Raw genomic sequence first — 69,279 nt, 5'->3', positions numbered from 1 at the left:
AGCCTGGAGAAGGCTCCAGGGAGACCTCAGAGCAGCCTGCTGGTATCTAAAGGGGACCTGCAGGAGTCCTGAGGGGCAACTGGTTAGAAGGGCTTGGAGTGATAGGATGGGGACAGTGGCTGGAAGCTGGAGCAGAGCAGGGTTAGGTTGGGCATGAGGAGGGAGCTCTGCACAGTGAGGGTGGTAAGACACTGGCACAGGCTGCCCAGGGCTGTGCTTGAGGCCCCATCCCTGGAGACATTACCTCTCATCCCTGCTGTGTCCTGGGCAGCCTGCTCCAGCTGGAGGTGTCCCTGCTGCCTGCAGGGGGCTGGACAAGATGAGCTTGGAGGCTCCTTCCACCCTGATGAGTTCTGTGACTCCATGGCACCAGCTCAGAGCTGCTTCCTGCTCCTCAGCAGCAGCAGCAAGCTGCTACTCAGCTGGCTCCTCACCAGTGCCAGGCAGCTCTTTTCTGTCCAGGGGCTGCCTTTTGCCCTGGTGCTTTCAGCTAGGCCTCTGGTGCCTGCTGGATCCCAGGGCAGCAGGCATGGCCAGGGCAGTGGGAGTGCTGCAAGTCCTGCAGCCCAGTGCTGTGCAGGGCTGGCTGTGCCATGCCCAGTTTAGCAGCAGACAGATAAGTGTTATTAAATGAGCCCCTAAGTGTAATAGAATTATAGTGGGGGAACAGGGCAGTAAAGTAAATTATCTCTATCTGATCATCAGCTGGAAATAGGCTTCCTGCACTTGAGAGTGCCTCCAGGCAGAGGGTTTAGCTCTGAGGCTTAAAGAAGACCTGCTGAAGGATGCTGAGCACTTTGCAACCAAATGTGCTTTAATTGGCTCAATTGCTTTATTTTTCTTGCTAACAAACAGGGAGAGATTAACCTTCTCTGCTCAGCACAACTCCTCAGCCCTCTGCTGATCCACGTGCAGTGCAGCTCTGCCTATGTGCAGTGCACCTCTGCCTATGTGCAGTGCAGCTCCTGCCTATGTGCGGTGCAGCTCCTGCCCGTGTGCAGTGCAGCTCTGCCCGTGTGCGGTGCAGCTCTGCCTATGTGCGGTGCAGCTCCTGCCCGTGTGCAGTGCAGCTCTGCCCGTGTGCAGTGCAGCTCTGCCTATGTGCGGTGCAGCTCTGCCCGTGTGCGGTGCAGCTCCTGCCTATGTGCAGTGCAGCTCTGCCCGTGTGCGGTGCAGCTCCTGCCTATGTGCGGTGCAGCTCTGCCTATGTGCGGTGCAGCTCCTGCCTATGTGCAGTGCAGCTCCTGCCCATGTGCAGTGCAGCTCCTGCCCATGTGCAGTGCAGTTCCTGCCCATGTGCTGTGCAGCTCCTGCCCATGTGCAGTGCAGTTCCTGCCCATGTGCTGTGCAGCTCCTGCCCATGTGCAGTGCAGCTCTGCCCGTGTGCAGTGCAGCTCTGCCTATGTGCAGTGCAGCTCTGCCTATGTGCAGTGCAGCTCCTGCCTGTGTGCAGTGCAGCTCTGCCTATGTGCAGTGCAGCTCTGCCTATGTGCAGTGCAGCTCCTGCCTGTGTGCAGTGCAGCTCTGCCCGTGTGCAGTGCAGCTCCTGCCTTGCAGCAGTGCCGCTGAGCTGCACCTCATTAGTGTCTTGGTTCAGACAGAACTGAACTGCTGCATTCCCAGAGGAGCTCCTGTGCACCCTCGGGCAGGGCTGAGCAGCCACCCACGGGCCCCAGGCCACAGCTTCCACTGTGCAGTCCATATCCTTGAGCAGGACTTAAAGCAGCTGCAGAGCTCTGCCCCCCCCACCCACTCACTGCCCTCAGATGAACAAATCAGTGCTGTCCAGCCCCAGTCACAGAGAACCAGAGGGGCTGTGCCCAGGGAAGGTGCAGCAGAGCAACCTGGCAGCCCTGCCAGGCGAGCACAGGCTGAGAGAGCAGGGCTGGAGCAGCCTGGGGAAGAGAAGGCTCAGGGCAGAGCTCAGCACCACGGAGCAGCACAGACAGGGAGGCTGCCAGGAGGGTGGAGGCTCCCTTTGCACAAGGAGGCCCACGGGAGACAGGGGCTGATGGGGACAAGCTACTGCTGGGGACATTCCCAGTGGACTCCAGGAGAAGCTTCCCTGTGAGAAGAGCTGGACCCTGGAGGCAGCTCCCAAGGGCAGCAGTGCAGTCCCCAGCACTGGGCAGTTCTCAGGCTCAGCTTGCCAGGGTCTGGGCCAGCTCAGTGCAGCTGCACCATCACCCAGCAAGGCTGGGCCAGGTGAGCCTTGGGGTCCCTTGGCACTGTGGGGTTCTGCTCTTTGCTGCTCCTCTGAGCTTCCTGATTCCCGTTCAGCCCAGAAGGGCCTGGGTGCAGCCCCTGGCCAGTGCCCAGCAGTCACCCAGTGGTGCCCACTGGCAGCTCCTCCCCACTGTGACAGGGAGACTGTGGCTCTGCTTCTAGCCTAATTATGTTCACATCAGCTCAATTAGTTTTTCCTGTTTGCCAATTAGCCTGGAGGAGTCACTGAACACATTTGGCTGCTCAGGCAGCAGGCACTTGCAGAAAATGCAAATGATGAGCTGGGAAGTCATTTGTAATCCAGCAGGACCCCAGCAAAGGAGGACTCCTCAGCCATTTGTTCATCTGATAGCTGCAACTGCAGAGAGCCACCCTGCAGCACTCAGAGGAGCCTCATCTCCTGGCATGACACATGGATAAAAGACCCAAACCCACACACACAGGAGACACCCAGACATAATCTGACTCATTTTTCCTCTTCTATTTTAATCCACACAACTCCTCTGAGCTCCCTTCAGTGGCTCTGGCTGCAGTTTCCTCTTCCAGAGTCTCCTACTGTAGCACTTTTCATAGAATCACAGACTCAGCCAGGCTGGCAGAGAGCTCCAGGCTCACCCAGCCCAGCCTAGCACCCAGCCCTGCCCAACCAACCAGACCATGGCACTAAGTGCCCCAGCCAGCCTTGGCTTCAACACCTCCTGCCACGGCCACTCCACCACCTCCCTGGGCAGCCCATTCCAGTGCCAATCACTCTCTCTGCCAGGAACTTCCTATCAACATCCAGCCTAGACCTGCCCTGGCACAACTTGAGCCTCTGTCCCCTTCTTCTGGTGCTGGCTGCCTGGCAGCAGAGCCCAACCCCAGCTGGCTACAGCCTCCCTGCAGGCAGCTGCAGGCAGCAATGAGCTCTGCCCTGAGCCTCCTCTGCTGCAGGCTGCACCCCCCCAGCTCCCTCAGCCTCTCCTCATAGGGCTGTGCTCCAGGCCCCTCCCCAGCCTTGCTGCCCTTCTCCAAACACCTTCCAGCACCTCAACATCTCTCTGCAATGGAGGAGCCCAGAACTGGACACAGCACTCCAGGGGTGCCCTGAGCAGTGTTGAGCACAGGGGCAGAAGAACCTCCCTGGTCCTGCTGCCCACACTGCTCCTGAGCCAGCCCAGGATGCCATTGGCTCTGCTGCCCACCTGGGCACTGCTGCCTCCTCTGCAGCTCCTCTCTCCCCAGCTGGCTCTGTTGTTTGTTACCTGTGTGTGAGGAAGAGGAGTGCAGTGCAAAATCCTCCCCACAGCTCCCTGAGGCAGTGGAGTGCAGGGGCAGGAGGGAGCCCTTCAGCTGGGGAAGAGCTTTGGAGCTCTGTCTGCAGACAAGCAGAAGATCCAACCCAGCACTGACTGTCCAGCAGGTGTGGTCCTGCTCCTGAACACCCTCCCAGCAACACACCTCTGCTTCCAGGCTGTCTGCTCTCTAACTGCTCCTTCCTGCAGCATTTGCTTCTGCCCTGCAGGGAAATGCTGCTGCTGAGCCATAGATTTTTCTCTCCTCTCACAGGAGAGTTCAAACACTTCTGCACTGCTGCTGCAGTTTACCAAACAAGCAAGGGAAGACTCTCAAATGACTGAAAACCAAAGAGCAAAAGCTTCTCCCTCAGCTAGCACAAGACCTCCTGGAGGAAAGGGCTGCTGCCTCCTCTTGCCAGTGACAGCAAGCCCCAGGAGTGCTCAGAAGGACCTGGCTTCCCTCCAGCTGCCTTCAGGATGCATGTGGTGAAGCCAGGCCTGCATGGGGCACTGAGTGCCATGGCCTGGGTGACTGGCCAGGGCTGGGTGCTAGGTTGGGCTGGGTGAGCCTGGAGCTCTCTGCCAGCCTGGCTGAGTCTGTGGTTCTATGATTCTGTGTTCAGGGGGCACTCCCCTGATGCCAGTGTGCATCACAGTGACCCTGGGCAGCCTGCCCTGGGTGCCCCTGCTTCAGCAGGGGGGGTGGAGCAGATGATCTCCAGAGGTCCCTTCCAACCTCACCCTCTGTCTGCCCTGAGCTCCCTGTCCAGACTGAGTTGGAAGGAACCTCAAAGCCCATCCAGTGCCAACTCCCTGCCATGGGCAGGGGCACCTCCCACTGGCCCAGGGTGCTCAAGGACTCATCCAGCCTGGCCTTGGACACCTCCAGGGAGCTGGCACTGGAAGGAGCCTCCCTGGGCAGCCTGTTCCAGTGCCTCCCCAGCCTCACTGTCAGAATTCCTCCCTGACCTCCAGTCTAACCTTGCCCATGCCCTCCCTAGCTGCAAAGACACAGAGGCTGTCCCTGCTTCCTGCCTGCCCTGGGTTTATTGCATCACAGCCAGAACAAGCTCACAGCTTTGGCAGCTGCTGAGCTTGGTGCAGTGTGGCAGCTGAGGCACTGAAGCAATCCAGTTGGGCACACTGGAGCTGAGGCACTGCACCCACACTGAGAGCAGGATGAACACGGGATGGATCTGCCTTAGAGAGCCACAGAACTGGTTTGGTTAGAAAGAACCCTCAGACCATGGGGTGCAAGCACTGACCCAACACCAGCACGGCCACTGAGCCACCCCTGCTGCCAGAGCAGCTTGGCTGTAGGAGAAGGGAGCAATCTCCACAGAGGCCACTCCAGCCACCTGAGAAGCAAAGCAGCAGAGAGCAGTGAGAGCAGGGGAAGCTGTCTCCTTGCAGAGGGCTCAGGAGACCCTCAGAGGTCCTCTGGGGAGCAGAGACATCCACCCAGCCACTGCTGCTCTGACTGCCAGGCAGCAGCTGCGTTCCCAAGGGCCTCCAGCCTGGCAGAGGCTCCCCTCTGGCAGCACATGGCTGGAAAGAAAGATCCAACTCCTGCCTGTCTGCTGCAAGGCTTCTGGACACCTGCTTCACCCCCCAAAGCCTGGGGAGCACTGGGAAGTGCTCAGTGAAGCTGTGCCAGAGTAGCTGCCTTGGAAGGCAACCCAGAAATGGCCCAGGTGGGCACAGACAGAGCTGTGGAGAGCAGCACCACACTGAGCCGAGGCTCTCCAACAGCAGGGGCAGGGCGGGAGATGAGGCTGCAATGACTGCAGGGCAGGGCAGACCCGGGAGCGGGGGACAGGGCTGCAGCCAAGGCAGGCAGCAGAACCCAGCCCAGCTGCTGCAGGGAGCCCTCCAGCACTGCCAGGGCTCCTCTGAAAGCAGAGTGCTGGGCATGCACTTCAGCAGGCCCAGGTGGAACAAACACCAACCAGAGCAGAGGCTTGCAGTGATGCTAACAAGCAAAGAAGAGAATGCAGCAGTGGCATTGTTAAGCAGCTGCCTGCTCCCAGTGCTTTGCTGCACTGCAGGAGAGCAAGGCAAGGAGGAGGTGAGCCTGCTCTGGCTGCAGCAGCAGGCAGCAGCTGCCTGGGGGGCTGGGAGCTGAGGTAGGTCACAAACCAAACACAGGGGAAGACTTCCTCAAGCAGAAGGAAAAGCTGCATGAATGGTGGCAGGCAGAGTGGTGACCAGGGGCACAGTGTCCACCTGCAGAGCAGTGCCAAGTGGCTCCCCCAGGGGTCAGTGCTGGCACCAGTGCTGTGTAACAGCTTTGTCAGTGCCATGCACAGAGCAATCAGGGCACCCTCAGCAAGTCTGCAGGTGGCACCAAGCTGTGTGGCACAGTCGACCTGCCAGAGGGCAGGGATCCATCCAGAGGGAGCTGCACAGGCTGCAGAGCTGTGTCCAGGCCAACCTCAGGGCATTCAGCAAGGCCAAGGGTAAGGTCCTGCACCTGGGTGGGGGCAATGCCAAGCACAGCTGCAGGCTGGGTGGGGAATGGCTGAGAGCAGCCCTGAGGAACAGGCCCTGGGGGTCTGGGCTCATGCAAAGCTCCACAGGAGCCTGCAGTGGGAGTGCAGCCCAGACACAAGCCTGTGCTGGGCTGCAGCCAGAGCAGTGTGGGCACAAGGCAAGGGAGGGCATTCTGCCCCTTGGCTCTGCTCTCCTCACACCCCACCTGCAGCCCTGGGGGCACTTCTGCAGCCCCCAGCACAAGCAGCACATGGAAGGGTTGGAGCCAGTGCAGAGGAGGCCACCAAGATGCTGAGAGGGCTGCAGCAGCTCTGCTCTGAGCACAGGCTGAGAGAGTTGGGGCTCTGCAGCCTGGAGAGGAGAAGGCTTCCAGGAGAGCTTGGAGTGGCCTTGCAGGCTGTGAAGGGGGCTGCAGGAGGGCTGGGGAGGGACTATTGACAAGGTCTGGTAATGAAGGGAGGAGGAGGAGGAAGAGGAATGGGTTTGAAGTGGCAGAGGGAAGACTGAAAGTGGCTGTGAGGAAAGGGTTCTCTGCAGTGAGGGAGGTGAGAGCCTGGCACAGGTTCCCCAGGGAGGTTGTGGAGCAGAGTCACAGAATGTGATCTTTGATCCCATTGGGTGCTTCTGTGCTCCACAACCTCCCTGGAGGTGTTCAAGGCCAGGCTGGATGAGGCCTTGAGTAGCCTGTGCTGGTGGGAGGTGTCCCTGCCTGTGGCAGGAGGGTTGGGACTGGATAAGCTTTAAGGTCACCTCCAACCCAGCACCAACTCCCAGCCTAGGGGGGGCTCTGCCTGCTCCTTTCCTTTGCCACCTGCTGCTGCTCTGGCTGGAGATGGATTTATTTCCCACCTCTCCAGTTATGTTTCTGGCCTCTTTTTTCAACCTCCAGCCTCTCAAAGCCCTCATGACATCAGCAATCATTGGAGGAGCCCTTTCAAATTGTTAATATCCAGCCAAGTATCTTCATAACCTGCTAAGTTTGCCTATAATTGATGAGTTAGAAAACTAAACTATCCAAATCAATATCCAGAAAGTATCATGTCTTTAAACTAAATTAACTTATGCAGCAGCAGTTAATCCTCAGTGTCAAGACAGGCTGCCTTTTTAGTTTTCTTCCCCTTAAGTAATTTAAAAGATAATTTCCCAGAGGATTTGAAAGCACTGAGCTGTGCTCTGTGCAGCAGCATCAGCTCTGCCTGGGAAGAAGGACACACTTCACCTGGCTTTAAAATAAATTGGCAGAGAAGCCAATGTAGCCTTCCTGGGGACTTCCAGCCCAGCACTGCCTATTTATTATCCAGAGGGATGTCAAATTCGGCTGTGAATGCAGGAAGCAAAACCTAACAGCCTGAGCCAAGAAAGTGATGCTCCTGAGGCACAGGGCAGAACATCTCAGAGGGCAGTGATGCTCCTGAGGCACAGGGCAGAACATCTCAGAGGGCAGTGATGCTCCTGAGGCACAGGGCAGGAGCAGCAGAACAGCTCAGAGGGAGCCAAGACAACGAACCTGAGTTTGAGCCCAGCTGTAATGAGCCTGGGTGGTGCAGAGAGCAGCAGGCTGGACCCTTCATGTGGTGCTGGTGTGTCAGTGAGCCCTGAGCAGCAGGAAAGCAGCCCCACAGACCCAGCCCTGCCCAACCAACCAGACCATGGCACTCAGTGCCCCAGCCAGCCTTGGCTTCAACACCTCCAGGCACAGCCACTCCACCACCTCCCTGGGCAGCCCATTCCAATGCCAATCACTCTCTCTGCCAGGAACTTCCTCCTCACATCCAGCCTAGACCTGCCCTGCCACAGCTTGAGCCTCTGTCTCCTTGTTCTGGTGCTGGCTGCCTGGCAGCAGAGCCCAACCCCACCTGGCTACAACCTCCCTGCAGGCAGCTGCAGACAGCAATGAGCTCTGCCCTGAGCCTCCTCTGCTGCAGGCTGCACCCCCCCAGCTCCCTCAGCCTCTCCTCACAGGGCTGTGCTCCAGACCCCTCCCCAGCCTTGCTGCCCTTCTCCAAGCACCTTCCAGCACCTCAACATCTCTCTGCAATGGAGGAGCCCAGAACTGGACACAGCACTGCAGGGGTGGCCTGAGCAGTGCTGAGCACAGGGGCACAAGAACCTCCCTTGTCCTGCTGCCCACACTGCTCCTGAGCCAGCCCAGGATGCCATTGGCTCTGCTGCCCACCTGGGCACTGCTGCCTCCTCTGCAGCTCCTCTCTCCCAGCACCCCCAGGGCCCTCTCTGCCTCTCTGTCCCCAGCCTGGAGTGCTGCTTGGGCCTGCTGTGGCCCATGTGCAGAACCCTCTCCAGCCCCACTCAGGTGCTTGCAAACCAGCACAGCAAAGAGAGTGGAGCAGCTCCCTGCCTGGACTGAAAGGTATGAGAGCAGACTGAGATAAAGAGGAAACAAAGAGGTTTAATAAGTGAGAGGTCCCTGCTGAGCCATTAGGCAGCAACAAGCACCAAAGCAGTGTCCTCTGCCCGAGCAAACAGGGAAACAATTGCCCCGAGCCTGACACTGCACAAATCAAACCACTGCTGGGGATGCAAAGCCTCTGCGCTGCTCCAGCCCCAGCCTGCTGCTGCTGCCTCAGGGCATCAGTGCAGCGCTTAGGGATGCCCCCCCCTGCACCGAGTGAGTGTGAGAGCCCTGAGGGAACGAGGCAGGGACGGAATGAGCACAGTTAGGCGAGCAGACCTTGGAAGAACTACCCTGTGTGCTCAGCAGGAGGGAAAAGAGCATTGCCACCCTCTCTGTCACAGCCTCTCAGAGTTCTCTGCCTTGGAAACCCCTCCAAGATCACTGCACTTGGCCTTCTTCAGTCTCATCCCAAGACCCAAGCATCCTGCAGACGTTTGCTCCCTTGGCTGTGGTGTGCAGGGAGCACAGAGGTGGGAGCTGCAGCGCTGGGCTGCTGGCAGGGGCAGAGTGCAGCTGCGGTGTGCAGGGAGCACAGAGGTGGGAGCTGCAGCGCTGGGCTGCTGGCAGGGGCAGAGTGCAGCTGTGGTGTGCAGGGAGCACAGAGGTGGGAGCTGCAGCGCTGGGCTGCTGGCAGGGGCAGAGTGCAGCTGTGGTGTGCAGGGAGCACAGAGGTGGGAGCTGCAGCGCTGGGCTGCTGGCAGGGGCAGAGTGCAGCTGTGGTGTGCAGGGAGCACAGAGGTGGGAGCTGTGGTGTGCAGGGAGCACAGAGGTGGGAGCTGCAGTGCTGGGCTGCTGGCAGGGGCAGAGTGCAGCTGTGGTGTGCAGGGAGCACAGAGGTGGGAGCTGCAGCGCTGGGCTGCTGGCAGGGGCAGAGTGCAGCCAAAGCTCTGGCAGAGCTCGGGGGAGGGAAGGCTCCAGCTCTGCCCCTGCCCCCTCAGCTGACACTCTCACTACCATGTTTTCAAACCGAGTCTCCAGAAGGCTCTGAGGTGAGAGCCACTCAAGCAGGCTGGCATCCAGGAAGCCTCCCTGGGCACATCGCTGGCAACTGCCACATTTTGATGACAAAGCAAATCTGCTTCGGGTCTGTCACAGCCTCCCAGGGTTGGCTCTGGCAGGCTGAGTCTAACTCCCTGCCTTTCCTCGGCAGGGCAGGCAGCAGGAACAGCTCAAGTTGCAGCTGGAGGCCTCACTGCTCTCTACAACCCCCTGAAGGAGCTCAGAGTCGGGTGGGGTTGGGCTCTTCTCCCTGGCATCAGGTGGTGGAGCAAGAAGACATGGCCTGAGGTTGTGCCAGGGCAGGGTTAGGTTGGAGATGAGGACAAATCCCTTTGCTGCAAGAGTGGGCAGGGATTGACAGAGGCTGCCCACGGAGCTGCTGGAGTCTCCTCTGGAGACTTTCAAGAGCCACCTGGGTGTGCTCCTGCTTGGCCTGCCCTGTGTGATGCTGCTTTGGCAGGGGTTTGGACTGGATGATCTCTGGGTGTCCCTTCCAACCCCTACAGCCCTCTGCTGCTGGGACTGGCACAGCTGCAGCCCTGCTCAGAGCTCTCACTAGTTCTGACAAGAGGCAGCAGGCCTGAGGAGAGCAGAGAGAGAGGGTCGGGGGGTGGACAAATGTGAATGTGCTCCTCTGCATCCAGGCCTGTCACCATCAGTGCAGTTCCAGCTGCCAGCAGTAATGGTGAGGGGGCAGGGGTGGGGTGGAGAGCACTTTTCCCCCAGCCTCCCCATTCTGGAGCCTATCAAGGTTTGCTGCTCTCTCAGCTTTGCATCTGAAACTGGACCTCTCCTTCCTTTCACATCCAATTTGGAGCCTGATTCGTCACTGCCAGTCTGAGCTGTGGCAGCAATCAAGTGGAAATGGGGGCAGTAGCCACAGTAAATCATGCCTGGGGAGTAATTAACTTGTCTGTAATTAACCCTGGGCTCTGGCAAGAAGCTGAAGCATCTTAGAACCGAGGGGTGGAAGAAGTCCCAGCCAGCAGAGCTGCTGCTGAGCACCGCCACTGGAACAGACTGCAGCAGCAGAGCAGCAGAGCCAAGCCTCTGCAGAGCCTTCCTCCACCCAGACCACTGCTGGGGCTCTGCACGGAGCTCCCCAAGTTCCCCCCTCGGGATGAGTACCTCAGCAAATATCCCCCTCAGCCAGACCTGAGGCTTCCTGAACCCACCACAGCACCCTGCACTGCCCAGGCTCTGGTGCAGCACCCCCACGGGTCACACTCGACGAGCAGTGCAACCAGGACTGGGTGCCAGAGCCCCTAGGCTGCAGGGAAGCAGAGGATGGAAGGGGTTGGAAGGGACCTCTGGAGATAAGTCCAATCCTCCTTGCTGGAGCAGGTCCAGAGGAGGCCACAAAGCGGATCAGAGGCTGGAGCACCTCTGCCATGGGGACAGGCTGGGAGAGTTGGGGCTGTGCAGCCTGGAGAAGGCTGCAGGGAGACCTCAGAGCTGTGTTTCAGTATCTGGAGAGGACCTACAGGAAGGTTATGCAGGGACTGCTTAGGAGGGTTTGGAGTGCTAGCACAGGGGGCAGTGGTTTGGAGCTGGAGCAGGGCAGTTAGGCTGGTCAGGAGGAAGCTCTGCACAGTGAGGGGGGCAGACACTGGACAGGCTGCCCAGGACGGAGTTGAGGCCCCATCCCTGGAGGTGTTTAAGAGCAGGCTGCATGAGGCACTTAGTGCCAGGGGTTAGTTGATTAGAAGGTGCAAACTTGATGTGTCCCTGACCAACCTGCTGGAGCTGGAGGTGTCCCTGCTGAGAGCAGGGGGGCTGGACAAGAGGAGCTTCGAGGGTCCCTTCCAGCCCAGCACATTTGTGGTTCCCTGAGTGTCAAATCTCTGCAAAGCAAGCACAGGCAGAAGGACACAGGCAGAGGCTGACAGGCACTGCCAGCATCAGTGCCAGGCACAATAACTGTCAGAGTGCAGAGAGTGGAACAAAGTCCCTCAGAACAGCACAGCACCAGAGCTGACCTCCAGGAGAGCCACTGCTGGGCCATCAGCTTCCACCAGCCTGAAGTGCAGAGACAGAACTGGCTCTGTGCAAGCTGAGCTGAGGGCTGCAAGGGGAAATAAATGTTGTGTAGATGCTAATTAAGCCTAGAAAAGTCACAGGAGTGAACTGTGCCATTGGAATGGGCTGCCCAGGGGGGTGGTGGAGTCCCCAGCTCTGGAGCTGTTTGAGAGGAGGCTGCATGAGGCACTCAGTGCCAGGGGTTAGTTGGCAGGAAGGTGTTGGGTGACAGCCTGGGCTGGGTGATCCTGGAGGTCTTTTCCAACCTGGTTAATTCTGTGACTCTGTGACTAAATTGCAGCACAGCTCCATGCTGGGTGTAAAGCCCAAACCCAGAAGGAGTAGGCTGTAGGCTGGGTTAGGAGGGGCAAATCCTCCTTCTCACAATGAAACGTCAGAGAAAGGTCCTAGCAAAGTGGGGGGAGCAGGGAGAGGATAAGAAAAACTTCCTAGAGTCCTGCCAAAGACTCCACAACCTCCCTGGGCAATCTGTGCCAGTGTCTCACCACTCTCAACCTGTGCCAGTGTCTCACCACCCTCACTGTACAGACTTTCTCCTTCATCTCCAGTCTCAACCTGCTCTTTCCCAGCTCCAATCCATTCCCCTCATCCTACCAACTAAGTCCAGCTCTCACTCTGGATCTCCCTAGAGACACCTTTCAGCCTGGCTCCTCACACTCAGCTGCTCTGCAGGCAGCTGCCAACTCCCCTCTGCCCTGCAGCTCTAGGGGATGGTTTGGACTTTGGCTTCTAGGGCACAGCCATGGCACAGGCAGCTCCAGCTCCCAGGGCACTTAATAATGCCCTGAATGACTTAAGATGAGAAGTGAATCATTGGTGTGGGTTTCTGTGCCTTCAGAGGTGTTTGTTCTGCAGAGCTCTTTGTTCTAATATTTCTAAGGTGTCACAGGGAAATGTGTTTTACAGGGAAGCATTTAGAAGCCACCAAGTCTGCTCTGAGGGAGTTGTAATTTCAGCTCTGACTCTCAGGCAACAATAATCCAGGCAGTTTGGGTCCTCTGCAACTTCTGAAACCAATTACAGGCATCATTTGGATGAGCAGAAGGCTTGGAGAGGGGCACGGGCTGGGAGAGTTGGGGCTGTGCAGCCTGGACAAGAGAAGGCTTCAGGGAGACCTTAAAGCAGCCTGGCAGGAGCTGAAGGGGGCTACAGGAGAGCTGGGGAGGGACTTCTGGCAATGGCTGGGAGTGACAGGATGAGGGACAATGGCTTTGGGCTGGGAGAGAGACTGAGAGTGGAGATGAGGAAGAAATTCTGGACAGTGAGGGTGAGGAGACACTGGCACAGGTTGTCCAGGGAGGTTGTGGAGCACAGAAGCACAGAATGGGATCAAAGATCCCAGGTTGGATGAGCCCTTGAGCAACCTGTGCTGCTGGGAGGTGTCCCTGCCCATGGCAAGGGATTGGAGCTGGATGATCTCTCAGGTCCCTTCCATCCCAACCCACATTGCTGCCAAGCAGCACCCCCAGGCCATTTTCTGCCAGGCAGCTTTGCAGCCACTAGCTGGAAATTGCTGGCAGGATTGGGCCTGGCTCAAGGGCACAGCCACAGCATGCTCACTGCCACAGTCCAGCTCACAGCAAGGGCATTCCCAGCGAGCCAGACACAGCACTCCCTTCCTTTGCAGAGCTTCTTCATTTCCATGGCTGGGCAGGAGGCAATGCTGCTCAGAGCCTGGCTGCTGTGCTGGCACCCACAGCTCACACCCAGCACTTCAGAACCAGTGCTGCCAGTCCTGGCAATGTCCACAGGGCCAGACACAGGGAACACTGAGCCCAGCAAGGATGGCATCCTGGGCTGGCTCAGGAGCAGTGTGGGCAGGAGGACAAGGGAGGTTCTGCTGCCCCTGTGCTCAGCACTGCTCAGGCCACCCCTGCAGTGCTGTGTCCAGTTCTGGGCTCCTCCATTGCAGAGAGATGCTGAGGTGCTGGAAGGTGTTTGGAGAAGGGCAGCAAGGCTGGGGAGGGGCCTGGAGCACAGCCCTGTGAGGAGAGGCTGAGGGAGCTGGGGGGGTGCAGCCTGCAGCAGAGGAGGCTCAGGGCAGAGCTCATTGCTGCCTGCAGCTGCCTGCAGGGAGGCTGTAGCCAGGTGGGGTTGGGCTCTGCTGCCAGGCAGCCAGCACCAGAAGAAGGGGACAGAGGCTGAAGCTGTGCCAGGGCAGGTCTAGGCTGGATGTTGTTAGGAAGTTCCTGGCAGAGAGAGTGATTGGCATTGGAATGGGCTGCCCAGGGAGGTGGTGGAGTGGCTGTGGCAGGAGGTGTTGAAGCCAAGCCTGGCTGGGGCACTTAGTGCCATGGTCTGGTTGGTTGGGCAGGGCTGGGTGCTAGGCTGGGCTGGGTGAGCTTGGAGCTCTCTGCCAGCCTGGCTGAGTCTGTGATTCTATGCTGCTGGACTCTGCCTTTCTGCTCCATTTCATGTGTCCAAGGGTCCAAGACCTGTCCAGCAGCTGAGTGATCAATGTGTTTATTCAATGATTAATGTGTTCACTCTCAGTGCTGCTTTCATTGTCAGCCAGAAAGAAAGCAAATAACCCAAATTTGGCCCTCTCCTGCACAGGAGTGCTGGAGACTGGAAGCACTCTCAACCTCCCCCAAAGAGAGCCCTTGATGTTCAGGCAGTGAGCTGCTCTCTGTGAAGCCAGCTGGGAGCTGTGCCTTTGGTGGAGATGAAGACTCACAAACAGAATGCAAAAATGGCATTTATCAGAAGTGGGAGCCAAGGAGCAGGGGACAGGGAGGGGGGAAGCAGCACAATGCAAGGAGTTGAAAGAGTGCACAGAGGTGCTCTGCCTCCTGAAAGACTTTGGGAAGCCTGAGAGCCAGCATGAAAAGACCTGGCCATGGGCACAGCAAAGCCAGGGAACAGGATTAGATAAAAAGGCTTAGGAAGATAACAAAAGAGTTTATTCCAGAAATAAAAAAGCATGAGAAGGGGACAAAGGGAAAAGCAATTCACAATTTTAGCAGGACAGACAATGGGGAAACTCTTCTGAGCTCAGCTGGGGAGAGCTGCAGCTCGCTGCCTCCCACAGAGCAGAGCCTCTCCCAGGTGGTTGTGTGTGCAGGTAGAGAAAGACAAAGCTCTCAGAAGGCTCAGAGGTTTGCAAACACTCCTCTGTAAACCACCCCAGCCTGGTTTCCAGTCTTGCAGAGCACAACAAAGTCCTCTCTGACTGCAGCTGAGACCCAAAGTCGTTCACTCAAAGCATTCCCAGGAGGCTGGAGAAGCAGGGAGCCCTCAGCTGCAGCAGCTCTGCAGCCCCCTTGTGCTGGGGGCTCCAGGCTCCCTCCAGAAGTGCAAGGACAGCTCAGCTTTGAGCCCTGAGCCCCCAGGCCCACTGGTGAGCAGCAGCAGGACTGGCCCAGATTTGCTGTTCATCTGACCTGGTGAAGGCTTCCTCCATGTCTCTGCCTGCAAGCTGACTGCCTGCTGCTCAGGGGGCAGGCTCTGGGCTGCTCCCCCTGGGGCATTCCTCCAGCACCCAAGGGAATGGGGTCCTGATGCTCAAGCTGTGCCAGGGCAGGCTCAGGCTGGATGTGAGGAGGAAGTTGTTGTCAGAGGGAGTGATTGGCACTGGAATGGGCTGCCCAGGGAGGTGGTGGAGTGGCCGTGGCAGGAGGTGTTGAAGAGGAGGCTGCAAGAGGCCCCTGGTGCCATGGGTTAGTTATGAGGAGCTGCTGGGTGCTAGGTTGGGCTGGATGACCTTGGGGGTCTGCTCCAAGCTGGCTCACTCTGTGACAGACACCCCCGAGTTTGCCACTGCAGCCCCACGCAGGTGTAAGTGTTGAGGCAAGGTGTGAGGCAGTGGGGAGTCAGCCCCAGTGCACACTCCAGAGGCCTCCTGCTCTCTCTCACCTCTGTGCACGTTTGCACAGCACACAGCAGCCATGTGGGCCTGTGCTGCTCCTGCTCCTGCTCCTGCTCCTGCTCCTGCTCCTGCTCCTGCTCCTGCTCCTGCCAAGGGGACTCAGCAGTGTTTATTCAGACTTGATGAGGAGGATTTGCAGGACAGAGGTGCAGGGCAGAGAACAGTTAGCACTAACTGTAAGCTATTGGTAAGTTGCACCCTCAGCAGAAGCTGGTGAATGACTGATTCCCAATACACCCAGCTCAGCAGTTTCCCTTTAAAGGTAAGAGGGAAGGAACTCTGCCAGCTCATCTCCCCTGCACAGGAAGGAGATGCAACCAGAGGGGCCTGGTCCCAGTGTGCTGAAGGCTTAGGAGCACCTAAGGCTTCTCTCTTCTTTAGGAGGTTGCTGCTCTCCTGCACTTTGCCCAGAAACAGCAAAGCTGTGGGGGAGCCATGGCAGGGGGCTGCAACCAGAGGAGCTCTAAGGCCCCTTCCAACCCAGCTCCTTCTGCGAGTCTGTGACTCACAAAGGCAAACATCCCAGAGCCAAGTGAAGGCAACCACCTGGCCCTGGGCACAGCTGTGCCTGTCCAGCAGCCTCAGCTGTGCGTTCCCAGGGCTGTGTCCTTTTCTCCTGGCTCTGATAATGCCCCCCTGGTCCTTAGCCCAGGGGCTGGGGCTTGTTCTGCAAGCACACAAGGAGAAAGCTCTCCCCACTGGCACTGGCAAGAGCACCCCTGGCAAGGCTGAGGTGGCAGGCAGCTCTCCTGGCACCTGTTGCTGTGGGAGGCTGATCAGTTGTACTCCACTTGCCCGGATGGGGCTTCCCTAGGGAAGGAGATGCAGCCCAGTTCCCAGCAGCCTTCCACTGGGAGGTGCCAGAAGCTTGGACTGCGACAGAGTTGTCCTTAGGTACAACGTTTGCCTCTCAGCCATCAGCTGCCCAAGTTCAGAGGGGTCTAAACTGCATTTCATGGCTGGGATTCAGTAATGGGATCTCAGCCTGGCAGCCTTCTCCTGCAGCTCCACTCCAAATCTGCCCTCCTCAAGCTCCAATCCATTCCCTCTTGCCTGCCACTTCCAGCCCTTGCAAAAGGTCCCTCCCCAGCTCTCCTGCAGCCCTTTCAGGTACTGGTAGTCTGCTCTAAGCTCTCCCTGGAGCCTTCTCCTCTCCAGGCTGAACAGCCCCAACCTGCCCAGATATGTGGAAGTTCTCCTCCCAAATGACTCACCAAATGGCCAGAGGAAAGGTCACTCACACAGCAGGCTGCTCTTACAGAGTGGCTGAGAGCAGCCAGGCAGAGAGGGAACTGGGGGTGCTGGCAGAGAGGAGCTGCAGAGGAGGCAGCAGTGTGCCCAGGTGGGCAGCAGAGCCAATGGCATCCTGGGCTGGCTCAGGAGCAGTGTGGGCAGCAGGACAAGGGAGGTTCTGCTGCCCCTGTGCTCAGCACTGCTCAGGCCACCCCTGGAGTGCTGTGTCCAGTTCTGGGCTCCTCCATTGCAGAGAGATGCTGAGGTGCTGGAAGGTGTTTGGAGAAGGGCAGCAAGGCTGGGGAGGGGCCTGGAGCACAGCCCTGTGAGGAGAGGCTGAGGGAGCTGGGGGGGTGCAGCCTGCAGCAGAGGAGGCTCAGGGCAGAGCTCAGTGCTGCCTGCAGCTGCCTGCAGGGAGGCTGTAGCCAGCTGGGGTTGGGCTCTGCTGCCAGGCAGCCAGCACCAGAACAAGGGGACAGAGGCTCAAGCTGTGCCAGGGCAGGTCTGGGCTGGATGTGAGGAGGAAGTTCCTGGCAGAGAGAATGATTGGCCCAAGCCTGGCTGGGGCACTGAGTGCCATGGTCTGGTTGGTTGGGCAGGGCTGGGTGCTAGGCTGGGCTGGGTGAGCTTGGAGCTCTCTGCCAGCCTGGCTGATTCTATTCTATTCTATTCCATTCCATTCCATTCTCCAGGCTGAACAGCTCCAGGGCTCTCAGCCTCTCCTCCTAAGAAAGATGCTTAAGTGAACAACTGCCAACACCTGGAACCAGAGAGAACACAGTTCCTGTGGGTGGGATTAGGGGCAAAGCATTGCCTCATTTTATCTGCTGTACAAGCAGAAGCTGCCCTGGCATGGCTGTGAATGGCAGCCTGGGGGGGGCAGGAACCAGCAGCAGAGCCAGCCTGGGGGTGCAGGGCTGCAGAGGCACTGCTGCAGCCGTGGCAGTGCTGCTCTTTGTTGTTGTGCTGAGAGATTCCCATCCAGAAAGTCTCTGACACAGGTGCAGAAGAGACTCATCACTCAGTCTGCAGAAGTGAAGCAGGAGGGCCACAGGCTCTGCCTGCAGCCCTTGCCTGCTGCCTGGCAGGCACTAACAGCACCTGCTTTGCCTTTCCCCTCCTTGCTTTCCGAAGAGCTGCCCAGCAGCTGCCCCTTGACTGCCCCCCAGAGTGCTGGCAGGGCTGAAGAGCTGAAACCCCAAGCAGGCATTCCTGCAGGGAAGAGCAGGTCCCCTCTGCTCCCTGGCCAGGGAGGCTGCTTCCTGCCCTGCCCCAGCCACACTCTGAGCTCTGTCTCCCCAAGGGATCACACTGAGCCCTATGGGTTGGCAAAGCCCTGCAAGCTCAGCCAGTGCAGCCACTCTCCAGCTCCACCAAGCCTGCTGCTAAGGCACATCTCTGCCATCACCACAGAGCCACAGGATCAGCCAGGCTGGGAAAGACCTGCAGGGTCACTGAGTCCAACCCATTACCTAACCCTTCTAATTAACTAACCCATAGCACTAAGTGCCTCATCCAGCCTCCTCCTGAGCACCTCCAGGATGGGGACTCCACCACCCCCCAGGCAGCCCATTCCAATGCCAATCACTCTTGCTGTGAAGAGCTTCTTTCTAATGCCCAGCCTGAGCCTGCCTGGCACACCATTCATCCCCCCCTCTTTGGCATGCTGCATCCACTCCTCATGCCCCTCGCATCCCCACAGCTATCCCTCAGAGCAGCAGAGCTCAGGACCACCCAAAGATGGAGAGGGAACTGCCAGCAAACCCCTCTGCCACGTGCTGGTGCCCACAGCTCTGTGTGCAGTCACAGAGCACTCAGCTTCCACCCCACAAGTGCCTGCCTGCTGAGTGGGAGAAAGGCTCTTTGTGCCAGAACGGGTTGGCTTGGAAGGGACCTGAGAGAGCATCTGGTCACAGCCACGGGCAGGGACAGCTCCCACTAGCCCAGGCTGCTCAAGGGCTCATCCAGCCTGGCCTGCAGCACCTCCGGGGAAACACTGGCACAGGCTGCCCAGGGACATGCTTGGGGCCAGCCCTGGAGACATTCAAGGTCAAACTGAATGTGGCTCAGAGCAGCCTGCAGCAGCTGGAGGAGTCCCTGCTGACTGCAGGGGAGTTGGGCAGGATGAGCTCTGAGGGCCCCTCCCAACCCACTGCAATCTGTGGCTCTGATTTGTCCCAGCAGTAACTTGGCTTTCATTGAGGGGAAATAGCCAAAGGTGATTGATTTTTCTCCCCTGTGATAGCAGGAGGGTTTTATTCACTGGAGAACATCAAGTACACAATTTCAGTGCTGCTATCACAGAATATCTGATTTGCTTTAGCAGAATCAATATTTCCTGTATAACAACACCAACAAAAAACACCCAGATGCACAGAAGCCTCCCTGCATGGATGTGCACCAGGAACCACACAGCCCAGGAGGGGGAGGACAGCCTGACAGGATGCCAGCTGGGAAGGGACCCCAAAGCTCATCTGGTCCAACCTTGCTAGGTGATGGTGCAGTTGCACTGAGCTGGCTCAGCACCCTGGCAAGCTGAGTCTGAAACCTGCCCAGTGCAGGAGACTGCACTGCTGCCCTTGGGAGCTGCTTCCAGGGTCCAGCTGTTCTCCTGGGGAAGCTTTTTCTTCCAGAGCCCAGGAGAACCTCCCCAGCAGTATCATAGAATCAAACAGGTTGGAAGAGAGCTCCAAGCTCACCCAGCCCAGCCTAGCACCCAGCCCTGCCCAACCAACCAGACCATGGCACTAAGTGCCCCAGCCAGCCTTGGCTTCAACACCTCCTGCCACGGCCACTCCACCACCTCCCTGGGCAGCCCATTCCAATGCCAATCACTCTCTCTGCCAGGAACTTCCTCCTCACATCCAGCCTCAAACTGCCCTGGCACAGCTTCAGCCTCTGTCCCCTTCTTCTGCTGCTGGCTGCCTGGCAGCAGAGCCCAACCCCACCTGGCTACAGCCTCCCTGCAGGCAGCTGCAGGCAGCAATGAGCTCTGCCCTGAGCCTCCTCTGCTGCAGGCTGCACCCCCCCAGCTCCCTCAGCCTCTCCTCACAGGGCTGTGCTCCAGGCCCCTCCCCAGCCTTGCTGCCCTTCTCCAAACACCTTCCAGCACCTCAACAGCTCTCTTGAACTGAGGGGCCCACAACTGAACACAGTAAACTTATCTCCATCATCTCTTGTCTTTGCCATGGGACTCCTTGTGATCCCCACACACTGTGATCTCTGTGCAGGGCACGATGAACCTGAACTGGGATATTGCCCTCTCCAAGAGCTATTCCAAAAGCTCAGCAGGCTTTGGATCAGAGTCTGCTTCCCTTCTGTTTATCTGGCCATGAATGTGTCCCCTGGTGCCAAAGCAGAACAAGCTCCAGCTCTGGGGTTACTGTCACAGCTTTTCCCCCTGTGCCATGGCACCAAGCTGCTGGAGCTTCCCTGAGCACAAGCCCACCAGAGCAGAGGACCACCAGGAGAGCAGATGGCTGATGCACAGTGATGCTCTGCGGTGCTGTCACGGTACTTGCTGCTTCTCAGATCAGCTCAAGACAATCTGAAGCATCTCTTTGATTGCAGCTTGATCTCTTGATCAGCCTCTGCTGTAAAATCATCTCCCTTTTTTCTAAACATCCAGAGAAGGCTGGAAGGAGGAGACAAGGCAGCTCCTGTGCCTGGCTGAATCTGGGGGAGGGCATCTGAGGGTTACAAACGGTGTGAAAATTCAGCAGCCTTCACCAGAGCTCTGCACTGGGCTGCAAGCACTGGAGCTCTGGACACTGAGCTGCTGGAGCATCTCTGAAGAGCAGCAACCAAGCTGGCAAAAGGCCTTCAGCACAAGGAGCAGCTGAGGGAGCTGGGGGTGTGCAGCCTGGGAAGAGGAGGCTCAGGGCAGAGCTCACTGCTCTCCACAGCTCCCGAGGAGGAGGATGCAGCGAGCTGGGGTTGGGCTCTTCTCCCTTGCAACAAGTGACAGGAAATGGCCTCAAGCTGTGCCAAGAGAGGTTCAGGTTGAATATTAGGAACAATTCTTGCCCAGCAGGGGCACTGGCACAGGCTGCCCGGGGGGGGGTGGAGTGGCCGTGGCAGGAGGTGTTGAAGCCAAGCCTGGCTGGGGCACTTAGTGCCATGGTCTGGTTGGTTGGGCAGGGCTGGGTGCTAGGCTGGGCTGAGGGAGCTTGGAGCTCTCTGCCAGCTTGGTTGGCCCCCACTGCTTCTGAGTACAGCTCCCTGATGCAGGCTGGCTCTGGGGCAGGGCTGTGCTCTGCTGGTCCACCCCTGAGCCCCGCAGCAGTTCATGGGATTCATTCAGCAGGCCTCTGCAGGAGTGCTTGGGGCTTTCCACACAGAGAGCTGCAGGTCTGCCAGGACCTTTCTCCTCTAGTTGAGTGCCCATGGAAAAGCAATTCCATGGAGGTCTCTGCAAATTTGTTGCTTAATCCATCACAAAATTATGCAGATGCCATCAATAAAGCTATCAGGAGCAGAGGCTGAGTGTTCCCATTCTGATTTACTCTCTGCATTATTTCTGCCCATATTTTTCCCTCCCAGCCCCTGGACAAGGTCTCTTTTCTAAAAGCAACAGTTATGACTTCTGAGGATTTATTTACCCCTGTACCATTCCAGCTCTTTCCAGCCAGCTGCAGTTCTCCTCCTCCTCAACCACTACACAAAACCCAAAGCCCTTCCTTTGTTACCTGAGGGGCTCTGAGGAGCAGCAGGAAAACTTCCTGGCAGGTCATCTCAAGTGGCTGCAGCTCAGCTCTTGGAAGGAAGGTTGGTGAGCCTGCAGTGGGGAACAGAGGAACCATCCTCAGCTGGAGCAGTTACCAAGCTCAGCAGCCCGGGCAGAGTGCAGCCCGGGGCTGGCGCAGCACCGCACACCGAACGCGGGCGGCTGCAGCCCTCGCTGGCAGCTCTGTCACCACAGGGCCATGAGCTCCACTCCCTCATCGCCTTGGTTATGCTTCCTCTCCCTGTAAATGAGGGGGGCAATGGGATGAGAGGCTGTCATTGCTGACCACACAGCCAGCACCCCCCCAGAGCCTCCAGCAGGCGACGCTTCCCATCCCAGCAGCTGCTGCCCACCCAGCAGGCACACCCCATCAGGAGACCCCAGAGGCAGGGAGGTGCCAGCGTGAACCAATGCCCATGGCAAACAAGGGCCACAGGTGCTGCCAAGGGTACCCAGCACAGGCAGGGTGGCAGAGCTGCTCCTGCTGCCACCACCACAGCTCCTGCTGGTTATCAGGAGACCATCTGTAAAGCTCAGCCAAGCTGTGGGGTGAAGACTTAGTGAGAAGGCTCCAGAATCATAGACTGAGTCAGGGTTGGAAGGGACCACAAGGAGCAGCCAGTCCCAACCCCCTGCCATGCCCAGGGACACCCTACCCTAGAGCAGCCTGCACACAGCCTCAGCCAGCCTGGCCTCAACCACCTCCAACCATGGGGCCTCAACCACCTCCCTGGGCAACCCCTGCCAGCCTCTCACCACTCTCCTGCTCAACAACTTCCTCCTCACCTCCAGCCTCACTCTCCCCACCTCCAGCTTTGCTCCATGAGCTCCTGCTGCCTCCACCTAGTAGGAAGCTCAGGGCAGGCTCCTGGCAGGCTGAGGGTGTGAGATCCCACGAGTGCTGTTCCCATCCCCCACCTTCTGACGGAGGCAAACACTTCAGTGCCTTGCTCGGCTCCCAGGGCGCTGGCAGGTGGCACTGGTGTGGCGTCAGAGTGCTCCGAGGAGCTCTGCAGAGCTCCCCCATCCCCAGCAAACCACCTTCGATCGCAAGGGTTGGCTCCTTTACAGCAGTAACTCTTAGCAACCCTTCCACACTCCAAGGACAACAAAATCAGACCAAGGGAAGCATAAACAGGTTATATTTTCTAGCCCACTAAGGCAGAGACATTCCAAAGCTCCACTCCAGCTATCTGCTCTCTGCCACCACGAAATCCAATGCACCACAGCTGCTCCTGACCTGGAGCTGCTGGCTGGAGGTCCTCAGGTGCCGCCCCGAGCCGGAGCTGTTCTGCAGCACCCTCTCTGTACCGATCACTGCAAGGAATGCTGGCAGCAGAGGTGGCAAAGCAGCCAAGCGCCCAGGTGGAAAGCTGCCAGGGGACGGAAGGAGGAGAACAGGCTGGCAGTGGGACTGTGCAAGCTCTCTGTCCCCCGGCCAGCAAGCTGAGGTGCTGCAGAGCTGCTTTCCTCTGCAGACGCTGGCCCTGCCCTGCAGACTGAGGGGACTGAAGAGCAAATGTTTGTGTCAGGGGCTGCTGGTGTGCGACCTCCTGAGACTCTGCTTTGGGATGTCTCAGCTTCCTTTTCTCCAGCTTGAGTTTACAGCTCAGTAGCAGCCAGGAGCAGGCCAAGACTGCAGCTCCAAGCTGTGGGATGTTGCTCCTGGGATGGAAACCAAGGACTAAACTAAGGACTCTACCAAACAAGGGCCAATGGGCACCATCCAGATACGCAGCCCAGACACCCAACCAGCTCCCAAAGTCTCTGCTCCGTAAGCCATGGCACAGCTACTTCAAAACCACACACAGAAAACCACTCCTTAAAGCTCTGCTTAATCTGCAGGTAGCAACCCAAGCAGCACCTGGCAGCCTCTTCTCCAAAGCAGTGCCTTGCCCCTCACACTTCCTACCTTCCCTGGCAGCTTCACAGGGTTCTCCTGCAGGCCAGGAGAGGTAGAGGCCAGGTGGTGAGGAGCAGCAGGGAGGGCTGCTGGCAGAGCAAGGAGCTGGGAGTGCTCCTAATGAAGTGATAATCATCAAGGTAGATGGATGATTGTCTGGGAGAGTTCATCGCCGTGGGCCATTAACCCTCATGTGGTTATTAATTCTGCAGGAGACATCCTGTGCTGCTGAGGTCATTACTGCTGTTATTAGCTAATGAAAGATAGCAGAGCTGAAGGCTCCTCTCCCATCGACTGAGCTGTTCACCCTTCCCCATTTCTGCAGTGCCTAAATTGGTCGTTCCCAAAGCAAAGGCAGAGAGGCTGTGCCAACTCACCCACCACATGCTCCCCGAGGCCAGGAGGCTGCATGGGCAGAGCTGAGCCTGCCCACAGCATGGCTCGGAGCAGAGCAGCTGCAAGTTCAACCAGCTTCAGCCGTCAGAGAGCTTCACCCACGGCCTGCTGTCAGGAGACAGCTGCTGGCCTCAAAGGAACAAGAGGCAGCTGGTGAGAGTGCTCAGGCATCTCTGCCCAGGGGTGGCACAGCCCAGAGCTGCTGCTGGCACACCTGCATTTGCCGCTTCAGCTCAGGGCTTCCTTGTGCCAAGCCATTTGCAGTGCACTGCAGTGCCAAGGTGTGGGCTGGGGCAGGCTGGACAGACCTCGCTGAGGGAACAGCTCTGGCCTCAGCCAGCTCCCAGTCCCAGCTACCTGCCTCAGAAGGACAATGTGGCAGTGCTGCAGATTCCTCTTCCATGGTGGGCTGCACCCAGGGAGGAGTTCTCAGAGCTAATCCCAAACAAGGCAGAGAGCAGCCTGCAGGAAGCCATCCTGTGGGATTTCCCCTTTGCTTTCATTTCTGCTTCAGCTGTCAGTCAGTGTCCAGGTCACCTTTAAGCTTCCCCAGCAGAAGGGATGTCTGCTGTGAGTGGCACCTTCCTCACTGACATGGCTCTGAAGCAGATGTAAACCCTGAGAGGCTCCTGCCAAAACCGAGTGGGGGGGATGAAGCTGACTGCTTGGGTGCCTGGGAGGAAACTGAAGACTGAAAGGTTGAAAACAAGAGAATAAAATGCAGCACTTAAGTTTGATCACTGAGAGGTGATGGAATGGATATAAAGTGGTCTGGACCATCTGCATGGCTTGATCTCCAAATGAAAGAGGAAAAGCAAACTGAGAGGCTCCTTCCTTCTGCCAGCCCTGACCCTCCTGCTCGCTGCCTGGCTGGCAAACTAAAGCTCACTGCATTGCCAGAGCAATGACTCAGGCAACCTGCAGCACACACACACAGAAGCTCTCTGCACTTGTTGGTAGAACTGACAGGATTCAGCACTTCTCTTGTGCTGTGCCCTGAGGTCTCCATTTCCTGGGCAGAGGACACTAACAACTGTTTTCACCTGGGCTCTTTAAAGCTGGTGGCACAGCAAAGCTTCCCTGGCCGTGGGCAGAATCAGCAACTGCAGTGTTCATACCTGCAGCACCACCCACAACAGGCCCGGGGAGAGGAGAAGCTGCTCAGAGGGGCAGCACAAAGCCTGCCAGGACAAAAGCCTCTGTGCAGACTGAAGGTCTAGGAGCAAACACAGCAGCATCTGCAGCTACTGTGTGCGAAGGACAGAGCTGAGCCAAGGCGTGGGGGGAACTGTCCTGGGGGTACCTGAGGTGCTTTGCTTCACCACTGCCCCCAGGGCACTGCCACCTGCATTCACCCCCAGCTGCAGGGAAATGCAGTGTGGCCACTGCAGGAGGAGAGGGGCTGAGTCCTCGGGAAAGCAGAGAGGCTTTGTGAGCCTGGGGGCTCGGTGCTCACCCAGAGGCTGTGGCAGCGAATTCCAGATGAGGCATACAAGAGCAAGCTGGAAGAAATATTGCCAGGGGTGGCCCAGAGTTGTGCTTTGTGCTGCATTCACTTCTGATCTTCTGTTCCCAGCCTTGCCCACGAAACCTTGACCCCTGCTCTTGTTCAATCTTGGCTCTGTTTACTCTTCAATCTGCCCAGTGCTCAGGGCCAAGGTGAGCGAGGCAGACGCTGAGAAGCGTAAGAAATTCTGCTCCTAGAGACAGAGAATCAGGACAATGCAGAAACTGCAGCCAAGCCAGACCCTGGGAATCTCTGGGGAGCCCAAGGCTGGGGCTACCCTTCCATGTCTATAACCTCAGGAGTGCTTCTGCAGTCCCGCTGCAGGCAAGCCCAGCACCCTTCTCAGCCAAGCAAGCAGCAGGCTCACTTCAGAACTCCAGATGGAGAAAAAGACTTCATGGGGAGACCACAGAAGTGTCCTGCAAGGGCTACAAGAAAGCAGAGGTTCACAGGTTGCATTGGGCTGGGACACCCCCAGGGGTCAGCTTGCGCAGATGGAGAGGAAGGCTGTAAGAGAAAGGCTCCACCCAAAGCCCAGCGTCTGTGCTGGGCAGCAGGCTGATGCTTACTGCCAGCAAACGAGCAGCTACGAGAGTGCTACCCACTGCTGGTAGAGGGCTAACCAGTGCTGGTAGAGGGCTAAGCACTGCTGGTGGAGTGCTAACCACTGCTGGTAGAGTGCTAACCACTGCTGGTAGAGTGCTAACCACTGCTGGTAGAGTGCTAACCAGTGCTGGTAGAGGGCTAAGCACTGCTGGTGGAGTGCTAACCACTGCTGGTGGAGTGCTAACCACTGCTGGTAGAGGGCTAACCAGTGCTGGTAGAGGGCTAAGCACTGCCCCCGGTCAGGGGAAAGCCTCAGCTCTGCCTTGCTTCACTGCAGCTGACTCAAGCAGACCCATTCACTATGCCACCCAAGTGCTGGTGGAATAAAGCAGTCACACGGAGGGCAGAGCTGCTCAGGAGTCGTTTGCCTGCCAAAGCAGGCTCCAGATAACCTCCTGCATCTCAGCAGAGAAGCTTGGTGCAGGGAAGCCACTAGGGCCAGACCAGTGAGGGTGTTCTAGCTCTGCCTCACTGACTTCTTCCCCCATCTCTCCTCTTGCCACGGAGAGGTTCTTTGAAGTAGGAAGTTATTTCACAAGGTCAACATTCAAAAGCAGCTCAGCTCAAGGGGACTTCTGCAAATATATTCCAGCAGAGGAGCACAGAAGTTATTCTCCAGCTGCCCTCCGAATGCTGCATCTCCTGTCAGGGGTCTGCTGAAGCCTCAGCAGCTGCCTGAGGAGAGGAGTGTGGCTCTGTAAGCACAGAGCTGCCTGCACCTAGCGCAGCAGCAACACATCCTGACACAGATCTGGGTTGGGAAGGAGTCCCAGAGAGATGATGCTGGACAGAGCAGCTGTGCCCTAACCCTTGGCAGGAAAGAAGCCTTGGTCCCACCACCAGTGCCAGCTGCTTAGTACACAGCAGCACAGTGAGGCCACAGCAGAGCTCTCCACTCTCTCCAATCCCCAGCGCAGGGCTTCTCTGGCAGCAGATGCCAGTGGTGTGCCTCTGCCTGGGTGCTCTGCCCAGCAGCTTTCAGAGTGCTCCATCAGGTATCTGCCATGCCCAGAAGAGTAGGTCCAGAGGAGGCCATGGGGATGAACCTCCCCTGTGAGGACAGGCTGAGGAAGTTGGGGCTGTGCAGCCTGGAGAACAGAAGGCTCCAGGGAGACCTTAGAGCTACCTGCCAGTGCCTGAAGTGGCTACAGGAGAGCTGGGGAGGGACTCTGGACAAGGGCTGGGTGTGACAGGATGAGGGGAATGGCTTTGAGCTGGGAGAGGGGAGAGTGAGAGTGGAGAGGAGGAAGAAATTCTTTAGAGTCAGAGTGGTGAGACACAGGCACAGGTTGCCCAAGGAGGCTGTGGATGGCTCCCTGGAGGTGTTCAAGGCCAGGCTGGATGAAGCCTTGAGCAACCTGGGCTGGTGGGAGGTGTCCTTGCATGATCTCTCCAGTCCCTTCCAACCAAAGCCATTCTGTGACTCTGTGTTGTGAGCCAGAACCATTCCAGGCAGCTGTCCTCAAGTTGCAGCTCTGTGCTGCTTTCTCAGAGGAGCACACAGCATTTGGAAGAGGCTGGGGGGGGAACCAATCCTGCTCTATCACTGTGGTGCTATTCACTGGGACAATGACTGCATGGAGACGTTAGGAAAACGATTTCACAGCTTCAACTGACACAGAAAGGAAGGAAGAGAAGGAAACAAAGAACAGCACAAACTTTCTGAAAGGGTCTGAGTCTGTTATGATCTCCTAAAGTACCACTGCAGCCTCCTCAGAAAATAAAGTGGCTTTAAGAGAAAGCTGTTTGTGGCAATTGAGGGAAGTGGAAAGGCTGTTTGCTGAGATAACAATGCTGCAGGTCAATCACTGTAAACCAGCAGCAGCTGGATTGGGTCTCCTGCATTCACACAGCCATAGACTCATTTTGCTTGGCAAACACCTCTCAGATCCTCGAGTCCAACCACACTTCCCTGCAGCTGATGTACAAGGCTGAGGAGAAAACTAGCAGCAGCTTGCCAGCAGAACCCAAAATGCAAGAAGCTGAAGGTCGGGAAGGGACTATTCCAGCTCCAAAGCAGCCCTGCTCGCATGGCTGCCTCCAATCACACCCTCACACGGTCCCACCTCTCCCTTCCACCCTGACTTCTGCCCACCCCCCTCTCACAAGGCTTGTGTGGGACTCTTGCTTCTGATTTCACAGCTTCAGAGAGCAGAAAGTGCTCAGAAAGGCTATGGGCAGTGAGCACAGACTTCTGTCATCCTCCACAAGGCAGCTGTCCCTGCCCTGCTGCTGTGCCCATCCCCAGGGTACAAACCAGGCAAGTTAGGCTCATGCTGGGTGCTGCCACCCTTCAGGTCCTCAAGCCTCCATGGGGAACATCCACACCACGGCCTGGGCACTGGGGACTGGCTGAGCCAGCAGCAGGGACTGCAGAGCAAATCTTGCCACGGGGAACTGCCTGCAGACCTCTGCAGTGAGACACAGGCCAGGAAATCAATGTCTTATACTGTTCTTAAGCAGATCATAGTTTAATACTAATGTCTAGAATGCAAACAGCCACAACAGCTCCTCTCTGCCTGGCTGCTCTCAGCCACTCTGGCCCCAGCCTGGAGTCCTGCTTGGGGTTGTTGTGGCCAAAGTGCAGAACCTGCCCTTGGCCTTGTTCAGTCTCATCCCCTTGGCCTCTGCCCACCCATGCAGCCTGGCCAGGTCCCTCTGCAGGGCTCTGCTACCCTCCAACAGCTCCACAGCTGCTCCTAGCTTGGTGCCATCTGCAAACTCACTGCTGCTCAATCTTCTGGTCCAGATCCTCAGTAAAGACATTGAACAGGACTGTGCCCAGCACTGACCCCTGGGATCTCTAAGGTCCCTTCCGTCCTAAGCCCTTGTCTGCTTCCCTTCTCCCCCAGAGCTGACTCTGAGAGGCCACAGGTGAATGTACTGTTGGGCTTTCCCCACCTCCCAGCTTCATGCCAGGCTGCAAATAAACTCCCTGTGGGAGAACTCCCAGCTGGCCTGAGCTCACTCACTTGCACTGCTTCTGCAGAGAGGATTTTAAGGGGAAAAAAAACAACCTCAGAAACACTGACCAAAAAACCAAAGCAAGAAAGTGGCTATTAGGGAGGGGAAGAGCAAAGCAGGGATTAATTGTTATTAGCAGAGAGTAAGCTGTGGTGGTGCCTCAAGCCCAGCAGAGCAAGCTGCGTGCACGCTGCCATTCCTCTCCTGCTGTCAGCACCCAGAAAGGTAATTAACATAAAGGGCTGGGAACACAGCCTCAAACGGGGCCAGTTTCCTCCAACAGCCTTTGAAACAAGGCCCTGTTTCTGCTGTACTCCTGGAGAGAAGATCTGCTGTTCATTTCCACAGAAACGAGACCCCTTCCCCTGGCAGAGCTGCCTGGCAGCACAGCGAGCCAGAGCCCGGAGAAGGACTCAAGGCTCGGACCACAAAGCAAAGAAATGATCCCAGCACCTGGAAATAAATCCTTTGGATTCTTTCTCCTTCCCTCACTGCTCTGCCAGACCTCTGCAGACCTCTGGGTGTGCCGAGCTGCCCGGGTGCAGCTGCTGCTGAGGGACAGCACTGCTGGCCTCACGAAGCATCGTCCGTGGTGCTGGTGCCCACCACCAGCGGTAATCTGGCTCTCAGTTGCAGGGCTTCGGAGGAGCAGATGCACGATCCCCTCCCTCCTGGTCCCCTGCCATAAGCCCAGAGAAGCTGGCTGCAGGGAGAGTGAGTGCCCTTGGCTGTGATGTGTGCTTGGGCTGCATTTGTTTAAAGAGGTGAGAGGCTGTTAACAGCAAAGCCTTCAGCTGAGTGCTGGTTCCCTACCCCTCCCCGGTGGCCCTTCTGCTGCTGGTGGTTAACACCTCACTATGCACAAGGCTGCGTCTTGATGACGTGCCCGGAGAACACTGCACCGAGGCAGATGCTTGCTGCAGTGCAGGACCCATCCTCTGCTATCACATTTCAAGGGCAGTAGCTGAGCTGCACACCGCTGGAGGTCCCAGCGCCTGCAGCTTAGGATGGAGTCCAGAAGTGCTGACACTGCCCTTCCCCGGGGCACGGGAGGGAAATTGGTGCTTTATTGTTTGCTTTTAAATGTGCAGATCCAAAGCTGAGGCTAATTAAAGAGGAGCTCAGAAGTGCCTGGGTCTTAAATTTTAATAAAGGCTAAAGGGGGAAGCTCCTTTGGGAGCTTTGTTGACAAACTGCTTAATTATTGGTTTCCAGAGCTCCTTCAGAACCTGGGAGAACACTGTTTAAAGCCTGCAGGAGCTCAGCCTCTTCTTAATGAGGAGCATTTGCCAGAGCCTTTCATGCCAAAAGCTGCAGGGCAGTGGAGGGAAGCTTTGTGCACAGGAACTTCGGCAAGTAAGGACCAACGCTGCTGCTTCCAGCGGGTGTGGCACAGAACCCACACTGCAGAACGCTGCCCACAGCCCCGGGCACCACAACTGGGCACCACCTGAGCAAACCCCTGCTCTCTGCCACAGACTGACCACTGGGGTCGAGCATGGAGCAGCATTTCCCAGAGGGTAACTCCTGCACAAGAGGAGATGAGTTTAAAGCTTACCTATGCCTGGTGGCCGAGAGTGGCACTGGGTTGAAAGGAGGCAGTGCAGCCCCTGGCGCAGCACGGGAAGGAGCGCTCAGCTCTGCGGCTGGCACCGCGGCAGGACAAGGCAGCTGCCACACCAGGCACCTGCAAGAGGAGACAGCTGAGCGCCAGGAACCGCCTCCTGCCCACCCAGACCACCACCACCACTGCCGGAGGCAGCTTTGCTGCTACCCAGCCCCAGAGCAGACTCCTCAAAGGAAGCGACTACAAACTGCCACCCTTCAAGAGTCCCTGCAACCAGGCACGGCCCCAGGGCTGGGTCTGCACCAGGGCAGCAGGGGACAGGCCCTCTGGAAGCCCAGCAAGGCAAAATCCTGTCAGCTTAAACAGATGTTCCTGCAGACACAGAGCCATGGAATCATGGAACCAGAGAACAGCTCAGGTTGGAAGGGACCTCAAAGCTCAGCCAGCTCCAGCCCCTTCCCATAGGCAGGGACACCTCCCACTGGAACAGGTTGCTCAGGGCCTCATCCAGCCTGGTCCTGTAGAACACAGCCTCAAGCTGTGCCAGGGCAGGTCTAGGCTGGATGTGAGGAGGAAGTTGTTGTCAGAGAGAGTGATTGGCATTGGAATGGGCTGCCCAGGGAGGTGGTGGAGTGGCCGTGGCAGGAGGTGTTGAAGCCAAGGCTGGCTGGGGCACTGAGTGCCATGGTCTGGTTGGTTGGGCAGGGTGAGCTTGGAGCTCTCTGCCAGCCTGCTGGACTCTATGACTCTCTGATTGCTGGCCCCACATACTGTTTAGCCCACACTACATCCCAGCCTCTGATTACAGGGATGGTACCTGCAGGCTCTGCTTTCCTTAGTTGAGAGCTCACAGACTTTGCTCTTCCCAGCTCCTGTCTCTGCTGAGCTGGCAGCTACTGGCCTGTTGCCCCGAGTCCAACCAGCCACATACCACTTCCTCCCCTTAGGGCTGGCATCAGGCTTTCCCCTGAGCAAGGAGCAGGGCAGTGTGCCTCAGCTGCCCAGCCCTGGAGCTGAATTCCTGCCTGTGCTGGGTTGAGGCTGACAGGAATATTTTAATGAGAGGAATTAGATTGCAGGCTGTGAAAAGGAACAGTGGAGATGTCTGCTGCACTCAGGGCTTGCTGAGAGGCATAAAAGCAAGGACACAAACAGAGATAAGAGAGTGAGAGTCTCTGTCTGTTGGAGTTGGAGTCTGCGCTCTCTCCCTGGGCTTCTGCTGCTCTGCCTGGATCTGTTAACTAATCCTTCTGCTTCTAACCCCCTTGCTGGTCCTCCCAGCTCACCTTGCACATAAGGCAGACTCTGGGATAAGAGGTGGGGGGTGGAAAGAAGGTGGAAGGGTGGTTGGGAGCCCCTCCTGGGGACTCTGGTTTCGGGGAGTTGTGTTTCTGGATTCCCTTTAACTTGTGTACTGCTGTGTACAGCTGCAAATAGCTGCCTGTACCTTGTGACTATCTGCTTGCACCCTGTGCTAAGCTGTGAGTAGAAAGCTTCATTCCCTGACTTCCAGCTGGCTGAGTCTAGCCTGGGTGGCTCCATTATGTGTGGGGCAGGTGACTCCCAGACCATCGCCCTGGGGCAGATCTGCAGCTGGCTCCCTTGGGCAGCACTCCCTGCCCGTCCCCTTGCACCTGAGAGCCTGGCTGGCTGCCTCTGCTTGGCACAGGAATGCTCAGGGAGGCAGCAAACTCCCCTCCACTCCTAGGCAGCCCTCTGCTGTGGACCCCCCAGCTAACTCCACCTGCATAGCAGAAGCTTGGACAATGACCTCTCTTTGGGTAATACACATTTGGGTAACAGCAACGTGGGCAACACTTCCTATTTCATCTCCTGTCTCCAGGTCTGCATCTGTGAACATCAGCACAGCCCAGCAGCTTACCCACTCCATTAATCAAGTGCTGCAATTATGCTGCCTAATTTATGCCAGTGTTTATACAGCCATTATCTACAGTTCTTGCATCATAAAACTGGAGCAGGCCTAAATACTTCTGTTGTTGTTCTGAGGCTGGCTGGAAGAGCTCAAGGCTCAGCCTTCTCCTGAGGGCAGCACAGCCTGGCACTGGGCTGGCAAGCAGGGTGCCCACGTTCTGCAGCAGGCTCAGTGGAGGTGGTGCAAGCAGATAGCCAGGGTGGGTGTACAGCAGTCACTCACAGCCTCACTGCCCTCTCAGTCTCCCCTAGGTTTGGCAGGCAGAAATCACAGCTGAGCTTTCCTTGCACTCTGTTACCCTTCCAGCTTCCACTCAAGCCATGGCAGCAGTAACTCCAAGCCTGCCTGCACCCAGCTCCCACACAGAGCATTTCCCTCCCAGCTCTCAGTGCAGCCAAGCCTGAATCTAAGGATTCCCTGAACTTCCACAGGAGAAGTTTTAACTTTGTGAGCTTTCATTCCCAAATTAAAACTGGCCTGGAGGGGTGCAGAAAGGCTTTAACACCTAAATTATTTTCAGAGGAGGCAATCAAAAGAATTCCCTGTTCCATAGCATCCCTTCATGCCAGGAGAGTAGAGGAGCTTAAAATTACCTTTAGAAAAAGATATATAGAGAAAAGCTACTTCAGAGGGTCAGGACTGGTCTCAGAATTCAGACAGACAACCTTCTTGTAGCTACCTCCAGAGCCACTGCTGAAACCACAACACAATTTTGGATGGCCTGATCAATACCAGTTTAAGCAGCCATAAAACCTGCTCTACACCAAGTCAGTGCTGGGCACAAAAGAGGAGCTCAGGGCCTTGATAAATAAGTTGGGTTGTTTTTTGGGGGGAGGGGAGCATAATAAAAGTGGTTTACTCTGCCACTTGAGGAGGGATCGATTGGCAGGCAGGTACCATCTGTTCCTGTGACAGAAGAGAGGGGAGGCTGCAAAGCAAGCCTGAAACAATCATGGATGGAAGTTGCAATAAACCAGATCGAGCACTTGGTAAGAGAATTACTCTGGGCACAACACCTTGGCCCCAAGTCAGGCTGCTCTGTCTGTCTCTTGGATGCTTCCTATTCCTCACCAGGCCTGAAGTTTTCAGTGTGGGATGGAATCAGATAGAAAAAGGACACAGCCTGCACAAAAGGAAGGTTTGTGTTGCTTTCTCCCCAGAATGTGAGCAGCATCTGCAGTACTGCATCCAGCTCTGGAGCCCCTGGGACAAGAGGGCTGTGGAGATGCTGGAGAGTGTCCAGAGCAGGGCCAGGAGGATGCTCAGAGGCTGCAGCAGCTCTGCTGTGAGCACAGACTGAAAGAGTTGGGGCTGTGCAGGCTGCAGCAGAGGAGGCTCCCAGGGGACCTTCTTGTGGCCTTCCAGCATCTGAAGGGGGCTACAAAAAAGCTGGGGAGGGACTTTGGAGGCTGTGAGGGAGTGGCAGGAGTTGGGGGGATGGAGCAAAGGTGGAGGTGGGGAGAGTGAGGCTGGAGGTGAGGAGGAAGTTGTTGAGCAGGAGAGTGGTGAGAGGCTGGAATGGGTTGCCCAGGGAGGTGGTTGAGGCCCGATGGCTGGAGGTGTTTGAGGCCAGGCTGGCTGAGGCTGTGTGCAGCCTGCTCTAGGGTAGGGTGTCCCTGGGCATGGCAGGGGGTTGGGACTGGCTGCTCCTTGTGGTCCTTTCCAGCCCTGACTGAGTCTAGGATTCTATGGAGGCAGTCACCTCACAGTCTGGCACAGATGGCAGAACTCCACATTCCACAGGAGGAGAAAGGGCAGCAGGATTAGGCTGTTTCAATCCAAGGTTGTTGTGGCCGAGCAAAGTCATTGCAGAGGCTCCTGTGCTAAACCCCTCTGGGGGCAGCAGCAGCTGTGGAGCAGCAGGTGAATGTGAAGCACTTTATTACCCCAGCCCCCAGAGAGTTCACCCACTGGGCTTCTGCCAGCCCCTGGCTCCTGTCCCTGTAAGGCCAGAGGGCAGTTGGCATTCCGTGCTCTGTCTCCTCCCACAAGTGCCTGCTGCCCTCCTGCTCCTCCAGCAGCACAGCGCAAAGCGCCTTCGCAGGGGGCTGCCAAACAGGCTTTTAGCTCTGAAGCACAGCCAGCAGAAAATGAAGCTACCTGAGCCATGGCTGTACCTCCTCACCAGGTTAGTCAATACATTTGCTGGCTGTGGGGAGGGCTGAGCTGAGGCACAGGCTGTCAGAGAGAGGAAGAAGCCTTGCAGAGCTCTGCTGCCTGCGGCGCGCTGCATGCGAGTGACGCACCTGGCCCACGTCCTGCTGCTCTCCTGCCTCTCTCCTCTGCCAACAGATTAGGGCAAACCCCAGCACTGATTCCTCGCCCAGCAAGAACAAGCTGTTCCCTCTAATGAGCCTGTATTTTGATTTCTGGAGAAACAAGCTCCACACCAGGACTCCACCATGCTCCGAGCCAGAGCAGCTTCCTCCACCGCTCAGGCAGCAGTCAGCAGAACACTCTCCTGACCTCCTCCTTCCTCCTGCCTTCCCTACAGCTGCCTGGAAGGAGGGTGCTGTGAGGTGAGGGTTGGGCTCTTTTCTCCAGCTTCAGGGGATGGGAAGAGAGGAAACGACCTGAAATTGTGCCAGGGGAGGGTTAGGTTGGAGGCCAGGAAGAATTTCTCTCCTGCAGGAGTGGCCAGGGGCTGTAACAGGCTGCCCAGGGAGGCAGTGGAGTGCCCATCCCTGGAGCTGTTCCATGAACAAGTAGATGTGGCACTTCAAGACATGGCCATGGAGGTGTGGGGTAGAAGGTTGGATCTGATGATCTTAGAGGGCTTTTCCAACCCTAATGATTCTTGCTCTGAGCAGAGTCTTTATTCCCCCCTCTCCCCCCAAGTCTGGGCTTCTGATCAAGCTTTAAGCAAAGAGACTGAACAATTCCTTCCCTTTCCTCTCCCAGTCTGGAGCAAGCAGGAAGCTTTGAGGCAATGCTGCTGGCTCTGCTTGCTGCAGAGGTCAGGTGTCCCTAGGGCCACCCCAGCGCCCTGGGCACAGCCACATCCTGAGGGTCACCGAGGAGAGGGTGGGGAGAGGATTTCCTGCTGGACTGCTAAGGTAATGCTGCCACTGACACCTTGAGTCCAACCCTGCTGGGAAGATGACACAGTTGAGTTTGGAAGGAGCAGAATTTGTGTCTCCAGCTTGGGATTCAGCCTCCTATCTTTATGCATTTGCATGAGATGCAAATCTGGCATATTCAAATGGCCTGGTGCTGCAGAGCTGATGAAAGCAAGGCAGGGAATCAGCCTGAGCCTCGCTTCCCAAAGTCAAAGAGCTGCTGTTATGGAAAGAAAAGGGAAGGCAGAAGAAAGCCTCTTCCTTTTATCCTACAGTGTGCATAAGGCAATTGAAAGGCAGGATTGTAGTCACTGATCACACTCAGAGAACTCCTCTCAAATACATCTCAGGTCTCTCCAGGGTCTCTATGCTTCAGTTCCTCAGAAACTGTCAGGGAGGGAGACAGCAGCTCCTTCCCTCCTGACAGCTTCATCCAGAGCCTGCAAGGTGTCAGGGAACCCAGAGCTGAGCCATTTGCCAGCTGGGATCTCCAATTAAATCCTCACACAAGTTTCGAGGCACTGAGCCCTGCTCTGAGCTGGATGAGCCCTGAGCAGACAAAGCAGCACTGCTCACAGCAGCCTCCCTCTGCTCTGGGGCTCTGCAACCTCCGTGGGATGGCAAAGTCCCCAAGGCCTCTGCTGGCTGATGGAATGTGTGACCACAAACCAATGCTGGAGACTGCATCTGCTGGCACTGAGCACTTCTGAGCCTCTGCAAGGGGAAAACTCACCCAGAGCTAAACAGGTCCAGGAAAAAGCTGTCCAAATGAGTCTGTGCCAAAGATGCATCAAACCCAAAGGCTCACTCTGCACCCGTGGCCTTTCCTTCCCTTCGTGCTCCACCTCATGCAGGCTTTCCTCTGCCTCTGCAGGTGGCACTTTCTGCTCCACTGTAGTGTCCCTGAGAGGCTCTAATGCTCAGGGTTAGCACAAACAAACAGCAGCTTTCTAAACAACACTGCTGTCAGCCCTGGAACTTCAGATAAGCTGAGAGTTCCTCACAGCAGAACAGGCAAGAGCTGAGCCTGCTCTGGAGTCCAGCTACAACCAGGAACGTTTGTCTTTACTGCTCTCATTGCCTCCTTCTCAGCTTTGTTTCTTAGGATCGGAGAATCATGGAATCAGCCAGGCTGGCAGAGAGCTCCAAGCTCACCCAGCCCAGCCTAGCACCCAGCCCTGTCCAGGCAACCAGACCATGGCACTAAGTGCCCCAGCCAGGCTTGGCTTCAACACCTCCTGCCACGGCCACTCCACCACCTCCCTGGGCAGCCCATTCCAATGCCAATCACTCTCTCTGCCAGGAACTTCCTAACAACATCCAGCCTAGACCTGCCCTGGCACAGCTTGAGCCTCTGTCCCCTTCTTCTGGTGCTGGCTGCCTGGCAGCAGAGCCCAACCCCACCTGGCTACAGCCTCCCTGCAGGCAGCTGCAGGCAGCAATGAGCTCTGCCCTGAGCCTCCTCTGCTGCAGGCTGCACACCCCCAGCTCCCTCAGCCTCTCCTCACAGGGCTCTGCTCCAGGCCCCTCCCCAGCCTTGCTGCCCTTCTCCAAACACCTTCCAGCACCTCAACATCTCTCTTGAACTGAGGGGCCCAGAACTGAACACAGCACTCCAGGTGTGGATGACAAGAGAGGTCAGGGTGCAGGCACACTGTTCCTGTTCCAAGTGGGTACAGCCAGGCACTAATGTATCTGGGGAAGCTGGATTTGAAGCACAGAAATTCATACTTCCAACCTAGCCATCATCCTTACTGGGCTTTGGGGCTTCTCTGCAAGGCACAGGAACAGGCTGGCTATGAAGAGATGAATCCCTGTGAAGGACACTTCAGTCAAATTGCCTCCTGCACCTGCATCCTTCTCCTGTTGTCTGTTGCGTCAGGAAGAACTCTTTCCCCCAGACACCCTTTCCATCCCTGTCCCGAGACAAATGAGTTGACAGCTCTCAGCTTTGTTTAAAGGAAACCCTTGAGCTCAGTGAATAATTCCTTGGTGAGTAATTTAGTTGATGAATTTTTGCTATTTTTGTGTTTACAAATTGTTTGTACAAATGCTGCAGCCACAGGGAAAAAACAGAACACAAACCCAGCCCCAGGCTGCGGCAGTGGGAATAGGAGCAGACTCCTGCAAGATCAGAGCCTTCACCCTTCTCTGCCACTGCTCTGCAGCAGGCCTGCAGGCTCCTGCAGCTGGGCTGTGCTTCCTGCTCATCCCTGTCCCCTGCCTGAAGGAAAAGACTGAGCTCCTAGGAAAGATCATGGGAGGGACTGCACTGTAAGGAAACTGCAATTCCCTTTGCTTCATTTCATAGAATCATCACAGCATCAGACTGCCAGGGGCTGGGAGGGACTCTCAAGCTGTGCCAGGGCAGGTCTAGGCTGGATGTGAGGAGGAAGTTGTTGTCAGAGAGAGTGATTGGCATTGGAATGGGCTGCCCAGGGAGGTGGTGGAGTGGCCGTGGCAGAAGGTGTTGAAGCCAAGGCTGGCTGGGGCACTGAGTGCCATGGTGTGGTTGGTTGGGCAGGGCTGGGTGCTAGGCTGGGCTGGGGGAGCTTGGAGCTCTCTGCCAGCCTGGCTGGATTCTGTGATTCTGTGATTCTAGGACTTCCAAAGCTCATCCAGATCAGCCACCCTGCCAGAGCAAGATCACCTATACCACACAGGAACACATCCAGGCAGGGTCTGAATATCTCCAGAGAGGAAGATCCCATTGGGTGCTTCTGTGCTCCACAGCCTCCCTGGGCAACCTGTGCCAGGCTCTCACCACCCTCACTGCAGAGAACCCTTTCCTCACAGCCACTTTCAATCTCCCCTCTGACACTTCAAACCCATTCCTCCTCCTCTACACTTCAAACCCATTCCTTCTCCTCTCATTCCCAGACCTTGTCAATAGTCCTTCCCCAGCCCTCCTGCAGCCCCCTTCACAGCCTGCAAGGCCACTCCAAGCTCTCCTGGAAGCCTTCTCCTCTCCAGGCTGCACAGCCCCAACTCTCTCAGCCTGTGCTCAGAGCAGAGCTGCTGCAGCCCTCTCAGCACCTTGGTGGCCTCCTCTGCACTGGCTCTAATACAGGACCCAAATATATCAGTAGCAGACCCTTCAGGACAACTGCAGTGATTTGCTGCTCTCTCTTTAATTCAGCCCCACTGGGCTGATGTGCTGGGGAGCTACACCTACCTGCTGTTATAATGAAGGCAGTGATGTGACCCAAGTGGCAGCAGAGTTCAGGTCCTAGATGGGCACAGGTTTCCAGCACTCCCCTAGAAAGCTTCAGCTGCTTCCCCTCAGCTTCTCCTGTGTGTGAGGATAATATTTACTTTACAAGGACATTATGCAACCGAATCAACATCCACAGGATCTCTGCCTCAGGCTAAGAAGCATTACCCAAACACACATCTTATTTGAGGGGGAACTGAGCCTCTTAAAAGGAGAAAATTCAGAGGCTTCCACTCCAGATGCCCTTAGCTTGATATGAACAAGGTAGCTGGCAGAGAGGCAATCTGGGGCTCCCAGAGCTGACAGAGCCACGCCACAGGGATGCTCCAGACCACCCCAACACATGCACTACTTACAGGTTAATAACTGCAGCACAGACCATGAAGGAGAGGAATGAAATCTGCTGATGGTGCAAAAATGGAAGCAAAAGTGGGTAAGGGAATGGCTGAAGCTAGAGCAGAACCCTAAGCAGTAACTGAGCAGTTTAGGAGCAGTGGGTCTGCAAGTTCAACAGGGAGCTGCTGGAGATAACAGGGCCACAGATAAAACTGCAGCAGCCCCAAGGCAGAAGCTGCAAAACTGAAGCAGAAGACAAAACTTCCCCTAGGAGGAACAGGAGCAAACCCTGCAGGCTGGCCAGGCTGAGGGCAGGACCATGCTGACATCTGGTCCCCCCCCTTCACCTGCCTGTGCAAAAAGCTCCTCGTTCAGATGTGAAGTCCTGGCCCCTTGTCCTGCTCTCCTTACCCACTCAGGTCATGCCAGCCAGGAGCAGCAGCTCAGGGGTGTGTTTGCCTGTGAGCAGCTGTAATGACAAGGTCTGTGGAGCTGCTCAAGAGCTGAAATAAGCCCAGGGACTTCAGTGGGAATTTTGAAGGAGAAGAAATTGCAGGTTTCAGCCTGGCAGATTAGAAGATTTGAGGCTGCAGTTCCAGTTGATGTAAAAAATTATTCTTATCACCCTTCCTATGCCACTTTGCCTCCTGCTCTTAAATTGCTGCATTGGAGAAGGAGCAACACTAATTATCCTGACATCCCTCCCCAGCCCGAGCAGCTGCTGCTTGCCTGCCAAGCGCTGCTGAGCTGAGCGTGGGCAAGCAGCACTGTGCAGCTCCACAGCACAGCTGCAGCCTGCTCCACGGAGGGGGGGTCACAGAATGAACCTCAACAGGGCAGAGCCAAGCTCTCCTCAGATGAGTTTCACAGACTAACCCCAAAGGGAGTCCCAGGAACCACACAGTGCAGCTCCCCACTTCGTGCTGGAGGCAGGCAGAATGAGAGGCCAGAGATGAACCCCTGGTGACAAAGCCAGTGGGACCTGCAGTCCTAAGCCACTTAGCAGCTGTCCAGTGCCCAGCCTGGGTCTGCTCCCACTTGGAGTTCCTTCAGCTACCTGCTCTTGGCCTCCCTCTGCTCCTGCTGCCATCAGTTGCTGGTTCCCACTGACTTCACAGAAACACACAATGGGTTGGGCTGTAAGGGGCCTTAAAGGTCATCCAGCTCCAACCCCCTGCCACAGGCAGGGACACCTCCCACCAGCACAGGGTGCTCAAGGCCTCATCCAGCCTGGCCTTGAACACCTTCAGGGAGGGGACAGCCTGTGCCAGTGTCTCACCACCCTCACTGTCAAGAACTTCTTCCTACACTTCAGTCCCAATCTGCCCTCCTCAAGCTCCAATCCATTCCCTCTCATCCTGTCCCTACAGGCCCTTGTCAAAAGTCTGTCCCAGGCTTTCTTGTAGTCCCCTTTAAGGTACTGGAAGGCACTTCAGGAGGCAACAGAGCTGGGTCACTGCTGAAGCCTCTAATTCCATCCTTACTGCATAAAAAATGCAAACCCTCTCAAACGTTCACAGCACAAAGTTTCCTGAGAGCAGCAGAGAGCTGCCTCCCAGCCCTTCTCTTCAGGGCTCTGGAGTCCCTTCAGTGGCTGCAAAGAGGAGCAATCTTCTGGTCTCACCCCCCCTGCAAAAGTAACCACTTTGCAAGCCCAGGCAGTGTGCTGAGGAGTGCGGTCAGCAGCAGGCGCAGGGCAAGCTCTCAGCCACTCCAGCGCCGCAGCAGTCACGCAAGGCAAGGCAGATTCGCCGAGCAGAGGCAGAGAACAAAGCCACGGAGCTATTATGCAAATAACAACCCCCCCCGTGTAATACAACAGCCACTGCCAAAGCGGGACCTGCAGCCACATTAATCCACCTTCGGAAAGCGCAGATGTAGTAAATAGAACAAGACTGATAACAGTGATAGTCTCATTAGCAGACCTGGGTGGCAAATTATGCAGCCTTTCATGCTGAGCCGATCCCTCCCCTCCTCCCCTCCCCCTTGCATTTGTATCTCCCGCTGAGGGGGGGGAAAAACCCAGTCTGAGGCAGATTGATTGTATTGACCTTCTTTCAGTCAAATTAAACCTGCTCCAAAAGTAAATAGGCAAACCTGGAGCCACTGAGGTGTGATGAGCACAGACACAGGTTGGGGGTGGAGGGGACAGCGGTGGTGTGGTTTGAGCTATGAAAGGCTGAGGCTGATCAGATCAGTTTGCATAATGCTAAGGAAGAGGAGGCAGGGACCACACTGTGATGAGTGTTCAGACCAGGCCAGCAGCTCTCCAGGACCTGGGACTCTCACTGAAGATCAGGTCAGAGACTGCTCCCAGCCCCCAGCATCCTGCTCAGGAGCTTCTCAGTTTGGGGGAGGAGCTGCAGGTACTACCCTAAAGCCCAAAGAGACCTTCCTGGGAGCCAGATCACTCCCTGCTGCTAGACTCAGCCATCAATGAATGGGTTAGGTTGGAAGAGACCTCAAAGCTCAGCCAGGTCCAGCACCCTGCCATAGGCAGTGACACCTCCCACTAGAGCAGGTTACTCAAGGTCTCATCCAGCCTGGCCTTGAACACCTCCCTGGGCAACCTGTGCCAGGCTCTCACCACCCTCACTGCAAACAACTTCTTCCTAACAGCCACTTCCAATCTCCCCTCTGACACTTCAAACCCATTCCTCCTCCTCCTCCTCCTCCTCTCATTCCCACACCTTGTCAATAGTCCCTCCCCAGCCCTCCTGCAGCCCCCTTCACAGCCTGCAAGGCCACTCCAAGCTCTCCTGGAAGCCTTCTCCTCTCCAGGCTGCACAGCCCCAACTCTCTCAGCCTGTGCTCAGAGCAGAGCTGCTGCAGCCCTCTCAGCATCTTGGTGGCCTCCTCTGCACTGGCTCCAACCCTTCCATGTCCTGCTTGTGCTGGGGGCTGCAGAAGTGCCCCCAGGGCTGCAGGTGGGGTGTGAGGAGAGCAGAGCCAAGGGGCAGAATGCCCTCCCTTGCCCTGTGCCCACACTGCTCTGGCTGCAGCCCAGCACAGGCTTGTGTCTGGGCTGCACTCCCACTGCAGGCTCCTGTGGAGCTTTGCATCAGCCCAGACCCCCAGGGCCTGTTCCTCAGGGCTGCTCTCAGCCATTCCCCACCCAGCCTGCAGCTGTGCTTGGCATTGCCCCCACCCAGCTGCAGGACCTTACCCTTGGCCTTGTTGAATTTCACACCATGCACATCCTCAGCTCCAGCAGCCTTCCTCCCTCCCCCAGGCTGAAGGTCCCTCAGCAGCCATCAGTAACAGTCCTTGTGGCAGAGCAGTGCTGAGTGTGCTTTGCTCACCCAGCCCCCAGGTCCCACTCCGTGGGGTCAGCACACCTCAGCAGGACACACTGCAACTGGCCCCGATGAAAAGCAAGGCAGGAGGCAGTTGTGCTGCAGGCCCCAGCGTGCAGCCCTGCTCTGCCCAGCCAGCACACACACAAACACTCCAGCAGATGGAAAGCTCTGCTCAGCTGGTGCTGCTCCTGCATCCCAAGTGCAGGAGGCTTTTAAAGCGCTGTACAGACAAAAGCTGAAGCCAAGCCAAGCCAGCAGAGCTTTTCCCTTCTGGATTGCACAAGAACTTAGACCTCTTCTGTAATAAATTCACTTTGACAGCTGCTAAAAAATTTACCAAGCTTGACAACAGGCACAGCAAGCAAAGGAGGGCAGAGTTTGGTGTGGGCTTCCCCTATCACCCCGAGAAAATGAGTTGGTTTGAAAGAAATGGTAATAACTGGGGGGTGGGGGGAGAGGGAGAGCTTCAGCTGCTGGCTTTGGTAGCTGTGCTCTGCCCCCCCACAGGTGCTGTGCCATGTCACTCAGGCTGCACACAACGCATCCTCCTCTCACCCAGAGCTCGGAGGGCTCAGCCTGAGCAGGGCCTGGCTTCTACCTGGAATCCAAAGCACTCTGCCTCGTCGGGAGCTGGAGCCTCTGCTCAGACCTAGCCAGAGCAGCCAGACCCTGCTGCGGCGATGCCCTCGGCCAGCAGTCTGCAGAAGCGACTCCGAACAGTCCCGAGCCCCTCGGACTTCAGCTGCAAGGGAGGCGTTGGGTTTTGTGCTGCCTGCGTCTGAACCCGGCTCACTTGGCTCCGAACCGCCCCCAGCCTGCTCACGGCAGCACAGAGGGGCTGGGCTGCTGGGCAGCAGCAGAGCTAACGGCGGAGCCTGGCGCCGGGCTCAGGGCTGGGACCGTGGCGTGCCAGGGCTGGCTGCTAGGGCTGGCTGCTAGGACTGCTGTGTGCTAAGGCTGTGTGCTAAGGCTGTGTGCTAGGGCTGGGTGCTAGGGCTGGCTGCTAGGGCTGGCTGCTAGGACTGCTGTGTGCTAAGGCTGTGTGCTAAGGCTGTGTGCTAGGGCTGGCTGCTAGGGCTGGCTGCTAGGGCTGGCTGCTAGGGCTGGCTGCTAGGGCTGGCTGCTAGGAGTGCTGTGTGCTAAGGCTGTGTGCTAGGGCTGGGTGCTAGGGCTGGCTGCTAGGACTGCTGTGTGCTAAGGCTGTGTGCTAGGGCTGGGTGCTAGGGCTGGCTGCTAGGACTGCTGTGTGCTAAGGCTGTGTGCTAGGGCTGGGTGCTAGGGCTGGCTGCTAGGACTGCTGTGTGCTAAGGCTGTGTGCTAAGGCTGTGTGCTAGGGCTGGGTGCTAGGACTGCTGTGTGCTGGGACTGCTGTGTGCTAGGGCTGTGTGCTGGGACTGCTGTGTGCTAGGGCTGTGTGCTGGGACTGCTGTGTGCTGGGACTGCTGTGTGCTAGGGCTGGGTGCTAGGACTGCTGTGTGCTGGGACTGCTGTGTGCTAGGGCTGAGGGCTGGGCCTGCAGCGTGCCGGAGCAGAGGCAAACGTTTGCTCCGGGTGCAGCTTGCCACACGGCTCTGTTCAAGCTGCACACCCCATTAGGGTCCCTTCTCTGGCTCCCTGGCTCTATCCCACGTGGCAGGTGAGAGCCCAGGCCGTGGCAGGCAGGACATGTGCTATCAAACCCAGCTGTGGAGGTGACTGGCTGAGATGCACTGATCCGGCACGGGCGGGCTGGGAAGGGAGCTGTGAGCAGGAGGAAAAAGGGCAGCAGCTGATGGCTGCTGCAGAGAGCACAGGAGGCAGCCCAGGGAAGCTCCTCCTGCGTGAAATACACCTCGCCTAATGAATCACCTCGGCAAGCACCTTAAATCACCTCGCAACGCTGCTTTGTTTTCCTGTGCGCTCCGAGTGAAACCTTTACAACAAATTACGGCCGGGAAGAGAGGTTCCAGGGCCGTATTTATGGCGCACCTTAGGAGGGCAGTGCGGGATGCAGAGGAGGCAGGAGGAAGGCAGGAGGAAGGCAGGAGGTAGCAGTTTCTTCCCGGGCTTTGCAGGGGAATCCAACATTTCATCTTAAAGAGATTGATTTTCCTCCCCCCAGCCCGGCCGATGGGAGATAAATCAGAGCCAGAGCTGCGGGCCAGAGCATCCTGGAGACGATCAGCACCGAAGCCACAACTCATCAGCGTTCGGAGCTCGGTCACCGACGGCAGGCAGACAGGCAGGGCCCTGCGCGGCAGCCAGAGCCACTCCACTGCCCCCCACAGGGTACTGGTCCCGGCAGCCCTCAGACACTGTGAGCGTGTGTCTGTGAGCCAGGGTGCGGGTGAGCGAGTGACAGCGTGTGTGTGTGTGTGAGTGTGTATGTGAGTGTGTGAGTGTGTGTGTGTGTGTGTGTAAGTGTGACTCTGTGTGTGTGTGTGACTCTGTGTGTGTGTGTGTGAGTGTAAGTGTGACTCTGTGTGTGTGTGTGACTCTGTGTGTGTATGTGTGTGTGTAAGTGTGACTCTGTGTGTGTGTGACTGTGTGTGTATGTGTGTGTGTAAGTGTGACTCTGTGTGTGTGTGACTGTGTGTGTATGTGTGTGTGTAAGTGTGACTCTGTGTGTGTGTGACTCTGTGTGTGTGTGTGTGTGTAAGTGTGACTCTGTGTGTGTGTGTGTGACTCTGTGTGTGTGTGTAAGTGTGACTCTGTGTGTGTGTGACTGTGTGTGTATGTGTGTGTAAGTGTGACTCTGTGTGTGTGTGTGACTCTGTGTGTGTGTGTGTAAGTGTGACTCTGTGTGTGTGTGTGTGACTCTGTGTGTGTGTGTGTGTGTAAGTGTGACTCTGTGTGTGTGTGACTGTGTGACAGTGTGTGTGTGTGACTCTGTGTGTGTGTGACTGTGTGTGTATGTGTGTGTGTAAGTGTGACTCTGTGTGTGTGTGACTGTGTGTATGTGTGTGTGTAAGTGTGAGACTGTGAGTGTGTCCCCATGACCTTCTCCCAGCTGCAAGCACACCCGAACATGACCACTGCGTGCGGTACCTGTGCCGGAGCTGCACTCGGGAGCGATGCTGCAGCAGCAGTCAGTGACCTCCGGCAGCACAGAGGGCCCAAGTGAATGCACTCCTCTAAGCGGGGCAGAGGGATGATTGTGTCAGCCTCACTCCTCACTCTCCTCAGTGTCCGAGGTTATCAGCAAATGAAGGAAGCCTTTACAGAGTTGTTTCCTCCAGCAACTGCTGCTGATAAAGAACTGCCTGCAGCAGCTCTTGCCACACATCCGAACTCGGCAGGGAGTATCCTGGAGGATCCCAAATGGAACAATTCAGTAAAATCAAGAGTTCCTTTAGCATACTCATTGCCCCCTGCTCTCTCTTTCTTCTCCCCCCCCCTTTTTTCCCTTTTCCCCTTCTTTTCCCCCCTTCTTTTTTCCTTTTCCTTTTTCCCCTCCTTTTCCCCTCCTTTTTCTTTTTCCCCTTCTTCTTTTTCTCCCCTTATTTTTCCTCCTTTTTTCTCTTCCCCCTTTCCCTATTTTCCCCCTTCTTTTCCCTCCCTTTTCCTTTTTCCTCTTTTTATTTTCTTTTTCTTTCCCCCCTTTTTCTTTATTCCTCTTCTTCTTTTTCCCTTTTCCTATTCTTTCCCCCTTTTCTTCCCCTCCTTTTTCTTTGCCCTTTTCCCACCCCTTTTCCTTTTTCCCCTTTTCTCCCTTTTTTATTTTACCCCTCTTTATTTCCCCCCCAAATTTTCTTCCCCTTATTTATCTCTTTCCCTCTTTATCTTTTCCTCTCTTTTTCTTTTTTCCTCCTTTTCTTCCCCCCCCCCCCCCGCCCTTTCTTTTGGTCCCCTCCCTCTCTTTCTCCACGCCCCCCCCCCACCCGAGGCTTCCCTGGCATTGTGAATGTGCAGCTGAGCAACGTCCAGACATGGCAATAAAGAAAACACCTCCAGAAAAAGCCTTCTTCAAGCAGCCTGCTCAGAAGGGCTCTTGGCTCCCCTAGAGGTGCCCTGCTCAGCTGACCCAGCACAGCTGCTGTGCTCTCTGCTGCTAGGCTGAAGGCTCTCCAGTGAATCCCCACCCAGCTTGGTCATTTTTGTGCCTTTGGTTTGCATTTACAGTGGAGGGCACCCAAGACAGTGCTGGGAGGACAGGGAGGGATGTTCTGCTGGCTTAGGGCAGAGATCTGACTCAGGAGGCAGAGCACTGACCTCCAGATCAGCCAAACCTTCTCAGGGGTGACTGCCTATGGAAGCAGCCTCTGCCTGACCCCAGCACTCTTCCACTGGCTCATCTTCTCTCCCCTGTTTCAGATGAAGATCCATGCACAGCCAAACAGAGAGGAGTTTCTTGGTGCTGCCTGCCCCCACCCCTGCTTGTGTGCCTTAAAGGCAGGGAAACCTCTTCCACGTTCAGAGAGCAGACTTAGGCACCCTTCTGCTGTCTGTCTGCCTCGCCTCACAAGATGCAGGTGGGAGCTACAGGTGCAGAAGAGACTCCCCCCCTCGATGGCCACATCAGGCCTGGCACCAGCACCGCTCTCCAGCAGCATCGTGTCCAGGAACCACAGCCCAGCCCATAATGAACAGGAAGGCTCAGGGGCAGTTGTCACTCAGCACTGCTTCCTCCATGCTTTGCAGGCTTCTTTATGGCCACTGAGCAGTGGAAGACTACAAAGGATCCCCCTGCAAACATCTAGAAATGAATCTTTGTCCTAATAAAGGCCCACAGCTCTCAGACAGTTGTTCTGCCAGGCTCTTGCCCTTCCACAGACAGAACTTCCAGGGGAGGTTTGGCCTCACTGGCAGTGAAAAGCAGCCAAAGGACACAGCTTACCTGCAGCATTCTTTTGGTGTAGAACATCTGGCTCCTTAACACCGTGCTGCTGAATCAGGAGTCCCAGGAGCAGAGGGTTGGCTTTGCCTCTCCTGATGTATTGCAGCCTCTTGGAGCCTGTGGGTAATTTCAGAAGGGTTTGGGGGGCTGGGAAGAGAAGCAAGGGTTTGAAACTGGAGCAGGGGAGATCAAGGTTGGACATCAGGAGGGATTCTGCACAGTGAGGGTTGGTGAGACACTGGAACAGGCTGCCCTGGGATGTGCCTGGGGCCTCATCCCTGGAGACATTCAAGGTCAAACCTGATGGGGCCCTGAGTAGCCTGCTCTAGCTGGAAGTGTCTCTGCTGACTGCATGGGGGTTGGACAACATAAGCTCTGACCCAGCATGATGCAGTCTGTGAATGTGTGCCTGAAGGGAAGGGGAAAGGAGAGGAAGGAAGACTTGTCAGCATTCCAGAGCTGAGAGGAGAGAGCCTGAGCCTGGCACTGATTTTGTGCTGTAGTTTGTGCTGCTCTTTCTCTTGCCACTGATAAGGTATTTAGGTTGGGATAATCTGCTCAGGCTGCAAGATGCTCTTCCGAACCTCACCTTCCGCTGCGTGGCTCCCGCCCAGCAGCAGCCAAGTGCTGCTCCTGGCTGACTCAGCACTGCACCTGCAGCTCCCTGCCAGCAGCCAAGGCTGGTGGGAAATGCTCTCTGAAGGACCCTTCTAGAGAGCTGAGGAGTGGCTGAACCTGGTGACTTTTTGGGCCATAGGTAGTGCAAGAACTGACACCAAGCAGTGATGGCCCAGGGGGGTGGGAGGGTTGGAGGCAAGCAGGCAGGGGCCATGGAGATCATCTGAAGTCCTGAATGATGCCCAATGGGAACTGCTTCCTGCAGGTCTGGGCTGCAGAGTGGGTATGGGACCCAGCCCTGTGCTCTGGCAAAGTGAGATAAAGGATTGGGTTTGCACTCTCTGTGGGAGGCATCACAGAACCAAACAGGCTGGCAGAGAGCTCCAAGCTCAGCCAGCCCAGCCTAGCACCCAGCCCTGCCCAACCAACCACACCATGGCACTCAGTGCCCCAGCCAGCCTTGGCTTCAACACCTCCAGCCACGGCCACTCCACCACCTCCCTGGGCAGCCCATTCCAGTGCCAATCACTCTCTCTGCCAACAACTTCCTCCTCACATACAGCCTAGACCTGCCCTGGCACAGCTTGAGCCTCTGTCCCCTTCTTCTGGTGCTGGCTGCCTGGCAGCAGAGCCCAACCCCACCTGGCTACAGCCTCCCTGCAGGCAGCTGCAGGCAGCAATGAGCTCTGCCCTGAGCCTCCTCTGCTGCAGGCTGCACACCAGGGAGGTGGTAGAGTCTCAGCAGGGAAAGAGTCAGGGCCCCAGCAGGCTGCTGGGGTAAAGGACCTATCCAAAGCCAAGAAAGAATAGAAGCATCAGACCAGGACTGCTACTGCAGAATGGAAAGGTAAAAGGTGCCTGGGACTGTGGTGGAGTTCTAGACCCAAGCTCCTGTGCTGTCCCCAGTGCTTGCTGGCAGCTCCATCCACAGGACACACCTTGAGGACGATGGCAGCTCAATTGTCAGGGGGAAGCAGCTGCAGTCAGACAGCCCTGTAGGAGCAGCCCCCAGCAGCAGCTCTTACCAAATGCACCCTGCAGCCCCCAGTCCTTGTTAAATGGACCTATGGTCCATGGTCCAGGGCCTCTGGAACAGCTTTGACAGAGGGGCCCTGGCTGCACTTTACACTGCTGCTGCAGCAGCCTGGTCTGCTCCTCAGGTGCATGCAGAAGAGCAAGCCAGAGCCAGCAGCATCAGCACAGAGCTCTGGCAGTGCTGGCTGCTTCTGCTGGGAGATTCCTCACCTGGGAAGCTCCTGCAGGTATCTCCTCAGGCTCATTATCACACAGGGAGCACACAGGAGTTGCTGCTCCAAGTGCACAGCATCAGCTCCATTTAAACACCACACTGAGGGCGTGGGATGAGATTTTCAAGGTGAGAACTTTAATGGAAGTGGGGAAAGAATTTAATCAGTCACAGGGAGCTGCCAAACTTGCAGTCTCCCTGCCTGCCACGCAGGAGCATGCACAAGAAGCACTGCTCAAGAGCTGAACTCTAACACCCATTAAAGCATCAGCTGTGGAAGGAGGTGCACAAACACTCCAGGTAAAATTTGTAGCAGGATATGCCTTTGAAAATTCCCTTAAGAGGCTTTTGAAATGCTTGTATGAAAGACTCTCGTTGCTTTTAATCCTCCATTTACTCTTAATACACTGAGACAAGAAAAAATGGGCTCATTTCAGCTCCCAGATCCATTACTCCAGGCAGGCAGTGTCTGTTCAGCCCATGAATTCCCCCCATTAATTAAAACTCTGGAGTTATTTTCTCTGCAGTATTAATCTTAGTTTAGCCTCCCCCTTTCAGGGCAGGAATGCACATCATAAAGCATATGAGCAGCTAAACACTGCACTTAAACCCTGGGCCCCTGTGGGATCTCGCTGCCCTTCCACTGCGCCAGCTCCCAGTGCCCAGGGCTGGCAGGGAAGAGGAGCAGCTCCACCAGCAGCTTTGCTTCCTTCAGCCCCCACCCCCCCCTAAACCTCCACTCAGGCAGCAGGGTCACACTTCCAGAGTGAAAGCTTTGCATGCCAGTCAGGACACCACAAACGCAGCAGCACGAAGGCTGGAACAGCTCTCTAAGAGCTCTCTAAGGCCATCACCACCTCCATGACCTCTGTGCCAATCCCCAGGCGCCACACAGAGCAGTTCAGGCTGGAAGGGACCTCAAAGCTCAGCCAGCTCCAACCCCCTGCCATGGGCAGGGACAGCTCCCACTAGAACAGGTCACTCAAGGCCTCATCCAGCCTGGTGCTGAACACCTCCAGGGAGGTTGTGGAGCACAGAAGCAACCTATGTGATCAAAGATCCCATCCTGTGACTCTGTGCTCCACAACCTCCCCGGACAACCTGTGCCAGTGTCTCACCACCCTGACTGCCAAGAACCTGCTGCTCTGAGAGACCCCAGTGCCTGGCAGCCAGCAGGACCTCTTGCTGCAGAAAGCAGGACCCACTGCTGCTGCTGCCAAGAGCAGCTCTGCTGGGCAGAGCCCTGGCTCTGTGTGTGCCACTCCTGTGAAGGGGGCACAGGAACTCACCTGCAGTGGGGTTGGTGCCTGATCTAGGGCAGGGTGTCCCTGCCCATGGCAGGAGGGTTGGAACTAATGATCCTTGTGGTCCCTTCCAACCCTGACTGATTCTATGAGTCTATCTAAACAGAGAGGAACCTCAACACTTGGCTTGCAAACAGAGGACCCCAGGGGGTGGACATCAGCCAGATTCCTCTCTCAGAACCATCAAACTGCACTGGTGATATGGGCAAAGGGGCTAGAGAGCAGAGAGTGCAGCAGCCTAGTTAAGTCATTAACTGGGTGAGCACCAGTACTGAGCATCATCAACCAGATGAACACACAGGAGGGTCCTGAGGCACTCTCATGGAGAGGAAGAATCCTGCATTCAAAGACGAGAACATTGGAGACTCCAGCCAAGAATGTGACCCACAACTGATGCCAGGTGGCCAAAAGGTGGGCCTGAGGAAGACGTGGACCTTCCTCCCCAAGACCCCAGGAGACGCCCACCAGGTGGCAGTGAGCATGCGTGAGGGAATGGGACAGGATGGAGATGAGCTGCAGGAGCTGACTGTGACATCTCCTCCTGTTCCAAGCACTGACTGCCATGAGCCCAGCCCCGTGCTGAGTATGCAGGACTCTGCAGCACCTGGGCCAGGTGGAGGCGTGCAGGGGCTCTGGAGCAGGACCTGCCCTTGTCACCCAGCACTGGCTGCAACCATACCCTTCCTGCCAGCACCCTGCCTGGTGCCCTGCGTCACTGAGAGCTTTGCATGCAGGTCCCCTGGGCCAGCACAGAGCAGGAGCTCCCACCCCAGCTGCAGCGAAGCGGCCACTGCGTGGCCAGGCTGGTGGTCAGCAAGAGCAGGATGAGTGCAGCCCATCCCCCTCCCTTGCTGCTCTCTGCTGCCTGCCTGCCGCTGCTCCGCGCCAGCGTCTGCCCGGCTGCCACCAGCGCTGCAGCCCTCCTCAGCTCCCCAGTCCCCAGCCCAAGAGGCAAATAAAGCCTTTCGCGATAAATCTCCATTAGCCAGGCCTGCCTGCTGCGGGGGAGCAGGGGAAGCCCTGGGGAGCCCCGGGGGAGCCCCATTAGCATGCGAATGAGCAGGCACACGAACAGCCCCCCCGAGCCAGGCTCCAGCAGCGCCGAGCACAGGCGCACCCAAGCAGACCTGCGCTGGGAGCTCTGCAGCCCACGCTCAGAGCTCACTGACTTACACCCACTGCCACCAGTGACCCCCACCTGAGAGACAGAAGAGCCTCCCCGGGCCTCTGCTGCCCCAGCACTCACATCCCAGCTGCTGCGGCACCGTCCCGGCAGGGCAGCAGCTGCGCAGCCGGAGGAGTTGGGTGCAGAGGAGGCAGGCACTCAGCCCATCCGCCCCTGGCACCCCAGGCACTGTCGCACCGGCACTTCTGGCTCAGGGCAGCTGCTCCGGCCCCGAGAGGCAGGAACTCGCTGGGTGGCAGGGACAGCTCCCAGGCTTCTGACCTGCTTTTGACATCCAACAACCTCACTGCTTCAGCCAGCATCTCTCTGCAGAGCAAAAACCCTGCCCCAGCGGGAGACTGGAGCCTCCTGGGGACGAGCAATGGTTTATCCAGCTCAATGCTGGCCTCAGAAAGGTGCCTCAGGAGCCAGCTCCCAGTGAGAGGTTGGTGCTGGCCTGAGAACCAGCTGTGGTGCTCCAGGACCGACTTCTGCAGCCCCCAGGCTGGGCTGTCCGAAGCAGCACTGAAGCTGGCCTGACTCCGGGAGCCTGGGAAGCTCTCCACAGGGCTCTGGGGCTGGCTCTTGCAGGGGGCTGGTCAGGTGCTGAAGCTGTGCAGCAGAACGCTCTGGGAGCAGCACACTCAGGCAGTCCTGCCACAGCCTGCAAATTCAGATCAGGTTTCCTCACTGGTTGCAAGGGAACTCTCCATCCTTCAGCTCCAGACCTCAAATCAGGTTTTCTTCTTGTTGCCATTTCCCTTCCCTCCTCCCCCTAAATCAGCTCTTGCTTGAAGCCCCCATGCAGGTTTCCCAGTGCCACCCATTCCAGCATGCCCACAAGTGCAGTGCATCTCAGACTGGGAGGCAAAGCTGACAGTTCAGAGCAGCTGCTCCTCGCCCAGGCCGATCTGCAGCTCCGCTCCCAGCCAGAGGGAAATCAAAAGCTGAGGCAAAGGACAGGAAGCTCTGGGACAGCCAGCAAGCAGTGAAGCCCTGGGGAGCCAGCAGGAGGAGATGCCAGCAGCTTCACACACACACAGTGGCAAACCCTCAGCCCCTGCCAGCTGGTGCAGCTGCACCTGGCCAGGTCCCTGCTGCTGGAGAGCAGAGCAAAGCCTTGCTGGCTGGAGGCAGGAGGTCTGCAGCTGCAAAGAGCCCTTGGCCTCACCCCCAGACCCCCTCTGTCCCTAAAGGCCCCCACTCAAGTGCTGGTTTCAACTAGCAGATGTTCAGGCTGGATCTCAGGAAGAAGTTCTTCAGCACAAGGGTAGGGAGGTGCTGGCACAGGCTGCCCAGGGAGGCTGTGGATGCCTCCTCCCTGGAGGTGTTCAAGGCCAGGCTGGGCTAGTGGGAGGTGTCCCTGCCCACGGCAGGGGGCTGGGCTGGATCACAGAATCACAGAACCATGCAGGCTGGCAGAGCCCTTCAGGATCACAAGTCCAACCTAGGCTTCACCTTCAACCACAGCCCCAGGCACCACATCCAACTCTCCTGAAACAGAGCCAGGGTGGGTGACTCCACCACCTCCTGGGCAGCTCCTTCCAGTGCCTGGTCCCTGAGGTCCCTCCCAGCCTGAGCCATTCTGTGGCTCAGTTGGACCCCCCTGCCCCATCACCACACTCCCTGCTGGTCCCTCCCAATCACCCACAGCATCTGTAGGTGCCCTCTCAGGATCAGCCACTCTAAGATCTCCCCAGAGCCTTCTCTCCTCCAGGCTGAGCAACCCCCACCTCACACAGGAGGTGCTGCAGCCCCCTGGTCATCTCTGCCCCTCCCCCCCGGGGCCACCTGGGCAGGTCCAGGACATTTTTGCTGGGCACAGCACAAGGTGGTAGTGCACACCCAGAAATAACCTGCCTTTTGGAGCATGGATGGGAAGATTCCCCAACCTCATCAGCCTAAGGAGTGAGGAGGACCCACCTCAGCCTGGGGATGTCCTTCCAGCCAGTGATGTATGGGGCCAATTAGGAGTGCTCTCTAGCACAGCAGGCCTGGTAACCACTTCATTGGGGTTGCAGCACCTTGCTGAAAGCTTCTGGAGAAGCAGTTTTGAGATCCAGGAGGCTCTACCTAGCAGAAGCTGGGCTGGCAGGAGGAGATGCTGCAGAGCTGTGCCCTGGGTTGGATGTGCTCCTCTTAAACCCTCCCCTAGGCCTGCAGAAGTGGGGGCTTGAGCCACATGCTTCACCCAGGTGGAGTTGAAAGATTGCCACTGCTGGCTGCAAGCACTGTGCTGGAGGGTTGCTGCCTACAGGCTGAGGCTGGCATCACTTTCTGAGTGCTTCCCTTGGCAGCTGGGAATAAGGAAAACAAATGGCTGGAAAATACAGGGGGGAAATGATCCCTGGCACCCTGCAGGGTGCTGCTGACACTGCTTAATGCAGTCCTCTGTGTGAGAGGAGAGGAAATGGACTGCACTTGTGCCAGGGGAGGGGCAGGTTGGACACCGGGAAGAATGTCTTGGCTGCAAGAGTGGTCAAGGATGGGAACAGGCTGGTTTGTGACACAGAAGAGTCACCTAAGAGGAGAGATACAGTTGTAGGGCAGTAGGCTGCTGCACTTCCCTTGGCATGGCTGCATGGCAGTGGCTCAGCAGGGACTGGGAGCCTCAGCCTGTGCTGTGCTCTGATTCAGGGAGGTGCCTCCAGAGCTGTCATCTGCAAACCTGTTACTGCCTCAAGGGGAGGCTCACAGCCTCACAGATGTCAGGGGCGGGAAGGGACCCCAAGAGCTCATCCAGTCCACCCCCCTGCCACAGCAGCACCACACAATCCAGCTCAGGGCACACAGGAACACATCCAGACAGGCCTGGAGAGGCTGCACAGAAGGAGACTCCACAGCCTCTCTGGGCAGCCTGTGCCAGTGCTCCGGGAGCCTTACAGGGAAGAAGTTCCCCCTTGTGCTGAGCTGGAACCTCCTGTGCTGCAGCTTCCATCCATTGCTCCTGGTCCTACCCCAGGGAGCAGTGAGCAGAGCCTGTCCCCCTCTCCTGACCCCCAGCCCTCAGAGCGTTACAGACATTGATTCAATCCCCTCTCAGTCTTCTCTCCTCCAGACTAAGTAGCCCCAGGGCTCTCAACCTCTCCTCACCAGGCAGTGCTCCAGTCCCCTCATCATCCTCACAGTCCTGCACTGGACCCTCTCCAGCAGATCCCTGCCCCTCTGCAGCTGTGGAGCCCAAAGCTGAAGGCAGCACTCAAGGGCAGAGCAGAAGGGGAGGAGAACCTCCCCGGATCTGCTGGGCACACTCTGCTTAATGCCCCCAAGATCCCATTGGCCCTCCTGGCCAGCAGAGCACTGAGGGATGACCTGGATGCAAATGCTCTCCAAGAGTGGAGTTCTGCTGCTGTGTGACCACCACCAGCAGGCCACAAACAGGCAGGTTGGTCCTGCAGGCTTTCAGGAGGCAGCAGCAGCTCCCCGAGTCTGGAGCCGGCCCAAGCGCACCCCTGGAGCTTGGCACCACTAAGGATCAGGGCAGCAACTGAGCTCCACCTTCTGCTGCCTCCTCCTCTGTAGGACTGTGAGATCACAGCACCACAGCTCCAGGCAGGCTGGCACAGCCCCAGGCAGGCTGGCACAGCCCCTCAGGGTCACCTGGCACAACCTAGAGCCCTGCTCTACAAGCTGCACCTGAAACCATGGCCCCAAGCACCACATCCAACCACCCTTGCACACAGCCAGGCTGGGTGACTGCACCACCTCCCTGGGCAGCTCATGCCAGTCCCTGACCATGAAAAACCTTTCCCTAATGTCCAAGCTAAACCTCCCCAGCCTCAGCTTGAGGCCATTCCCCTTCTCTCTCCAGTTACCTGTGAGCAGAGCCCAGCAGCAGCCTCTCCAACCTGTCCCTTCAGGTAGTTGTAGACAGCAGTGAGGTTTCCCTCAGCCTCCTCCTCCTCACACTGGCCATGCCCAGCTGCCTCAGTCACTCCTCACCAGGCTGATTCTCCAAGCCCTTCCCCTGCTTCCCTGCCCTCCTCTGGAAATGCCTGGGCACAGGGCACAACGGCACAAGTGTGGGTGACTCTAAGCTGCTGCAGTTAGCCATGGTCAGCTGAGAGCTTGGTCAGAGCTGCAGAGCAGCTGGGCACAGCCCTGCTGCTGCCCTCCAGCTCACCCCGTGCCCAGGTGCCCCAGGTGCCCAGCTCACACACAGCCACCCGGAACAAACAGCAGAGCCCTGCTCACAGATGGAGCTGAGAGCAGCTGACAGGCTCTGCCCTGGGACACTGGGGGACAACAGCAGGACAGAGCTGTCAGCTTGCTTTGGCTTCCTCTTCTTTGCTGTGGCTTTGTCCCCAGTGATTCTCCGAGGAGAAGTCCAAAGTCAGCCTCCATGAACTATTCCAGGAGCTGCTTTCATCCCCACCCCAAACACCTATGGGACCTCTAGGTGCATGATCACAAGTTGGCTGAGTTCAGACCTTGGTTAGGGGCTGGGACAGGCTCTGTTAGCCCCCAGCACGAGGAGGACAGGCAATTGCTGAAGGGGGTCCAGAGGAGACCATGAAGATGGTCAGAGGCTAGAAAACCTCCCCTGGGAGGCAAGATGGGAGAGCTGTGGTTGTTTGGCCTGGAGAAGGCTCCAGGGAGACCTCACAGCAGCCTCCCAGTGCCTGAAGGGGCTGCAGGAGAGCTGGGGAGGGCCTTTGGACAAGGGCTGGGAGTGCCAGGATGAGGGACAAAAGCTTTGAGCTGGGAGAGGGGAGAGTGAGAGTGGAGATCAGAAATTCTTGGCAGTGAGGGTGGGAGACACTGGCACAGGTTGCCCAGGGAGGTTGTGGATGCTCCCTCCCTGGAGGTGAGCTGGAGGAGGCCTTGAGCAAGCTGTGCTGGTGGGAGGTGTCCCTGCCCATGGCAGGGGGCTGGGCATGGATGCTCTGGAAAGTCCCTTACAACCCAACCCATCTTCTGGCTCTATGAAGCGCCAAGAGAAGAGGCAGAAGCAGGATGGAGCTCTGCTTCCCAGCCCTCCCTGTATCCAAGAGGAGCTGAAATTCCCAGGACAGGGCACTGCAGAGCTGCTTCCAGCAGCTGGGGGTCACACCACTCCCGAGCCAGCCCTGCACAAGGCCAAAGGGCTCGCAGGGATGGCCCCTGATGGGCACAGGGAGAGAATCACTCACCCGGTGCTGAGGGAAGGGCTGGTCCTGACTGCTGCAGCCAGGCTCAGGATGGATCAGGAGGGGCACTGGGGGGCGTTCATTCTGCAGACTGAAACACTGGGAAGAGAAGGCCTTTCCTCAGGGCTGGGCTACAGGGAATGGCGATTCAGCAGGACAGTTCCAAGTGGGGGCTGGAACAGCTGAGGGCTGCAGTCTGGCAGCTCAGAATTACACATTTCCACCCAGCACCCTCACAGCCTCCCTCCTAAGGCTCAGTTTTGCTTCCATTACCTCCTAATCTGTCTCTAACTATATGTATAATTTAACTGGTAATTTGCATCTCTGTTCTGCAAACCATTTGTGAAGGGTTTAAATTGCTTGCTGCATGATTAAACTGTTCAGAGAAACCAACCCAAACATTCCACCTCCACTCAGAGGCAGGGAAGGCTCTCTGGGCTCTGGGGCTGGCTTTGTTGTTGCTGCTGGGGGGGGTTGTTTGGGTGTTCTGGTTGGGGTTTGCCTGCTGTGCATTTCTGGGGGGGTGTTTTCTTTTCTGGTGCTGGCAGGAGGTGTGGTATGAACCTAAAGTGGTGTCAGGCTGGTAATTGTCTCTCCAGGCAGTTTCAGGCAGCCTGGAATGGCCAGGGCTAGCAGCGTGCTGCAGTCAGTGCTCACCCACACTGCTGTGCTCATCAGACGCTGAGGGAAGTCGCTGCCAGGCTCCAGGGGCTCTCACCAGAGCAGGCAGCCAGGTCCTCTGCACAGGCAGCTCTGTGCAATGAGCTCCTCTCATCGACCGCGGCAGGGCCAGCAGAGAGCAGCAGCTGCCAGAGCCGGCTGGCCCCAGGGAGGTGGCACATGGCAAAGTCACCCTGCCCAGACGTGCCCTGGCCCTCCAGCCCAGCTCAGAATCACAGCACAGAAGCACAGAACCAGTCAGGGCTGGAAGGGACCACAAGGAGCAGCCAGTCCCAACCCCCTGCCATGCCCAGGGACACCCTACCCTAGAGCAGCCTGACCACAGCCTCAGCCAGCCTGGCCTCAACCACCTCCAGCCATGGGGCCTCAACCACCTTCCTGGGCAACCCCTGCCAGCCTCTCACCACTCTCCTGCTCAACAACTTCCTCCTCACCTCCAGCCTCACTCTCCCCACCTCCACCTTTGCTCCATTCCCCCCACTCCTGACACTCCCTCACAGCCTCAAAAGTCCCTCCCCAGCTTTTTTGGAGCCCACTTCAGATGCTGTAAGGCCACAAGAAGGTCCCCTGGGAGCCTCCTCTGCTCCAGCCTGCACAGCCACAACTCTTTCAGTCTGTGCTCACAGCAGAGCTGCTGCAGCCTCTGAGCATCCTCCTGGCCCTGCTCTGGACACTCTCCAGCATCTCCACAGCCCTCTTGTAATAGAGGCTGCAGAACTGGATGCAGTGCTCCAGGTGGGGGGCACAAATGCTACCAAACAGAAGCAGAGCTCAAGCTCAGCATTTCCCCTCTCTGGCTGCACAGATAATCACAGAATGGGTTAGGTTGGAAGGGACCTCAAAGCTCAGCCAGTTCCAACCCCATGCCATAGGCAGGGACACCTCCCACTGGAACAGGTCCCCTCCTCTCTGCTGGCATCCAAGCCAGGGCTGCCCTAACAGAGCCCTGCTCCCACCTTCCTGCATGGCAGCCCAAGGAGGTGCCTGGCATAAAACACACTGGCACCTGGGGCAGCCTGGCCACTGGAGACCCCTGCAAGCACAGAGGTAGCTGCCTTACACCCAGGGCTGTGGGAAGGGAGTCAGGCACAGATTCACACCATGGTTTGGGCTGGAAGGGACCCTCAAGATCGTCCAGTTCCAACACCCCTGCCATGGGCAGGGACACCTTCCACCAGCACAGGCTGCCTGGCCTTGGACTCCTCCAGGGAGAGAACAGCCTCCCTGGGCACCCTGTGCCAGTGTCTCACCTGAGAAGAAGCTGTCCCCAGCCCCTTGCTCAGGCAGAGAGTGGCCAGGCAGCAGGCTCAGCTTGCACGAACAGGCTGCTGCTGCCCTGCCCTACCCTGCCACCACTCGCGGCAGTCTGCACAGCTCCACTCACGTTTGTCTGCACCCCTCAGCTCCCCGCGCCGGCAGCCCAGTGCCAGGCTCCATCAGCACCCGCAGGCGGACATCGAGAGGAGCCTGCCCTGCCCGGCCAGGGCGGGGGGCAGCCTCAGCCCGCTCTGCCCGGCTCGGGCGGCACTTGGCTGACATCTGTCGACGCAGTCCCACAGCCCAGAGGCAGCCTCTCGCCTCCCGCAGCTGGGGCAGCTCCTCTGCTCGCCTGCCGCTTCCCATCCCTGCTCCTGGGGCCCCGGGAAGAGGAGCAGGCTGCAGAAAGGCTCCGTGCTCTGCCTCTGCTCCCTGCACCTGCTTCCGGAGCTCCGTCCCAGGCTGCCCAGTGAGGGAGGCAGCAACTCCGACAGCTGCCCAGCGGCAGCAGCTGGGAGGACACAGACAGGAGCTGGACACAGCACCTGGCACACAGCCGAGGAAACAGCTCCCTGCCGACACCCTGCTCGCAGCTGAAGGAGCCCAAAATTGGCAGAGGCTCAGGAGAGCCACTTGCCCTTTCCCCTGAGCGATGATGTGAAGAGCTGGGGTTGGACAGCAGCAGGTGCGGGAGCCACATGGAGAGACCATTTCCTCCTCCTCAGGCGCTGCTTTAACTGCTGCAGCTCATCCTTCCTGACCACAGCCCCAGAGCCAGAGCAGGCTGCAGGGCAGTGGGCATGGGAGACTTCTCCTTTACACTGATTACCTCTCTTTAGAATCACAGAATGGTTGGGGTTGGAAAGAACCTCCAAAGCTCATCCAGCCCAAGCCTCTCTGCGCTCAGCAGGGACTTCCCCCACTGGAGCAGGCTGCTCAGAGTCCTGCTCAGCCTCACCTTGAATATCTCCAGGGATGGGCCCTGGGCAGCCTGCTGCAGTGTTCCAGCACCCTCACAGCACAGAACTTGTCTCCAACATCCAAGCTCAACCTGCTCTTCTCTCAGCTACCTCTGTAAGAAAGCCCAGCCCTAGCAAGCAGAGCATCCCTCGGGCTCTGGGCCATAGAGAGGCTGCCACTGGAAAAGGGAGGAGTTGTGGATGCTGGGCAACATCAGCCAGCACTCACCTGTCCCATGCAAGAGCTCCTGTTGAAACTGCCCAGGACCTGCAGCAAGCTACTGAAGTCCTCTGACAGCTTTCAAGAGAGTCAGGCAGGCAAATGCCAACCAGAGCCCTTGCAAGCTAAGGGCAGAGGATGCAGCCCTTGGCTTCCCTGCTTCCCCCCAGAAATTCCCTTGCTGTGCAAACCCAGCCAAGAGGCCTGAGCGAGGTCAGCCCCTGGTTACCCTCCCGGGAAGCTCTGCTTGCTCGCTTGTTTGGCTCATGTGAAAGCAGAGCCTGCTGCAAGCAGCCTCAGCACCCCTGCAGAGCCTGCTTTGCTCAGCTCCCAGGCAGGAGAGCAAGCACAGCACCACCTCTGCTTAGCAGCCAGAGCAACTGGGCCACCTCTGGGGCCAGAGCATGCACTGGGGAGGCTGGCACTGCTCCTCTGACTGCCACAAACCTCTGCCAAGAGGCAGGGCAGTGACCTGGGCACAGAACTAACCAGGCTGGAAGAGACCTCCAATGCCAATCACCCTCTCTGCCAGGAACTTCCTCCTCACATCCAGCCTAGACATGCCCTGGCACAGCTTGAGCCTCTGTCCCCTTCTGGTGCTGGCTGCCTGGCAGCAGAGCCCAACCCCAGCTGGCTACAGCCTCCCTGCAGGCAGCTGCAGGCAGCAATGAGCTCTGCCCTGAGCCTCCTCTGCTGCAGGCTGCACACCCCCAGCTCCCTCAGCCTCTCCTCATAGCACTCAAGGTGAAAGTTCTCCAATAGCCCTGGGAGCAGCAGGAGGCCACAGACCCCTCCCCACCACAGCAGCCTGAGGCTTTGCTTCCAAGAACGTTCAGAGCTTTGGCAGAAGGAAGCAGAGCTGAGCTGCAGCGCACAGTAGGGCAGTGCAGGGTGTGTGGTGCATGCACTTCTACCACACCTGGGTTTGGTGGCACAATATTGACCCTTCCCTGGGGACAGGGCAAAGTGCTGGCTGGACAGCCTGAGAGCCTCTGAGATGCAGCAACCACCAAAGCGTCCAGCTGCAAGCAGCTGCCTGGACAGACTATACAGGAGCTGGGATGGGACAACTCAGCCTCCATTCATTCTACCTCATTTCTAATGCAAGAGGAGCTCAGGCACACCAGAATAACACAAAAGGATCAATTTTCAGGTCAGGGCAGTAAAACTGCCACTGAAAGAGAGCAGACCATGGGCTTCCAGTCAGAGAATCAGAGAAGCACACAACAAACGACCCTGGAAGCAGGAGTCTGCAGGAGGAGGGCAGAGCACAGGCTGCATGTCTGCAGCAGAGCACAGGCTGCATGTCTGCAGCAGAGCAGCCTCCTGCTGGCAGTGCCGAGCCCAGGCCGGTGCCGAGCAAGGGAGGGCTCGGAGCATGCCCTGCTGAGTGCATCTGCTCTTGGGAAAATGACCTCTGCTAAAAGCAGTCTCAGGCTTTCATTACACAGGAGCTCTGCTGTGCCAGCCCAGCAACGTGGAGGCCTCAGAGCAGGGAGGAACAGTGGTGCACTCTGAGGTCTCCTCCAGCTTTTCTCTCCCCCAATTAGGGAAAAAGCTCCAAGCTGCTCCAGCACACAAAGGGCAGCTGGGCTGCAGGGGCTCCACAGCCAGACAGGAGACTGAGCAGGGCCAGTCATGATGTCAGTGCTATGGAATCACAGAGTGGGTTGGGTTGGAAGGGACCTCCAAGCTCACCCAGCTCCTGCTCCCCTGCCATGGGCAGGAACACCTCCCACCAGCCCCGGCTGCTCGAGGCCTCATCTAACTTGGCCTCCAAGGAGGGGCACGCCTGACCTCCATGTTCTAGTGTCTCTCCATCCTCACTGCAGAGAAGAGAGAAGCCATCAGTGATCAGTGTTTGGGGCAGGAGCAGATTAAAGAGGCAGAGCTAGCTCCAAGTGCAGGAACTCCTCATCCAGAGGAGAGGGAATGGCTTTGAACTCGCCTGCAGTGAAGCTGACTTCAAGTAAAGCCCAGCACCAGGTAATATTTAGCTCATTAAAATGAAGAGGTAGAATATTCATTTCTAAATTAGATGTGACCTGAGCCTTAAGCCCTCAGCACCTGCCCATCCCATTCAGCTTTCAGCCCTTCTACATAATTTAAGGTAATTACAGTAAAGAGATCTAAATGCAAATGAATTCCATTAGACAAAGAATACTTCAGCAAGGTTAAGGCTCACAAGTGAGTCCTGCTTGTAAATGTTTCTGGGGATCTTCAGGCTCAGCTTCAGCAGTACCAAGCATCCACAAGCAGCCAAGGAGCTGAAGGCATTCAGGGAGAAGCAAAGTGGGCACCCAAACTGTCGCCACGTGGTGGTGGCCACTCAAAAGCCTTACCCAGGTTAAGCTCAGCTCCTAAGCAGGGGGAAACAGAAGTGGCTGTGCAGAGAGGGGCAAGAGAGCCTCAGCTGTGCTCAGCCAGCAGGATCAGCTACCAACCCTCTGGCTCTTCCTGCCTGCATCAGCTTTCCCAGCCTTCCTGAAACCTGGAGCACTGGTTATGAACACCAGGATGGACACCAGGAACACCAGGGCAAGGGAGGGGATTCTGCCCCTTGGCTCTGCTCTCCTCACACCCCACCTGCAGTCCTGGGGGCAGTTCTGCAGCCCCCAGCACAAGCAGCACATGGAAGTGTTGGAGCCAGGCCAGAGGAGGCCACTAAGGTGCTGAGAGGGCTGTGCTAGATTCTATGGTCCAGCTCTGGCAGGGGGGGTTGGACTTGGTGATCTCTGGAGGTCACTTCCAACCCAACATCCTGTGATCCTGTGATGTGGGCTGGGGTCCTTACTGTGGCTTCAGTCCCAGCCTGGGATGCTCAGCCAGGATCTGGGACCCAGCTCTGTAGGTCACATCACATCTTCTTTGTCCATTGATTCACCCAACAGCCTGCTGCAAGCAGCTGCTGCCACAGGCTCCCTCCACCATCCTTTCAGCCTTAGATGTACTGCAAGGACTGCATCTCACTGCAATCCAAGGGCATTAATGATCCCTGCCTAAGTGATGGCCCCTGGAGAAGAGAGGCTTCTCCTTTCTCCCCATAGCAGTGCAGAGCTCACCTTGCTGTCTTCAGAGGGTGCCCCGAGGGGGTAGAGGCTGCATTCATCAGCCCCAGAGGGTGTCCTGCCTGGGGAGCTCTGCTCTGAGGCAGTAAGCCAGGTGCTGTGTCCTTGAGGGGCTCCAAGTGCAGGCTCTGCACTAGCGCAGGAGCACTGTGGAAGGTCAGAAGCACTCAGTGGCTGTGGGAGGGAGGCTCAGAGATTGTTCAGTGGCTAGGAAAAAAATAATTAGGCTTGCCAGAGCTTTCTGAGGAAATCCTGATGCCTTATGGGACCTATTTTACATCCTGTCTGCTAAAGGGATTATATCATCTATCAGAGGTGGCTGCACTACAAACTTCCTTTTATCATGCACACACCAAAGATCAGGTGAGAGGTTTAATAAAACACTAAATGGAACAAAAAGCTGAAGAAAGGGAACTGTAATTACCTCTGAAGCTCTTTCCTTGCCTGGCAGGAAGTCTTTTCATTACACACAGGCTTTGCATTTCGCAGGCACCTGAGCCCTTCCTTCAACAAGGTGAGATAAAGCACAAAAATAACTTGGGCAGCCTCGGGAAAGGCAAAGCTCTGCCCGGGCCCCAGGCAGCAGGGCTGAGAGGAGCTGCAAGCACCTTAGGCTGAAAATAGCCTGGTTCCCCTCCCTGCTCCTGGTGAGGGGAGCCCAGAGCTTTGCTTGGGAGGAAACTGGCAGCACTTCTTCCTAGTCAAGCAATTCTAAACGGAGAGCTTCCGAGTCGCAGAGGCTCTGGCGATTCCACCCTGTGCTGCTGCAGGCATCTGAGCCGCCGTGGGTGAAGCTACCGCGCGGCAGGTCCTGGCAGGGGCAAGAATGGTGAAGCACCAGCCCCACAGTTGGACAGCATTAGCTCAAACTGCTGCCACACATTCCACACATGGGAAACTGGCATGCAGGCAGACTTCTTTTTAAGCAACTAAATCCACATTTTGGCATCAGAGCAACCTGATCCCCAGTGGAGCAGAGCACTGCAAGGAGGGGCTGCGCCTACCACCGCTCCCCTGTGCTGGGCAGCCACATCCCCAACTCCCACACGCTCCTGAGAGGTGATCCAGCACCCAACAGGCATCCAACAGGGCTGCCCCAAAGCTGTGTACATCACAAGAGAGGTGCCCACTGAAGTAAGAGCTCTGCTTCCCAGGGCATTCCCTCAGCTGCTTTGTGTAATCACACATCCTCTGCCCTCTCCTTGGCACTGCATTTGTTCCCTTCTCTGGTCCCTACCGCAGCATCTTTCTCCCCACCTGCTTCAGAATCCAGGGACAGAAACTTTCCTCCTCTAAACCACATTTAGAGGACTTGGCTCCAGGGTAAATGTTGGCTCCCTGATATGAGATGCTGTTCTCAGCTGGTTTTCATTCCTCAGGTCATTTCTCTCCCTAAATTCCTTTGCCCTTTTTCACTTGAGGTTGGGAGTAAAGCAGGACCAGTTCTTCACCTTGCTGACACAGCTCCAGACTCTTAAATCAAGGGAAGAGGCAGCCAGCAGAAGAGCCCAGCCCAGTTTCCACGGTTGCAGCCCTGAAGCAAAGCAGGCTCCTGAGCACTGTGCAGCACACTTGGCACCCCCATTCCATTACTCACTGCCTCAGTTCTGCTACCTTAAACTGCCAGACTTTGTGTCAGTTCCTCTCACACTGATCCAGATTCTGGAGCTGAATCCTGGCCGCGGTCTGCCTGTGCAGGGACAGCTCACAGCACTCTGCAGCACATGCTACAGCACCTTCACCAGGCTCTGCCCCCTCCTGCTGTCCTTGCCCAGCTCTCTGGCATTCATGCCCTCCATTTCAAGAGGCCAGATTGGCATCTTCCTTTCCATCTACCCCAGCCACCCAAACAAAGGTGTCCTGCTGCAAAGCCTCCACACTGCCCAGCAGACCTCGCTGGCCTCCTGCACTCTTGTAGCTAGAGAACAGCTCTGCAGCTCTCCTGCTTTAGCAGCCTCCAAGCTCTGGTTCCATCACCTTCCACTGCACCTGTTGGCTTGCTTGAGCCAAGGAGTTTCTCACCCTCTGATGACCTCCTGCCCTGGCCCCCAGCAGAGCCCTGCTGCCCTCTGCCAGCAGTCAGCTCCCGTGGCAGCAGTGAGAAAGGAGCTCCACCAGCTCTGCCCTTGGTGCAGGGTTGTTACTGAACTGAATGCCTGATGAAAGAAATTAAAATCAAGCCCTTAGCTTCCAGAGGGTTAACTAGAATGGAACCTGACAGCTCCTTCACTTCAGAGCCTTCAGATCCCAGATGCTTAACAAATGTAGTAAATAAGCTTACAATTGCACTTTTGCTTGTAGCTGTCAACTCCCAGCTCGCTCCAGCTAGAGAGGCAGGAGGTTAATTGTGTGTGCTCTGCTTCCCAGCTCCACTCCTCCACCTGCTGCTGGGGCGGGGGGGAAAGAAGACAGGAGGTGCTGGGTCCAAGCCCCCCCCAGCCCGTGCAGCTTTTCAAGGCAGTCCCTTGCACTGAGCCCGGGAGCACAGAGCCCTGCACCCATCGCCTCTGCCAGCACACCAGCTCGGGCTGGCCTTTGCTGTCAGCACCACGGACACGAGCTTGGGCAGGACAGCCACAGGCTTTAGCAGGAGCTGCTGCAGCACGGAGTGCAGAGATGTCTGACAGAAGCTTCTGGACTTGCAGGGCAGTTACAGCCCCCAGCATGCTTGGGGCTCTGCCCTGTAACCCAGAGTTTACCCACACTCGGCACACAGGGGACCTCTGACCAACAACTGACATTTAGAAGCATAGAATCACAGAACCAAGCAGGCTGGCAGAGAGCTCCAGGCTCACCCAGCCCAGCCTAGCACCCAGCCCTGCCCAACCAACCAGACCATGGCACTAAGTGCCCCAGCCAGCCTTGGCTTCAACACCTCCTGCCACGGCCACTCCACCACCTCCCTGGGCAGCCCATTCCAGTGCCAATCGCTCTCTCATTTAGTCCTCAGCTCAGCCCCCCCAGCAGCAAGCCAGAACCACACACTCAACATTCCTGAGGTGTGTGGCTCACACCAGGGTCTGCATGCCCTCAGGGAGGGCTCTCTTGCCTTGCCCTGCAGGAACCTGCAGGCCAGCAATGTGCCCTTGTGGCCACAAAGGCCAATGGGATCCTGGGGTGCATTAAGCAGAGTGTGTCCAGCAGATCAAGGGAGGTTCTCCTCCCCCTCTACTCTGCCCTGCTGAGACCCAATCTTGAATACTGTGTTCAGGTTTGGGCTCCCCAGTTGCAGAGGGACAGGGATCTGCTGGAGGGAGTCCAGGGGGAGGCTAGGAGGATGAGGGGCCTGGAGGGCATGGCTGATGAGGAGAGGCTGAGGGCCCTGGGGCTGCTTAGTCTGGAGAGGAGAAGACTGAGAGGGGATTGAATCAGTGTTTATCAATATCTGAGGGCTGGGGGTCAGGAGGGGGGGACAGGCTCTGCTCACTGCTCCCTGGCACAGGACAAGGAGCAGTGGATGGAAGCTGCAGCACAGGAGGTTCCAGCTCAGCACAAGGGGAACTTCTTCCCTGTAAGGGTCCCAGAGCCCTGGCACAGGCTGCCCACAGAGGCTGTGGAGTCTCCCCTGGAGCCTTCCCAGGCCTGTCTGGATGTGTTGCTCTGTGATCTGTTAGACAGCACTGTCCTGCTCTGGCAGGGGTTGGACTGGATGAGCTCCCGGGGTCCCTTCCAAGCACTAACACCCTGTGAGTCTCTGATCCTGTGATCCTCCCCTGGCACAGCCCCTACAGAGGCAGAACCTGGCCTGGAGCTGCTCCACCAAGGCCTTCAGCACTGCTGTCTGGGGGATCTGCAGTGGATTTGTACTTGTGGGTGTCTTTCAGTTCCTAATTTAGCCCAGCACAAGCAGAGCCATTACATTATGAAGCATTTGGGGATGTGCAGCAAATTAGAAGGCTGGGCCAGAGAGCTTACCCTGACCCTTCTAAAGGAAGCAGCCTCTTGCAGAAGCCAGTCCTGCACAGCACACAGCACAGCAGACTCCCCTCCTGCCCCCATCCTACTCAGATAAAGCACTGATTGCTTCAGAGGGATGAAGTCAGACTCTTTCCCTCTTTAATCTCCACATCACTCACAATCCAGACCGTGCATCATCATCATCAGACAGCAAACAAGCAGCTCTGTAATTATAGAGCTGCCTCCAAAGCTCTCCTCACATCCTCTCCAAATGACATCTGAAATTCAAACAGCAAAAGACAATAAAAATATATTGTTTAAACCCAGCTAATTAACAGAACAAACATACACCAGAGACTGAGGCAGAGGGGCTGCAAGCTGCCAGGGCACCATCAGCACTCTCACAAGAGAAATATCCTCCTTTAGAAGAGGCCACAACTGGGACTTGCCCAGGGAATTGCAATTGCTCTCCTCAGCTGCTGAAAGGGATTGCCCAGAGGCTGGTCAGGAAGTCACTAATGTGATCTGGGACACAGCCACTGACACCGAGGGGACTGGTCCAGGCTCCAGCAGCACAGAATTCCTTTGATCCACCACTGCAAAGCTGCTGCTGCTCTGCTGTTAGAGAAGCCACAGAGCAGCCCCCAGCCCTGCTGCAGAGCAGTGGTGATCAGGTGCAGGCACACAGCGGTGCCCTCCTCCCCTGTCCTCTCCCAGGCTATCCTCTGTGCTGGCAGAGGTCAGGATGCCAGGCTCAGAGACCCTGCTTCCACAGCTAGCACTTGTAAGGCCAGCAGAGCATTCTTCTCCTCCAGGCCTTGCAGCAGAGGTCCCTTCTCTCTGGTTACGGAGCTCTGCCACAGAGTTCTCCACCTCCATTTGCTTCTGCTTAGGAAGATGCAAGGAGGAGAGAGTCTCATCCTACAGTGGAGCTGGATTTTCCCATGCACCTAATTAAGCAAATGCTTCATTAAGTCGGGCTGGAGTGAAGCACTGGTTTGAGAGCTGAACCAGGGGCCCAATTAGTGAAATATCACAGAGCTTCTGATGTTGGAAGGGACCTCTGGAGGTCACCTTGCCCAGCGAGGTCACCTTGTCCAAGTGCCGCTATCAAGTGCCCAGACCATGTCCAGAGAGCTTTGGAGTCTCTCTAAGGTTCCCAAGTTCCTGTTAAGGACTTTAATTGTCTGCTCTTCAGGGTGAGCAATGCAGAGCAGGTCTGCACAGCCCTTGCTAGGGCATCTTTTGATCTCTCTCTCCTGTGAGAAAAGAAGTCTGAGAGTTAACATTAAAACTTCATCAGGAATTACTTCCTCCCAGGACGAGCACAGGGTAAGCTCCTAAACCTCCATCAGATGGGTGCAAGGTGGCACAAGCTGCACATCTGAACCCACCAGGGAAGCTCCAAGCACTCCCAACCAGCTTCCTTCAGAGCAAACACTGCCTGGGGATGTTTGCTCTGCTTCTGAAGCTTTGTTTTTATGGATTTTTCATCCTGTGCCTCAGCCTCGAGATCCTGTAAGGGAGCTTGGTAGAAACTGAATTTTAACAGCCTTCAAGATTCTTCTCCTTAAAACTTCTCCCCCCTCCCTTCTCCTTGGTGCTGGAGCAGAGTGATGTATAATTGATGTCTGCAAGCCCCAGCCACATACAGCAGCTCCTGCACTAAAGGCCGGAGCAGGAGCAGCAGAACTTCATTTGTAATCCCTCACACAAAGTGACAACGCAGAGATGAAGTCTGGCGGCAGCAGGCAGCACAGCTGTGCAGGGTCCTGTGCTTCTCCAGCTGGCAGTCCAGCAGCAGAGAGAGCAAAGTTAATGCTCACACACTCAAACACCACTGCCAGAGACCTCAGAGCCCCCGCAGAACCAGGCTGATCTGCTGCCTGGTGCAGAGGCTGGCTGGAGCAGTCAGTGGCTCTGCAGGTCTGGCTCTCTACACAGACACACAAGCCACAGGAGCCCTCATTGCAAACCACATCTGGTACCTGGCCTGGATTCACCAAGTCTGGAGCAGCACTTCAGGTTTGCCCCCATGGTTACAGCCAAGTCCTCCAGAACTGCAAGCTGCAGGTTGCAAGCTGGATACAAAGGATGGAGCAGCTGATGTACACCCAGCTAGGGAGCATCCACAGCACCAAAGTTACTCCCTTTGAATCTCAGAGACCATTTGGGGTCCTCACTGATTCTAGCTCTCATTCTGGTACCAAAAATAGACCAAGCAATACATTGGCCCAGGTCCTTATTAGTTCTGATTCTCACTGTAGCAGCCAAAATAGAGTGAGCAGCACATCTGTGAGAGCTGAGAGCTCCTTTCAGTTCCACTGCACTGCAGCCCCAGCAATCACAGAAGGGTCTGGGTTGGAGGGGACCTTTAGAGGCCATCCAGTTCAGCTCCTCTGCAGGGGCCAGGATTGCTAATGGACCTGGAAGGGCTGCAGTCTCTCTCAGTGAAGTGTAGCTGGAGCAGGCTCAGACAGAGTGGAGGAGATTCAGCTGCACCCAGGCTTGTGTTCCACAAGCAGCCAAAGCAGCAGCAGAAGCAGTGCCAGAAGAGCAAAGTGCCACAGGGACCTGGAGGAATGCAGCAGAACCCTCTGAGCTGCTCTCACAAAGTGGCTGGTACTGACCCAGGGCACAGCTTCGGTGTTCCAGAGGATTCTGGCTCAGGGGCAGCAGCTGCCAAACGCCCTCCCAGCGCTGCCAGGTCCCTCAGCAGGTGATCCAGCGACAAACAGCTGGATACAAGGGAAGAGTTCTGCTGCCAGGGTGCCCAGGCATATTCCACAGCATTCACCAGCCACCTCCAGAGGCCTCAGGAGCACTCTCTCCTCTGCGAGCACAAAACCCAAAGTGCAGC

The 69,279-nt window shown here is 56.9% G+C and overlaps 1 long non-coding RNA gene across 1 annotated transcript; it reads right to left on the bottom strand.

Moving 5' to 3' along the window:
- Positions 1-21,262: 21,262 nt before the first annotated feature.
- LOC135179678 (uncharacterized) lies at positions 21,263-38,483 on the bottom strand. The gene is made up of 3 exons (XR_010304069.1): positions 38,386-38,483; positions 30,210-30,338; positions 21,263-21,326 (listed from the first exon to the last, which is right to left on the bottom strand). It is a non-coding gene; the product is annotated as an uncharacterized LOC135179678 (long non-coding RNA).
- Between the last annotated feature and the right edge of the window lie 30,796 nt (positions 38,484-69,279).

This window comes from Pogoniulus pusillus, chromosome 11 (genome assembly GCF_015220805.1).
Source record: "Pogoniulus pusillus isolate bPogPus1 chromosome 11, bPogPus1.pri, whole genome shotgun sequence".
In the NCBI taxonomy this organism is placed as follows: Eukaryota; Metazoa; Chordata; class Aves; order Piciformes; family Lybiidae; genus Pogoniulus; species Pogoniulus pusillus.
The sequence above is the reverse complement of the archived record's forward strand: the minus strand, read 5'-3'. Positions and strand labels throughout refer to the sequence as shown.